Source organism: Carcharodon carcharias, chromosome 2 (genome assembly GCF_017639515.1).
Source record: "Carcharodon carcharias isolate sCarCar2 chromosome 2, sCarCar2.pri, whole genome shotgun sequence".
In the NCBI taxonomy this organism is placed as follows: Eukaryota; Metazoa; Chordata; class Chondrichthyes; order Lamniformes; family Lamnidae; genus Carcharodon; species Carcharodon carcharias.
The window spans coordinates 134,488,228-134,560,316 of record NC_054468.1 but is presented as its reverse complement, the minus strand read 5'-3'; the positions used below and the strand labels follow the sequence as shown (position 1 = coordinate 134,560,316).

Sequence of the window (72,089 nt, the reverse complement as noted above, 5' to 3'; positions counted from 1 at the left end):
ACCTCGCAATAAGAGGATTCATATGCGCATAATCACGCTTTCAGTTGACTGAGTCATTTACTCAAACATTAAATGCATTAACAAAATTCCAATATTTTTTACAGTGATTGCGCACCAGTGATGCAAAAGTGATTACAATATTTCTTAATTTTCCTAACCTGACCACTGTGCCTGGGTGCAGCCCAAACATCTGCAACAGAGGTGGAGGCAGCCTGCTGACTTCTACATCCTGGTGTCTGTGATGACCTTGGCGGATGTATGCTGGTGGCCCAAGGCCTAGAGGGCCCCAGCCTGAAAGGGATCTCCTGCTCAGGGGCAGATGAACCCTCCTTGACCTGAGCAGCTGGAGTGGATGAGGTCACAGGCAGAGGGGGTTATGAGTGGCTGGACACCCTGGGAGTGTCCTGAATCAAGGCTCTCGGGGTGTCTGGTTGATGCTTATCCTCCCTGTGGGTTCCCATGGATCCCTCCCTGGCTCCTTGAGGAGAAGGACACCTGGAGGGAGGTCAAGGTGCCTTGTCCTCCTCTTCCCGATACATTGATGGTGCCCACCAGTTTGTGGTCTTGGAGTCCAGGGCTAAGCACAAATCCAGCAAAACCTGCTGGACCAAGGTCTCCATGGTGGTCACCAACCTCCTCATGTAGGCACCAAGGCACTAGTATGGCAGAGCCATGAGATCAGACAGAACACAGATGGATTCCTCCATCCTTTGCTCTAGCCTGCTGAATGACTACCGAACCTCTGCATGATATTCTTCCTCCTGTTGTTACATCTCCAGCATCAAGTTGGCAGCCGCTCACAGAGGCTCATCATCTGGCTCAGACTCAGCAGCTGGCTGGTCTCCAGCAGCCCTCCGACTGCCAGAGAACTGGGCTGTCACTACCTCTGGTTGCTGTGGAGATGTGTCAGTGAGATGCTCTCCAGTAGGTGAATCCAAGCCTAATCTAGGGCTATGCCCCACCAAGGTGTGGGGGGCGGGTGGGCACAGTGAGAGTTCTTCCTCAGTCTCCTCATTCGATGTGGTCTGGGAGTTGGGATTTATGTTGGCCAAACTTGTGTGCCTAGACCTGCTGGTGCCTATAAAAGAGAGAAGAGAGTTTTAGTTCATGAGCAGGCAGATTACAAGATTGTATGCCACTCACTGTGAGTGTCAGGATGTGATGAACTCATAGAGGTGTGATCAGTGCTAGGTTGCTAGAACAATCTGACCTCCTCTTCCCCACAGGAGCAATCCCAGTCCTCCCCAGCCAGCTCGGTGTCATGCTCTACAAACTGCATGAAGGGAACGATGTCAGCCATCCCTCTTCCAGTCTGGGATCTTTCCCGCCTGCTGGGCAAGATTGCACTGGATGAAACAAAAGAAAGGCTTGTGGTGAGAAGGGATGGAGCTGCGGTTGGGAAACATGCATGCCCTCTGTGTGCGGTGAGCCCTCCCAAGAAGGGGCTGAGGATGGAGTGTGAGCCACACGATAGGTGAGTTGGTGGTGATGTGAAAGTTTCCACGAGACAATCAGTGGTGATGCATGTCCCCCACTGATGGTTGTGTAAGATCCCTGAAGAGAGTAGCCCTTTGAGCATCTGATGCCATGACGAGAGTTTGATATTGAGGGGAGTTGAAGGATGACTTACCCTGGCGGTGCGGATGAGATCATTCAACCTCTTCCTGCACCGGATGGCATTGTGAGTGCGGTGGCCAACTGTACTGACCTCCCCTGCAATGGCCTCCCAGGCTGGAGAGGTGAGCCAGGTATGCTTCTTGGGTCCGTCCCTCAGATAAGGCACATCCCTATGCTCCAGCACTCCTCATATCAAGGCCTTGAGGGTGTCAAGGCAGAAGCAGGGTGCAACCTTCTTCTTGTGGCTGGCAGCCTTCTTCCTCTGGACGCCAAACATCTCTGTATTTTCTGGAGACAGATGAGCTGGAGAAAGTGTGCTCAGTTGCCGCTTAAATATGGCGCCTGGACCTTTGACCCTGCCAAGTAACGGCAAGGTGGATGAGTCAGTTCCCGACCCGCTAGATGATTTGGAGAGATACTCGCTTGTATATAATTAATGAACTTCCAAGTGCTGGCTCAGGGAAGATTTTCTGCCATTCAGACCAGTAGGAAACCTGCCTCCGAACCCACCCATCACAGCACTATTTTCCGTTCATCGGGCAGGCGTGCGCCTGACCCAAATGAGTGTAAAATGGCAAGCGATGACGTTGGGTGAGTGGGCAAGGGAGACAGTGTCCCGACAACATCGCACACTCGGGTGATATTTCATTTGGCAGGTGTGTGTGGGAGTCGGAGCCGCACCTGCCATTAAATAAGAGGGCAATTAAGGCCCTTAACAGCCCAAATGATGGCAATTTAATGTTGCCCATGTGAATTTTTGCTTGCCGCAAGAGCAAAATGGGCAGGCAGACAGTGCACAATTTGCAAAACCTCACCCACGGGCTGGATAAAAAGGATCAGCAGCATTGCCAGTGTGAGCAGTGAGGGGCTTTGGAAATAGTTTGCTGCTGGTTGCTTATTGGTACTTGGCAACTTCATCTCTGTTCAGGACTTCATTGTTAACATTTCCATGCATCATTTCGGGAATCATTGAAGTCTCCAAGGCCCCCTCAGGATTCAGACTGTATGGACCCTTCCAGGTATCAGACGGCCTTCCCTTACCCTGGATATTGGAGATTGTGCTCTCTACTTGAGGCACCTCCTCTGAGGAGCAGAGAAGAGAGGGGCAGAAGGGAGAGGAGGCCATGGGTCCCAATGCAGCTTCCTGGGGACGGACCTGTGAGAGGAGAGGCGCAGGCACAAGGGGCGCAGGGCCAGCAGATAGTCCAATGCGGAAGGGGCTGCAGAAGATGCCACTATCCTGTTACCAGGGTTTACAGGCGGCGATGCAGCTACCACAATATGTCCGACGTGCAATGCCGAAGGAGGCTCCGTCTCTTCAGGGAGACAGTGACCTCCATTTGTCAGGTGATCGGGCCTGAGATCAGTTCTGACTGTGTGGGTGGACACCCCATTCCAGTGGCTCTGAAGGCCACAGTGGGCCTCAACTTCTAGGGCTCTCTCCAGGGCTCAGTGGGGTGGAGTGTCCCAATCAGCTGTCCACAGTTGCATCAAGCTGATGACAGAAGCTCTACTCAGGTGGGTATTGACTTTCCTTCATCTCCACACGGATGAGGCCAGCCAGTCTAAGCGAGCTAGAGGCTTTGCAGCAATTGGTGGGTTCCCCTGTGTCCAGGATGCCATTGACAGCACACATGTGGAGCCATCAAGGCTCCAGCAGGTGAGCCCTGTGCCTTCACCAACAGGAAAGGATTCCACTCCATGAATGTGCAGATAGTGTGTGACTATAGGATGCAGATTCTGCAAGTCTGTGCAAGGTACCCTGGCAGTTCTCATGACGCATGCATCAGCAAATGGCATTCCCAGGTGCCAAGGCTCTTCAGTGCTCCAGCCCGACTGGATGGATGACTGCTTGGTAACAAGGGTTATCGCTTGAAAAGGTGGTTCATGGCGCCTCTCCACCATCCAAGAACAGAGGCAGAGCAGTGGTACAACAGGAGCCATGCCTCCACAAGGGCTGAGGTAGAGAGAACCATAGGTCTTCTCAAGATGTGCTTCTGATGTCTGGACCATTCAGGGGGTGCATTGTAATACCCGCGGGCCTCACTGATGGTGGTTGCATGTTGTGCTCTACACAATCTGCCACTGGTAAGGGGGGACCCACTGGGGGAAGAGGATCTTGATGCAGCTCCACATGCCACAGGTGATGAATCCAGTAGTGAGCCAGAGGCGCAGCATGGTAAGGAAAATGTTGAGAGTATGCAGCCAGACTTGGGTAACCTCCGGGAGGCAGGGAAACTAGGGATGCCTTGATCCAACGCTCCTTCAGCTAGGCTGCCAAATAAGCACTACCACCTCATGCCAGGGCTGCTGCCTCCATCCTGGATCTCAGAAATGACCATTTCCTTTGCCCCCAAGATACATTCAGTTCCTGCGCAATAAGGTTTCGAGCCACCCACGTCCAGCATCACATACTAGCATACCTACAAACAAATGAAGCATACTCAGGCCAATAGCACAAAAGCAAATATAATGTAATGTTGGCACTCACAGATTTATGAATAGAATAATATCAGGTGTTGATGGTCACCATTAAAAAAAGCAAAAAAAAAGGAGAACAAAAGATCACCCATGACCAGTCCCTCTTGTGCTTAAGGTGCTTTAAATTTACATTCATGGGTGCTAGGTCTAGGTGCCACCCCTTGCTGGCACCAGCATTGGAGACAGCCTGCTGACTCTGCTGTCTTGTTGGCCTTGATGACCTTGGCGATCGTCTTCTGGCCAGTGGAGCTGGTGATGGCCCCGCATGGGAGGATGCACCAGTGCCATGGCTGGCATCTCCCCAGTTGCTGCAGCCTCATCAGATGCCACGATCACTGGCAGAGAGGCGGAGGAGCTGTTGCGTTATCCAGAGTACCCTGAGAGGAGCCCGCAGAGATAACAGGCAGCGCGTGCACCAGTGTGAGGTTGCTCTGGACCTCCCTGCTCTCCATTGATGGATTGGCACCTAGCTGGGACACTGGTTGCCTCAACCATCTTACGCACGGACCTGAGGTCAGTGTCTGTGTGAGGGCTTGCAGGTCCGAGCACAACCCCAGGAACCCCTGATTCTGTCCCTGGAGTAGCTTCTTCACAAGAGTTGCCACTCTTTCCATGTAGAAGGCAGTGTGCTCGGCCATTACGGTCAACACAGTGCTGATGCGCCACAATGACTACTCCACAACAGAGACCATGGCACGTATACCCTCTTGGATCTCCACCAGATACTCCTGCACAGCCTGCTGGACATCCAGCATCTGCTGCCTAATGGACGACTTCTGAGGCTCATCAGCCTTCGACTGATCATTGTCTTAGTCTCCAGCAGCCTTCCGACTGCCGGCGTCCTGGGCACTCTCTGCCCCCGCCTGCACCTCAAGCGAGTATGAAGTGCCCTCACCAATATGCACTTAGCATACTAGCTGTTGAACAAATGCCCCCCGAGATGCTAGTATCTGCGCTGGTGCCTGGTTCAGAAAGTGGATGTGACACAGATGCTTCCGGGGCATGGTGGTCCTCTGATGTCAGGGGTAGCTCCTGGAGGTCCTGAGATTGGCTGCTTGGTGGCAGATCTAAGGGAGAAGGAGGGCATGTCATTAGTTAAAGTCATCACACTGTCACTGTGACTGCCAGGCACCCTGGTGAGACAATGGAGATCTGCACCATGGTGCCATTGTCTTTCAGTGATCAATGCACAATTCAGTCTGGAGGTTCCCATCAATGATGAAGCTACACAAGATTGTTTGCACCATCCAAAACTTTCCATGCACTGCCCTCTTACCTTCGTCCAACAGCCCAGCCTCTCTGCAGCTGGTTGACCAAGGCATGTGGCGCCTCTCGAGCTCCAAGGCCTCCTGCTCGTAACCAGAGAGGATGAGGAGGTGTGGGGGCCTTCCGCCAGTCCGCAGCCTTTCAATATTGTTATGGGATGTCTTCTCCTGAAAAGACAGAGGAGCATTGATTAGTCCACTCTGTACCTGCAGCACCATTGCAGCCTGGCCAACCCCAGCTGAGGAACACCTCGCAGGGAACATCCAGGCGGTGGCCCTCAAGCTACAAGGCACTCAGCCCAAGCGGTCAGAGCTCACCCCCTTGGCTAGCTCCGGTGTGATTGACAGTTGGCACTCACACGCTAGCACCCCTGAGCTCCATGAGGGGGTGGGCAACCCAAAACACTTCAAAACACAGACTCATGCCAACATGGTACTCATCCTTCCTGAGCACAGTAAGTCATTAAACTTCTTCTGGCACTGCACCCAGGCGCACCGCACTACATCTGGCTGCTCACCCAAGCCGTCACCTCCTCCCATACCCTCTATGTGAGATGCAGAGGCTTCCTCCTCCCATCTCTGGGGACAAGGGTGTCCCTTCTGGCAGCCACTTCCTCCATAAGGGTGGCGAGGCACTCATCGGAAAAACAGGGAGCCGAGTGCCCAGCCAACTCCACCTACCACCCGGCGTCTACATCTTCGTTTGCAGCAACATAATTGCAGCAACTTCCACACCGGCAGCCTCCCTGGGGCTGCCTGCGCCGTTTATGAACCGGCAACCGAGTAGCCATTGGACCCAGCGGCCGACAGGCCCCCATCTCCGCCTGTGCCTTCTCGAACATTCTGCAGCTGGCATTCACGTTTGGCGGGCCTTAATTGGCCCACCAGCGTGAAATCGCGGTCGCAGCCTGATTACAGGTGACGGTTGGCTTCCCAACTGCTCCTGCTCGCCCCCGCCGAGCCCGCCCAACAAGGGCAAAATTTGGTTAGTTTCAAAACGGAAAATTCCACCCATAGAGGCAATGGAGAAGGTGCAAAAAAGTATTAGCATGATACCAAAAATGAGAGATTATACTCATTGTTGAACAGATTGGGGCTCTTTTCTGCAGAAAAAAGGCAGATAAGTGCACTGATAGAGGTCTTCAACACTATGAAAGGGTTTGATAAGGGAGACTTAGGGAGAATGTTTCCACTTAAACATAAGGTAGTCACTAATAAATTCAATGGGGAATTCAGGAGAAACTTCTTTACACAGAGGGTAGTTCGAATGTGGAACTCGCTACCACAGGGCCTAGTTGAGATGAATAGCATAGATGCGTTCAGGGAACACAAGGGTTAAAAGAATAGAAGAATATATTGATGGAGTCAGGTTAAGAGGGTGGGAGGAGGCTTCTATGGAGTATAAACACCAATATGGTCTGTTGGAGCAGATATTCTGATTCTCTGCTGTAAATACTTTGTTTTATATATATACATACACACAAATATCTACATATAAATGTGTTTGCATATGAACAGAGAAAGAGCTGTGTCTGAAATGTCAATATTTTTCCTTTCTTTAGAGATACTGCATGAATTCTTGAGTGATTTTGCATTTTCTTCTTATTTTATTTATTCTTGGGCATGTGGGAAACACTTGCAACCTAATGTTTGTTGCCCTTTCCTGATTGCCCTAAGTATCAACTGCAAAATGTGGGACTGGAATCACATGTCAACCAGACCAGGTAAAGGTGGTGGTTTCCTTTCTTGAAGGATATTAGTGAGTCAGTTGGGTCTTCATAGAACAAAATAACAAATTTTTTTTGTTGGTTTTCTTGCTGGCCCACAAATGGTCAGATTTATTAAATTAAATCATTACAATGTGCCGCCATTGGAACCCACAACCTCAGGTTGGTCATTCAGTACCATATCCATGAGGTTATTGTACTCACTAACTGGCTATCCTGTTCCCTCATTACACACTTTTTGACAAGGAAACTTTTGGCCCAGATCTTTGATCTCCGGACATTTGTACACTGGAGGTACACCCCAAGATGCGCTGGGGCCCCCTTGCAATTCCCCATGCATTGATAAAGCGGGAATTGCTTGGGAATTTTGAACTTCCAAAGAGCAATTACCCTGTGTCTGGAAGCATCCAAAATTCTGAGTTAAAGTCAGAGACTTGGGTGGTTCCAACCTGCTTAGCAGAATAGTTACCCAGGAAAAGTTAGAATGATTAAAACCAGTCCTAACTCCTGGGTAGCTATACTACTGACCACTGCCACCACCTCCCCAATCCCCCAACTAACCCCCAACCACCTGACTAATCCCCCCACCCAACTACTCCCTCGACCCCAAAACTACCCCCCACCCCCCACAACCCTCAGGCCCCTGCACTACAAAGGGAGGACTCCTGAACAGGTACACTCCACATTTCAGAGGAGGCCCAGTTCAGAAGTCTGGGCGAGAAAAGCGGATCTCCAGTGCAAGGTAAGTAAATAGGAGCAGAGTGGCAATCCAACAGTGATTGACACTCGTTGGAAGATTCAGCCCTTGTTTTCTCTCCACCCAGATACTGCAGTCCTTCACAGTACTGAATTCCCCTTTAATGGTAAAAAACCTCATTCAACAAGCTCAGCTCTCCCTGCTCCCAATGTGGATGTATTTACACAGGCTACAAGTATAACCACAATTCTTACATACTTGGTGCAACTTTTTTTAACCTCAGTTAAAAATTAAATGTCATAGCTTTATTCTTCTGGATATATTTTTTCTAATCATAAAATAGTACAGCAAAGGTTACTCAGTCCATTATGTACATGCCGGCTCTTTGAGGGACAGGGAGTGGCGGCCTTCTGTCTCATAAGGCGATGGTTTGTGCCGTGGTGGTCAACATTGTGTTAAGCCTGTCTCCTGTGTTGTTTTAATGTTCTGTAGCAAAACTGAAACGTCCTCTCTGGGGCACAAGCCTGGACAAAATTTATGGAGACCCTGGGCTGCCCAAATGTCAGGGTCCCTATCTCAACCTTCTGATCAAGTATATATCTAATTCACGATTGAATCTGTTCCCACCCACCTTTCAGGCACTAATTCCAGATTACAAGTCATCACATAAGAAAATGTCTCCTTATCTTCCTTAAGGGTCTTTTGCCAGTTATCCTAAAGATGTGACCTCTAGTTACTGATGCTCCTGCCAGTGAAATCAGTTTCTACTTATTTACTGTAAAAAAAAATCCTGTTATGAGCTCAATTGTTTTTACTTCTCATTGCATTTTTAAAGTTATACTTCTGTTTTTTCTTTTGCTCTGAATGGCGATAGCATTGCCCTCAAATTTTCTGCCTCTAATTCCTTCTAACTAGAATGGGAGTTGGCAGCAGTAACAGTCAATTTACTAGCCACAAATGTACCGATCAGATGACAAAAGACTGATCAGCATTTTAATCTCTTTTCTTCCTGCAAATCAACAACAACATGACATAACTGTCTGATTTGACTGCACTGCTGCAACTTCCTCAAGCACACAGTACACCAGAGGCGGTAAAGTTGGTCTTTCCAGTAAACAGTAGTACACAACCTGCTCATTGTGAATCAGCATCCTGTTTTACAATTTTACAGGCTGCTCAATCTTCTTTACAATGTGGGACAAATGCTGGACTGCCAGTTCCAAAGCACTGCAGACTTGGGCATGGTCTAATTCTTGTACCCAACTCAAAAGCCAGATTCAATAAGCAAATCCACGCTTCCTCTGAATGAAAGGTAATTTTGGATAGCGCTGAGTGAAAAACATGCCCATTTATTGACTCTACATTCAGACATAGGATTTCCACAACACATCCATGCCAGTTTAGAAGATTGTACTGGGGAGGTTTGAGACTTCCCAATCTCCATAGTTTTGTATGGAAGGATATTCACAACAGGCTCCATCAAAAGAATAGAAGATGTAATTTTGGAGCTTTCTTCCAATTTGTTTCTTGTATTCTGCACAATTATGTTTTGCAAGAGTAGAAGTGGTCTTCAAATGTAGCAAGTTGAAGCAGCACATTCACAGTGACAGACATGCACTCAGCCCACAGCCCATCCTGAATGTTAGTGAGTAGCCATGCATCACTTAGCTATGTTGTGGTCCAATGATTTAATGTCTGAAGAACTTTGAAAATCTGTTCATTGCAAGGCTTAAGATATAAATTGCGAACTACTCCCCCAAAATATGGATATGTATGAGTAGCAATGGAAAATCTAAAGCTAAGCTACACCAACAGCTTTTTAAAAAATTCATCCTCAAGATATGGGTGTCAAGGCCAATATTTATTGCCCACCTTAGTTGCTCTTGCAAAGGTAATAGTGAGAGTTCTTTTTGAAATGCTGTAGTCCGTGAGGTGAAGGTGCTTCCACAATGCTGTGAGGTAGGGAGTTCAAGGATATAGATCCAGCTGCAGCCCTTCAAGAGTCTGGAATTTTGCCGTACATAAGAATTAAATGCAACTCTAAAAATGGACCAGGTGAGAAATTAGGATGCATTAAGCTGTTTGTCTGGTCCTACCACTTTAGCTCAGGAACCGGAAAATTTACGATGAAGGAGTCTTTCAGGGTCTAATAATCTCATAGAATGCAGTTTATAAAATGGATGAGAAGTAAGTAATTCAGCAACAGCATTCAAATCATCATTACCCCTTGAATTACTTCCTTCTCAAAAAATGGTCTACCATGCGCATATAGTTTGGTTTAGCCTCTTCCCAAGTTAATTTATCAAAAGGTGATGAGCAACTCATGAAAGTCCAATGGTATAGTACTTGTAAAACTTTCCAAAAAACTGTGCTTCAACAACAATTGGCAGTTGTTTTCCAAACTATCAGTTTCCTGTTGAAGAAAGTTGGCAGGATCAGTCTTAAAAGTGTGTATATGACACTCCTTCAGATAACAGGAATCACTGTGCTGACTAATTTCCCTTTAACTTCCAGATTACATTCACCTCACACATGCAGTTGGCTGACTATCAAAGCAGTACTTAGTAAAAGGAGGGCTGTCAAGGAAACTGGCAAAGTGGCCCTAACAAATAAGTAATGTGGTAAGTAAAATGTTATGTGAGAAATGGAAGTTAATATTCAACAGAAATAGTGGAAGAAAATGCTCACAGCATTCATGTGAATAGATGATTAATCATGTGTCCACAATACAAATTTCCTCAGGCAGGAATATGAGACTAGCCATAATGGATGAAGCCATGTGACAAGACATTTGATTTCAGTCACACAGGGATCGCTCAACAAAGTGTGATAATTAGTGGTCCTGTTAGTTTTTTTTAACAAAAATAGGCTTTGTTATGAGTTAAACTTCACTGCTTACATTAAACACTCTAGGTCCGGGTGAGATATTACACTTATTGTGGACCACTCACATGTACACACTCACTAACTGTGCTCTTCTCACTGGCTAAGTGAACATTTATTGGTCCATCAGAGGTGATTGTTATTGAGCACACTGAGTGGCTCTTGGCAGACCTTGCTCAGGTCATTTGGCTAAAGATAAAATATCAGTGTGTATCCACTTGGAGAAATGGCTTTCAAACTTTCCTGTGCAACTCTCTGGAATTCCCTGGCTAATATTACCATACAGCAGGGAATCCCTGCAAATATTGACATTTTCCCACTGACCTGGGGGATCACCCTCCACAAGCTACCTGAAAAACTATGAGGGTAATTTTAACTTTAGGTGATGGGAGGGTGTGGTGGTGGGCTAAAATTGCAGATATGAAAAGCTCAATGCGCCCGCTTCCTATTTTAATGGACCCCTGTTTGAGTGCTTGCAAGTAAGCCCTTATGGAGAGGTGTTTACTGATTATATTTAAATGAGGCAGTTTTACAAATATTTTCAACGCAATTTGATTTAAATGACCCCAGTACCTGTTTCCCAGAGTTTGGAGAAGCATCATTAAAACAGCGGGCTAGTTAAAATCAGGAATCCCAAGATTAATAGCTCTTTCTGGGAAATGATTTGATGACTATATTCTATATAATGTAGCCCAGCAGGAAGGACAAAGAGTAGAGGAGGAATAAGCTGCGGATCACTCACCATCTGATGAGGATACCAGTAGAGAGGAGGAGGAAGAGGAGCAAGATGAAAATGGGGCCTCCAATGCCACATTAGCCACTCACATTGCTGCTCAGACTGCTAGGAATTTCTTAAAACCTCAAAGATTCAGTTAGTCACTGCGCCAAACTAAATATCCCATTGCTTTGCCTATTATTCCCCTCACCACTCCCATTGATACAAAGCAGTCCTGCAACCAGCTATCTACCCATTGCACATTTATCAGTTGGCCCTCCTCGATTCATGTCTTCACAATGGGCAACACAGAAAAGTGACACAAATTAATAAATTCAGTGATTTGATCTAAAAAAGGGAAAACTTAATAACATTTTAACAAACACCTTGCACATGTCATTAATGATCTTCAAAGCATTTATCTTCCTTTGTCTAATGTTTCTATGTGATGTAACCACTGTGGCTTCAGCAGAGGTAGAGACAAGCTGTTCAGATCTCTGGGGGCGTGGTTTGTCTACTAAGATACTCTTGGCCACTGACCTCTGGGTGTTGGAGCACATGAGCAGCCAAAAACTGCTTCATCTACACCTGTGCAGGAGCAGACTCAGCCACTGGGACAGGAGGAAGCATCTGGGGTCAACAAGAATGAAAAGTTTGATTGGAATTTCCACTTCCAGTCTTCTTTCGGTATCATCCCTCTCCTGAGCTATGAGCACATTGCTGTTACCTCGCTGCAGAAGAGTAGTTTGGTGCTGATCAATGATACATTGCAAGACCATGGCTAAGGTATCTGCCATCCTGTTTAAGGCAGCAGATATGTTGTCAGCCATAGTCTGCATGGCCATGGCCTGCATGGACCATTTAATTGCTATGATCAAAGCTTTATGGAGGAGGCAGTCTTTCCTTGGACAAAGACATCCTTGCAATGAATTGTGACATAAATCCATTGATGTTGGAGCTGGACTCCTCCATCCACTTTGCTATATACTGGTACAGGACAACCAGTACCTCTCAAATTTGTTGCTGTCCCTCTATTATTATAATTTTCATGGATGGCCCACAGGGTTCAATATCTGCATCCAGCTGAGCTGAGCTTGGAGAGGAGTGTGTTCTCCAACACTGACTCTCCATAGTTCTTCCTAACACTATTCTGTTCAATAATCATGTGTTATAGCTAGGGTCGGGAGAGACCTGAAGCCCTTGTACCCTTACTGTCTGTAATCAGTGTGGTTTTGGAGAGAAAGATGCATGCGTTTCTAAGGTCCCAGACTGTGTGGTCAATTTAAATAACAGCAGCGAGCTATTGTGGGTTTAACTAAAGAGGATTATTTATTCATGCATTCACCCCAAAAATCTAACGCTAAGCCAATCACTCAGCACTCACACACTCAAGAAAAAATGCAGTTAGAGAGAATAATGTACTTGAAAACAAAAAAATCGTTCTCATTTGACCCATTGTAGGATAACAGTTGTGGGCCATATAAATAATAGTCTTTTCCACTCTTGAATTGTATTTTAGGTGGATTCAAATAGCTGGAGTCAGGTATCAGGATTATGACAGGAAATCCCCTGAAAAGATGAATGTTCAGATCACAAAGTTTGGCACTTGTGGTTTTCATACCAGGAGGTCAAATTTCTTCACAGGTGGACTTGGATTAGGAATCGGGCTGTGAGGCTTTTTAGGATGAAGCAGCCTACAAATTTTAAAAGGCTTTGGTTTTGCTGCCTTGGTCTGCAGCTGATGTTCTACAGCGGTGTTCTTTGCAGACTGGTCAGGTCTCTTGGGTCTTTGGATGATAAAACCTGTTACCTCAGGCTTGTTTTAGTCACATGACCAATACTGCTATTGTCCAACCAGAATGGCATGGAAGTCCAAAGCCATTTCTATACTATGGAAGATAGATGATGGCCCCTTCACACCTGCCTGTGAAGAATTGGCCCCTGTAGTTCACTTTTGTTAAACGTTGAATTTGGAGACATGGGACTGGATTTTCATCCTAGAGGCAAGTAGCGGGAGTTGGGAAATTTCCCAGCTTGGCACACCCACCTCAGGAGAAAGTGCCAGCAAACGTGAGATTTTCATTCCAGGGGTTGCGGGGAGGAGTGGTAACAGAAGTCAGACCCACTGCCTCCAGAAAGGGTTCAGAGGCAGCCACAAAGACTGCTGGGTGTTGATTGTGCTGTTTAAAAGGCCCGCCTCTGTGCTCTGGGACTTTGTCCTAGTTGTAGGACAAAACAGAGAACAGCCCTCGAGTCTTCACCCCTCACGCCCCCTCAGCGCCCACATATTACCATGCTCCATCCATGACAACTCATGACACCTCATGGACATCCCATGGCCTCTCATGCCTTCTATGCCAATAAATGTCACTTCACCCATAATACACTCTGTGCAGAACAAATAAACCCTATAGTAACAATAGGATGTATGACAAAGCTTAAAACATCATTCATTCATAATTTTCTACTTTCTTAAAAGCACTGTTTTTACTACAGCCCTATAAGTGTCAATCATTCAGACCCTTTAAAGTATCAATAGCAGAAATTTCAAGTTCTTGAAACTTCTTTATCTTGTGTAAATAAACATAGTGCAATTAACAGAATAGATCACAGAGCAAGAGCAGTCAATCAAGCAATGTCTTCCCTGGGGCGTAGCAGTTTCGACAGACTAATGGATATCTGGGCTCTCGGCCAATTCTCTAAGCATCTTCGGCAACCTATCTCTGCTCCTCTCCCTTTCCCTTGTGTTCAATGCTTGCTTTGCCTGCAGTTGGACAACAATAAACCTATTAGAGACTTTAAAGCATGCCCTTACACAATGGATGCAGTGCATTCGGTGAGGGTAACTATCAGGCCATTGCATCATGTTGTATAAGGATTGGGCTGAGTGGCAGTGGTGGATGGACAAAGGGGGACCTTAGGAAATGCATAGAAAGTGAATGACGGGTGTTTTTCAAATGTAAGTAGGTATGAGGTGTAATGTGATTGAGCATGTTTTACAAGGCACAGTCAGGGGATGGGATTGTGTTCACTATAAGGTGTAAGTGAATCTGAAACTGTAATTACCTCTCCTGACCTGGTTAGGTCCTTCAAGCACTTCTTGCACTGGATACAAGTATGGACCAAATACTGGCTGCTGACCTCCTGATCCCAGTTGGAAAATGTGTGTGTGTGGATGTCAGTTGAGCACAGGTTTGGCCTCATTTGTAATATGCACATTGATTCTCACTATCTATATTCTCTCATTAAGAATATCCACTTGGCCAAGTATCAATGGGTGCATTTAACCTACACCTGCTCAATGTGACCCAGGCAGATTCCAATTTCATATTATCTGCTGATTAACATGATTGCAGCATGCAGCCCGTATTAACTGTATTGTTGATGCCTCATGTGGCAGCATATAATCATGAGAGGCTATGACCAGTTAACCCTAATCTTCACAGCTTAAAGTCAACCGGCCAGTCTCTTAAAGAGAGGCTGGAGAAGGTGCTGGACGTCATTCTACAACAGATTCTGATCTCAAAAGGCTGAAGAATAGAATAAGATGGGAGAAAGCAGGTTCCAAGATTTCTGGTTGTTGTACTGGAGGCCTTTACAGAGGAGACGCAGAGAAGGAGAGGTATCCACAAGGGGCCAAGAGGCCCTTCAAATAAAAGCTCAGAGAGCAGATGGCTGTGGAAGTCAATCCCAGGAGTCTCAAGGACCTGGATGCAATACACAAGAGCTCATGCAAGAGATCCAGGGCAGAGAATGCATCTTCAAAAGCCATGCCCTACTAAACCTGGAACTCCCTTTCTAACAGCACTGTGGGTGTACCTACACCACATGGACTGCAAAGGTTCAAGAAGGCAGCTCACCAGCACCTCAAGAGTAATTAAGGATAGGCAACAAATACTGGCCTAGCTGGCAGCACTCACATCCCAGGAATGAATAAAAAAAACTGCCCCACTATACTGAGACACCAGTCAATTCACTATCAGTCACATACTACTATCAGTCAAGACTCATACCTGACATTCATATGCTTCACCGCATACTCACATACTGAGTACTGCTGCTTCACAGCTATATCTCACAGCTTGCATACATTGCCAGCTATTCAACCATAACAGGCACAGCAGGTGAATGGATTGCATGACACACTACCCGCTTTCATACAGGACAAGGTGGCACATGACTGGAGGGAGCAGGAGCTAACTAGAGAGGGGGTGGGCCTGCATATCCCGACCTTGACAGAGGAGACAGTACTGGCTGTTATTGGGATTCCCATTGCTGAAACCATGGCTAATGGAGTTGCTGAAACCAACAAAGATGACAGTATCCTTATCCCTAGTCCTTCTCACCTCACACCCATTGCCCTCATCCTGCACTCTCTTCTAACTTACAATCTGCAGATGGTTTAAGTGTGCAACTCTAACTTAACACCCCACCACACCACAACCTTACCCTTGTACCTTTCCCAATTTTTCCTTTCAGAAAAGCAAGGAGTGCAACATGACCAGGCAGTGCAGGAATAGCAAGGAGACAGTAATAGAGGTGCAGCACCATCACTTGACTTCAAACTCACAGCCACCAGATCAAATACAAACATTATGCACAATTTAGAAGATAATGTAAAAGAGGGATCTGCATGTGCTGAAATACCGGGCACAAATGACCTGCAGCCAGGGCAGTGGGAAAGGATAACACAGCTGCAAGCTCAGCAAAGGGCAAGGTCACACATGAGTTCTGTTGCAGTGGACTAAGATGAGCACTTCAATGGGACAGCATTTGGGAGAAGGCTGATTTCTATGTACAACAGTATACTTGAAGCATGGAGAAGGTTACCAGAAAACCTGTATTCAATTTCAAGGTACATTGAAGGAGTGTGGTACCAACATGGCATAGGGCTTTGCCCAGAGCTTGGAGCTTAGCCTTTCAAGTGTGAAAATATTGGCCTCAATTGGCACAGTTGTAGACCCAACCATGATGCAGCAACTGAAGACTGGTGTCTCAGCTACTATTACAAGACAAACAGAAGCCACCTAACATCTGGGTGCTGCAGTGGACGGTCAGACTTCTTTCATGCCAGGTTAGCTTGTTGCCATCATGATTGTGGACTATACTGTGCAACGGGGTTTGCAGTGTGTCACAGCAGTCCATCAATTTGTCCTCCAACAAATTGCTAGAATTGCTGAGGCACAATCCTCAGCAATCAGGAGCATCAGCTCCACGGAGCACATACCTCTTGTCCTTTCTCAGGAAGCCAACATTCATCTTCCCACTCCTGCCTGCCAGCCAGCCCAGGCTGCTGCTGCCATGCTGAAACGATACAGTCTGCAGGTGGCATGACCTACAGTCTCCTCGACTGACACTAGTAGCCTTCCACCAGCTCTGCTACAGCCACTGGCGTAGCACTGCATAAGGACACTAGCAAAGGCAAAGATGCATGGAAGACTGGCGCTAAGGGAATGCACTAGTGTGATTAATTGACATCTATGTGCAATATTGAATGATTTGATTTGTAACAATTGGCTTGGAAGCATCACTTCAGCATGTCAATGCTGTGCTCAATAACATTTTGTGTAGAAGAATTGACTTGGTCTGTAGATTCAAAACTGCCACACTTTCTCAAAAGGACACTTTCCAGACTAAGAAGTGTCACTAATCATCTCCTGAGACCATCCAAAAGATATTTCCTGACTTGAATGGGTTGTTCTCAAACAAAGATGGTGATTTATCTCAACGTCCCCAGATGAATGTCTGGAAACAATAACCCAGGTTGTGGCTAATCAACTTAAGCCCAACACCATATTTGGAAAAAGGGACTGTGAGAAACCACATGGTAAGGCAGCCACGTTGGTCTCACTATTTAATCTTTAAGAGCTGGCTGCAGAGAGACACAACAATAAAAACAGTAGGAACAGTGAGGGTAGCAACACCTATGCCTTAAGAACTAGAGTCTGTAACATTGTAAGACCTCCAAGCCTGTTCCTTTTCAAGTCCACCAGTACAACAAACTGACCTCCTGGTAACAAGACTACAAGTGACTAACTTTGCAACCTGTAGAACGTCCACCTCTTCAAGAGAATCCTGCAACAACTCTAGTATATGACCTTGGCTATTGAATTCACCTGCACTACACTTCAGGAGTGAACGTTTCTTCTTCATCAGGCCTGCAAAATGTGTTGTCCAGAACAACCCAATCATGTGAATTATAATCTATTTTTGTGCTTATATTTTGTTAAAGTGCACTATTCTCTTTAACTGCACTTTCCCTGACTGTGCTTGCATGTGTGATATGGTGAGTGAGTGATGTAGCATTATGTTTTCAGGGTGAGTATGTGAATAAACAATCCTCTTTATTTAAACCCATGATAAGTTTGCTGCTGGTTATTCAAATTGGCCACACACACAGAGGTTGAGAAACAGACACACCTTCCTTTTCAAAAGCATATTGATTACAGATAGTAGGGTAGGGAACAAGGATTTCAGTAGTTCTCTCTCACCCTGTCTGTAACAGTTGTACAGCAGAATCATCAGTCATGTGGTCAGCGGATTGCTCTTGTCACCAAGTAGCCACCCTTTGGTTTGCCCTAATAGCTCAAATGCACCTGGCACAGTGGACTGGAGCACAATGAAGGCATCATGACTGCTGCCAGGGTAACAGATATTGACCTGCAAGATTTTCTGCATACAGTTACACACCAACTGTCTTAAAGGAAGAGTTAGAATAATCAAAATCACTCCTAACTCCTGGGTAACTCCCCTGACCCCCATGGGACCCTTCGACTACTCCCACCCCCTTGACTACCCCCACCCACCTATCCTGATTACACACAACGACTACCATCCTGACCCCCACAGGACCCCCTCAACTATCCCCCCACATCCCGACTACCACCCCAATCTCCCAACTACCTCCGAGCCACCCTGACTAACCCCCACCATCACGAATAAATCCCACCCCCCCCAACTGCCCTCACCAAACATACCCCCGGCCATCTGACCCCTCCCACTGACCACCTGACCCCTCCATTGACCACATGAGCTCCCACTGACTGCCCAAGCCACCCCCTGACCACCAGATCCCCCTGACCCCTCCCCCCATTGACAATCTGACCTCCCCACCATGACCATCCTACCACCAAACCCAACCCCCCACCCAGCCCGCTATCCTGCCAGCTTACATTATACACTTACCTTCTCCCTGGCTTCTCAAAATGGTTGGACCTTTAAACTTACCCACTTTACAGCAGCTGGCACCGTAAAAAAAGAGGGTGTGCCTTCCTTTCACTCAACTCTCCTGCATTCGACTAAGAGGATTCCTGGACAACTGCAATTCACTTTTCTCAGCTGGCCCAAGTTGGAAGGTGGGGTGAGACATATGTAGCTGCATTTCAGTGTAAGTAAATAGGAGTGGAGTGGCAATCCGACTGTGAATTTTGGTCCATAGTCACCCTTTCAATGAATGGAGATCTTCAGTAACCTCCCTTACGCAATAGTGGGCAGCAAAATTTGAGATGTTGCGAACATCTCCCAACTCCAGCTTGGAAGGAGACAGGCGCATAAAAGTTTATCACCATGGCCACTTCCACAGCCACTGGCAATGCCGTCCTAGCCCTGCTCTAGGGCTGCAGATATGGCTGCAGCAGATGGCCAATTTCAGTAAGGATGTCCTTATGGAAGTGTAGAAATCTCAGACATTATTCCTCACTAAAGTTCAGGTAGGAAAATTGTTCCCTGAACACCATGGGTGGATATAGCCTCCTGCTGAGAGCCCTTCTTCCCCTTCTCATCCTTCCTCTTTCAGCAGCTTCCACTGCTCTGCTCTGTTTCTCTCTTCCAGCTTCCATAATATAGGCTGAACTATATATAATGCTTGTTAGGACTTTCCTGTGTAGTGCCACAGATATTACAGTAGTGACTGGAGCAGGTAGGGTAAATAATTAGGTGGGGATCCTTCACATCAGATTCCTATCTATTTTCAGGTCCATTCTGGTTTTTTGCTGGTCAGTGGTAGAGCCCACTCAAATCTAGTAATGCAAATTTAAATTAGGCTAAAGTTATAAAGTTACATTACTTGTTAAAGATCTGAGGAATTATTACTTAATTTACTGCGAAATACCTGTATATGCTCTAGGCCTCCAATGTTACTAGGTGACAGGAGATCCTGAAGATATTGTTGCATGCAGCAGGCACTTTACAAGGCAAATTCTCATCGTTAGCAATTTCACAGCAATAGTGGAGAAAGCCGAAGCCGAATAGAAAATTGTGACAATGCTGCCTTGACCCTTTAAATTGGAATTCCCGCAGCAGTAGCTTTTCCCTGTTACTAAGTGCAGACGGCAAACAGCATTGGGATTTGCCTACAAAATGTAGACAAGGTTGATGCCAGAAAACTCACTGGGCTCAGCTACAGATGGTGTCCAATTGAAAAATCACAGCCAATGTCCTTTCACCTTTCAGCCTATCTTATAAAGTACTGAAAGCTGGTGACTTTCTTAAAAAGGCCTTTGAAGGCGCCTGGTTATAAATTTGGATGTTTTCTCTTCATTTAGTGACAACCATGCAAGATTCTTTCTATTCTAAATTGGAAACCATCTATTTTGGCTTTTGAAGCTCTTTCCAAAGGACATTTAACTCCTCCTCCATCTCCACCTCCCCAGCAAACTGTTTTAATAATCAACTGTGGTTTCTCATATGGCACAATCTCAATCTGGCATTTCTCAACAGGGAGAAAGGAACATTTGAACAACAAATGAAAGGCTGCCCTCAGGGCATTTCCAAGGTTTCAGAGTGGTACAGGCAAAGGCCAAGAATTAGGCAACCTTCCCTCTCCCCCCAGATGATAGAACATAGGAGAGATTCGAAAGAAACGGGTGAAAATTACCAAAAAAATCTTAAGTGATATAAAGTAAAATATAAATCTATGCAGTCCTGGGATGGTGAAGTATGGCTGTCATCAACTAAACTCCCAGTAGAAAACTTAGAAAATGCCTGAAGCTCAAACACAAACATATTCCCTTTGCTGGGCGAACATGTAATTCTCCATAATATGCCAATTACAAATGTATTGCCAAAAGAAAAATAATCCTATATCATAGAATCATTCGGCACAGAAGGAGACCATTCAGCCTGCCATACTGGTGCTGGCACTTTGAAAGACTTATCCAATTAGTCCTGCTCTCTTGCTTTCCTTATAGCCGTGCAAAGTTTACTGATGCAAGCATCTATCCAATTTCCTTTTGAAAGTTACTGTTTAACCTGCTTCCATGACCCTTTCAGGCAGTGCATTCCAGATCATAGTAATTCACTGAGTAAATAAATTCTTCTCAGTTCCCTTCAGATTCCTTGGTCAAATACCTTACACCTGTGACACCTGGTTACCAACCCTCTTGCCAGTGGAAACAGTTTTTCCTTATCTATTCTATAAAAATCCTTCTTTAACATTTAACACCTCTATTAAAACTCCCCTTAACGTTCTCTTCAATCCCAGCAAAAAAACAATAACTGAAGTAAGCTCAGTGCTGGTACCATTCCAATAAATCTCCAAGGCCTTGATATCCTTCCTAAATTGTGGTGCCCAGAATTGAACACAATACACCAGCTGGGGCCTAAATAGTATTTCAACACAACTTCCCACTTTTGTACTCTTATTTATTTAAAGAATATATAGGCTATGTTTGCTTGGTAATGTGCACTGGTGGTGCACGCACATGCAATGGGAATGGGGTGGGTGAGAGGAAAGGCACAGGTGTCAGAAAATTCAAGGCTGAGTAGTTGTTGAGTGTGCTATTAACACACACACGCACACACACACACACACTGCTGGATTTTTTTCTGAGTAGACAAGGTGCTCAGCAGCCACTTGCTTGCTAGAGAGTGTGGGCCTCAATAAGGCTTCGAAAATTACTTTTCCCTTATCCACGTTGCTCAGGCTTTGCAATGAAATGCAAAGTTATCACTAAGCATTAGCATGAACCTGGCACTTTTCCAAAGTCACTTCCTGGCCTTGAGGATTGAGGCTGCTAAAGGTGGAGTCCTCTAGTTTCCTGAATGACAATAGCATACTCTTTAATGCATTTTTCATTAGCTGTTGTTGCACAGTCGACTGTATTGTTACGTTTTTGCATTTGACGTTTAATTTAATGACTTACTCTTTATTTCTCCCTCATCCTTTTCCTTCCCTGCACAACTCTACCCCCAACAACCTGCCTCTTTTTTTTTAACCAGTCATGCAAAGGAGTTTTTCTGTTCACTACAGCTAGTGCCCTCAGAAAATTCGAGGATAAGGAACAGTTTGTGTTTAGTGGGAAGACTTTTTGCATCTGTGATGGATAGCACAGACTCAGGTATGCAGTTCCATTGACTCCACCAGAACTAGTTGGGCACCTCAGAGAATATTTGTGTTGCCACCTAGACGTCACCAAGAAAAGAGTTTCTCTGCAGGTCAGGACTGGACCCTTCATTTGTCATCTTGTTGCAAAAACAAAAAAATAATCATGGAACACTAGGAAATGAAATAACCCATGCGCTGTGACAAGTGTGCATGTATCAACTTGGCCCTTAACCAATGCAGTGCTGAGCTGTCAGAAAAGGTATCTTTTGGATAAGACTTTTATCCGAGGCCCCTTCTGTCCTCTCTGATAGATGTAAAAAATTCCATGGCACTATTCGAATAAGAGCAAGGGAGTTCTATCTGGTGTCCTGGCTAATATTTATCTCTCAACTAATTGAAAAAACAGACTATCCAGTTATTATTTTATTACTGTTTGTGGGACCTTGCTGTGCATAAATTGGCTGCCACGTTTCATACATTACAACAGTGACTACACTTTGAAAAAGCATGCTGGGACATCCTGAGGTCCGTCCCATAAGGTGTTACAGAATTGCAAGTTCTTTCTTTCTTATATGAACAAGTCCAAATAAAAAAAAACACAAGAAGCAAAATTTGTAGAGTGTAAGCAGTGAGTTTTCCATTGCATGTTGTAAGGGTTTGTTCAGTAGGTCTCACGAAGAGGTTCAGAGACATGTAAAGTTGATCAGTAGTGTTTATTGATAACACACAAATAGATACATATGTACAAAGTATAGCCCAAACTAGGAGCTAACGTCATGCTGACTTCTATCTGAGTGTCTCCAAACAACTCTGTCTCCTGTCTACTGTCATGTGTCTCTCTACATCATATTGTGGGCGGTACTGTTCTCCAGTCCCACATTAACCCTTGGACCAGAATCTTACGTCCCATGGGCATGCACGCGCCCGACCCATCTGGCCACGAAATAGCACAAGATGATGTTGAGCGAGCATCCTGATGTCATCACGCACTCGCATGATATCTCACTCAGCAGGCAGGCACGGCATTCAGACGCTCACCCACCAATAGTTAAGCAGGCAATTAAGCCCAAGGAGACAGTTGAAAGCAATTTTTTGTGGCCTGTCTACTTTTACGGTTGGCGGATGGGCCAATTGGCCAGGCGGCCTTTACATATCTGCTCAAACTTCATCAAGGGTGGGATGAAATCTCCGTGGGGAAATAAAATAAGAAGAGATATCCGGGAACTGTTATTTTATGAGGTATGCTTGATTGTGCTGCATGGACATATTTTGCAGCATTTTTGTTGTTTTATTTTTTTCTGGGGAGGTCTGCAGCTCCCTGAGGCAGCTGTCTACTTTCAGGGAGCTCACTGGAAGTGCTCACCAGCACCCGCGGTGACGTCAGTGCCCAGCCTCTTGCCGCCCGCATTGGCAGTGCTGGGCCTTTCTCAGCGCCCGTTTCACACTGGCTGGCTGTTAATTGGGGTTTATTGTGGTTGGGGGCCCGTTTCCCATCCACTTCCTGGCCCACTGATTGCATGCGCCCAACAAGCGAAAATTTCAGGCTTTGCTACACTGAAAACCCTTATACTACACTGTTCAACAGTAATGCTCATCAGATATGATCAGTTCACTACATACCTGCTAACTGGACATTTAGCTGTCCTTTTGGGAAATGGAAGAGACAAAATTGCAGAATTGGGTTATAGATGCCATTCTGTGATTAATGTTAATACTTAAATTCAAATACACAGTTTATTAAACAAAACAAGGCTTTTTCTTTGTACCTTCTAGGTAACTGCAATATGAAACCATGATGGGATGTCTAATGATTCCTTTTCAGTTCTTGACTGCTTTGATCTGTTGCTTGTATTACAATTTATTATCCCCTCTTCCCCAGTGCTCAATTCAATAAGGATTCACTGTGTAATCACCCCAAACCACCAAATGTCTGCTCCTCTTAGTTCCTATGCCTGACTATATAAACTTTAGTGGAATCAGGGACAGAGTCCAGTAGTTACACATAAGGCTACGTAATAAGATAAGTGGGCCAAAAGATTAAATTACTGGGACGGGGGTCTTTGCCACAGCTGGGCAGGGCATCTACATCTTTTTGGTGTGAAAGGAGTTTTTCACCTGGCCCCCAAGAGCCAGTCAGAAAATGAGAATGCTCTGATGATGGAGTAAGGACCTTATAGAGGCAATGAAGAGATCCAAGATGTTTTCCTTACTTCTCTGATGGGAAACATTAAAATTAATTTTAGAGTAGTTGATTCACTCTTGTCCTATAGGCCTAGTAGTGATTGCTGGGGCAGGATGTGCTTTGTTGTAGGTAAACAAGCAGAAGACTTACCGCCATTCTCTATTCTTCCTGCTGCCCTCATTCCTACATCCAGAATTTGGGTCAGTTTTTATGCTGGGCAGAAACCTGGTGGATCTGGAACTTGTCAAATATCATGTCCTAACTTACAATCTACCCAACTCTCACCCTCAAAGCCTACCTGAATTTTGGGAGGATTGTTTATAACACCTACATTATGCAAGTTTACTGATATGACACCGCCCCCTTTAGTAACCATAAGAGCATAAGACCATAAGACATAGGAGCAAAAGTAGGCCATTCGGCCCATTGAGTCTGCTCTGCCATTCAATTAGATCATGGCTGATCTGATAATCCTTAACTCCACTTTCCTGCCTTTTCCCCATAACCCTTGATTCCCTTAGTGATTAAAAATCTGTCTGTCTCAGCCTTGAATATACTTAACGACCCAGTCTCTACAGCCCTCAGCGGTAAAGAATTCCACAGATTGACTACCCTCTGAGAGAAGAAATTCCTCCACATCTCTGTTTTAAATGGGCGCCCCCTCACTCTGAGATTATGCCCTCCAGTGCTAGGCTCTCCCACAAGGGTAAACAACCTCTCAACATCTACCCTGACAAGCCCCTTAAAAATCTTATAAGTTTCAATAAGGTCGTCTCTCATTCTTCTAAACTCCAATGAGTACAGGCCCAACCTACTCAACCTCTCCTCATAAGAAAATCCCTCCATCCCCGGGATCAACCGAGTGAAACTTCTCTGAACTGCCTCCAATGCCAGTATATCTTTCCTTAGATAAGGGGACCAAAACTATTCACAGTATTCTAGGTGTGGTCTAACTTATGCCTTGTATAGTTTTAGCAAGATTTCCTTATTTTTATACCCCATTCCCTTTGAAATAAAGGCCAACATTCCATTTGCCTTACCTGTTACCTGCTGAACTTGTATGCTAGCTTTTTGGGATTCATGCATGAGGACCCCCAAATCTCACTGTGCTGCAGCTTTCTTCAGTCTTTCTCCATTTAAATAATATTCAATGTATCTATTCTTCCTGTCAAAGTGCATAACCTCACATTTTCCCACACTATATTCCATTTGCCATGTTTTTGCCCACTCACTTAACCTGTCTATATCCCCCTGTAGACTCTTTGTGTCATTCTCACTGCTTGCCTTCCCACCTATTTTTGTGTCATCTGCAAACTTGGCAATAGAACATTCATTTCCCTCATCCAAGTCATTAATATATATTGTAAATAATTGTGGCCCCAGCACTGATCTCTGTGGCACTCCACTAGTTACAGGTTGCCATCCTGAAAATGCCCCCCGTACCCCAAATCTCTGTCTTCTATTAGTTAGCTAGTCCTCTATCCAAGTTAATATACTACCCCCAACACCATGGGCCCTTATCTTATTAAGTAACCTTATGTGTGACTAAAATATACAATTGCACAATAAATTATGATGGACTTTAAGTGGAAAACATACAATAACAAAAAGCACAATTCCAGAAACTGTCAATGGGAATGCTTCAAAATTACAAAGACCATATCTCCATGAGCTTTAACCTTTAAAATCTAACATAGTTGAATAGTCAGTTTTGAGAATGCCATATTTAGGATCGGCCTCTTAGAAAATCTTCAGGACAGTGTTCCTGGTTTAATGATCATAAGATCATAAAATGATCAAGATTGCATCAACTGCTGGACTCTGTCCCTGATTCCACTAAAGTTTATATAGTCAGGCATAGGAACCAAGAGGAGCAAACATTTGATGGTTTGGGGTGATTACACAGTGAATCCCTGCTGAAGAAACTGAATACTAGCAGCTTGTTGGGAACAGGGAGGTTCTGAATCTGGTCCAGAAAGATATGGGGCAGAATTTTCCGTTTGCCGGGCGGGCGGGCCTGACCCGATCACCTGCGGGCGGACAGCCCATCACCACCAAGGAAGCGGGTCACGCCGCCATTTTGCACGGGCTGGCCAATTAATGCCCGCCCAGCGTGTTTCACACTCCCGTGGAGAGCGGGATTTTTAAAATTGCGGCGGGCGTGTACAGACCGCCGGTTCCAATGGGGAACCGGCGGTCTGTATAAAAAAAGGCCAGGCAGCCTCCTTTATGGCCATGATCACCATGGCCAGCGAAAGATGCAGGGGGTCTGCACAGCGGGCTCCGAAGGAAGGCAGGTCAGAGGAGAAGGGCAGGCTGCAGGGTAGGGCAGCGGGGGGCCAATGTGCCCCTTGCTTCTCTGATGCCTGCCTTGCTGCCCTGCTCGAAGAGATTGCAGAAGGTCGAGAGGTCTTGTTTCCCGAGGATGGGAGGAGGAGGGCCCCCCAAATCACAAAGCGGGCCTAGCAGGAGATGGCGGAGGTGGTCAGCTCCCAAGATGCTGTCCGTCGCACAGGGACCCAGTGCTGCAAACACTTCAATGATTGGAAGAGTGAGTACCATGTCGGCCTTGGCCATTTAACCCAGCAGGTCCGCCCCCCCACCCCCCCCCACCCCCCCCGCCCCCCCGCCCCCCGCGCCATGTCTTAGTGCCTTTACTGCATTGGGCATTTGGCGCATGCTGGGTGGGCAAACAGATAGTGACCAAGCTTACATCAACCTTAGTGGTTGTTGAGTAGATGGGTTCTCCCCGCAGCATATGTTGGTGTTTGTCGCATTTGAATAGTCTGGGGGCAACCTGCATGGGAGGCAGCTAGGCACATACTCAGAACTCCAACACATATCCTATTGATGGTGATGAGATGGTGGAAGGGGAACCTCAAGGTGTCGTGGCCAAGAGCCTCGGTGCCGCACCTAGTTGCGCCTCCTTGCCATGAGCGCTAAGACTCGTGTGTTATTGAAAGTGAGGGACGCCGAATGTGTCCAAGGTGGCCATTGGGGGAGGGGGTTGGGAGCAGCCGTGCTATCTTCTGGTGACTGATCACCAGTAGTGTGGACAGGAGCTGCTGGAGGCCTCAGATGGGCCACTGTGGTTGGGGTGCGACGTGTGCGTGCAGAATACATGAGCGATCAGCCCCAATAAATAGTGTTCTCTGTTCTGCAGATGAAAACTGAACACAACACCCAAGAGCGTTTGCGCACTGGTGGTGGCTAGGCCTGGCTGCACACTGTGACACACTTCGAAGAAGAGGCCATGGAGTTGGGAAGAAACCAAGCGGCCAGGTCGGCAGATGTCGGTGAGGCTGGGGTGAAACGGCCAGGTATTTGAGCCCACAGTCCCATCCACTCTGTCTCCCCACCATCCAAAGCACTGATGATTGCTGCAATCATTAATGCAGCAACACTGCTCATTCACAGACTGATACAGTCAGATGTGTAGGTCATACACAAATGTCCCTCAGCACCTTGAGGATGCGCGTCTCCAGCACCTTCCAGAGTCGCCTTATCTCTTTTCTGACCACTATCCGCATGGTCTAACATGCCATGGCATCACTGCTGCACATCCAAATACTTATTGCATCTTAGGAGGGTTTGTACTTCCACCACCCTTTCAGCCAGTGCGTCCCACATTACGCTGTCCAAAAGATCCTCAGCACCTCACCTGTCAACCTCATGGCACTCAACTTAAATAAATGCCACCACGTTAGTCATCCCTGTGCCAAGGGGAAATGTTGCCTTCTGTCCACCTGGTCTATGCCCCTCATAACGATATGAAGGTCAATAATGTGACCTGTCAATTTCCTGTGCTCCACAGCAAATGTCATAAGTGTATGCAATGTTTCCTCATAACTCCAACTCTCTAGGCCAGCATGCATCCAGTTCAGGAACCTCTGCACTCTCACTATTCCAATGTCATCCCTCCCATGAAGCGCAGGTCACAACTGAACACAGAAGTGTAGATGTGGCCTCGACAGCGTTTTCGGCACTTGCAACATGACCTCCCTTTTCCTATATTTTACTCCTCGGCTAATAAAGGCAAGTCTGGCTTTTATCTTGTAAATGCCTTATGTTCCTGTTCTGCTACCTTAACGGGTCTGCCCAGCAAGGTCCCTGTAATCATCCTTACCTTCCACAGTCCTACATTTCTCCTGTATTCCCGTACCTTGTTTGTCTTGCCCAAGTGCTTAACCTCAGACTTATCCACATAACATTCCGTATGGCATTCCTTAGGCCATGCAACCAGCCTGTCTGTATGCGCGTGTAACGTTTGGGCCTCCTCTTGACTATTTACCACCCCACCAGTTTTCGTCTCCTTAGGCTCTTGAAGGTTCAGCACATTAAGATCCTGGGGCGGGGGGAAAGGGATGAATTGTGTTACTGACTGATCGCTAACTGATGCCCTGCCCTTGTTGTTAATTTCAGCATCACTACCGCATGGCCACCAGGAGGACATCCAGAGTCCCCCCTCCACACATGAGGGGCGTCAATTGGCATGAGCGTCACACCATTTCAGTGAGCCAGGCACCAGTGCAGCAGCTACCACATCGGGATTATGACATCAGCTAGTGTCCCGGGGCACAGCGGAGAGGGCACTTCACAATCGCTGAGATGGCACGGACAGAGAGTGCCGATGACACCAGCAGCCGGAGGACTGCAGGGGACCAGGCACATGCTGAGTATGGCCTTGATGATGTGCCTCTGGAGATGTCCGCCATGCAGCAGCTGCAGGACAAGCAGCCGGGTGCGTGGGAGCATCTGGCAGGGTTGCATGAGGGTGTGCTTCACTTGGTTTTTGTGGTGGAGGAATCCAGGCATAGTGTCAATAATGGCATGAACCTCAGGACAGAGCTTCAGGCTTCCTCCATTGAGAGATTGGCGATTAGCATCTGATTGGGTTACACTCTGACCTGCAAGCCCTCGCTGCGCTAATGGCCACAGGTGGTCATTGGCAATGTGGGAGATGTTCTGGGCATCAGTGTCCCAACTCAGTGCCCATCCATCTGCAGTGAGCAGGGAGGTCCAAAGTGACCTCACGTTGGCGCAGCAGCTGCCTGTCATCACTGCGAGCTCCTCTCAGGGCACTCCAGATGAGGGCAGCAGGTCCACCCCTCTGCCAGTGACCGTTGCATCCATTGAGGCTGTGACAACTGGGGAGGTGCCAGTTCTGGAACTGGCTACTCCCTCCCAGGCGAGGCCAGCATAGGCTCCAAGGTCCAGAGGACGTCTGCCAAGGTCATCAAGGACAACAGGACAGCAGAGTCAGCAGGCTGTCTCACAAGCCACTCCAAGCGATGGGGTGGCACCAAGACAAAGCACCCACAAACGTAAGCATAAGGCACGTTAGGCACACCATGGGTTTCTCACTGGTGCTTTTCTGTTGGCCCTAGATTAGGGAATTTATTTTTGTGAATGTCAGAGCAAGATTTTGTAATGTTTTTGGTGGCACCATCTGATGGATGGGAATAAAGTCCACATTTGTGACCATGGCTGAGGGTGTCTCCTTTGTGCTGCATTTGTCTGTTTCATAGACATATCATGAGTGTTTGAGTGGACATTGATGTTTATGTACTAAACCCTTAGTTGCAGCTGATGAAGTGGAAGATGGAGCACTTAAGTGCTGCATATGGATGCACCAGGCAATGCTGGTCCTGCAGATCCATTTGTGTGGAGCTAGCTGAAGGTTCATTGGATTAAAGTGTCCCGGATGTCCCTGCCTCCTTGGTGAAGTTGTGGGTCGGAGTGCTGACCCTCATCATCGCCCTGTGCTTCCTCATCCTCTGAGCCACTGCTGGATTCATCATGTGCAGCCGCATCCACTGAGTCAAGGTCTTCATCGTCAACTGCATCCCCCTTTCCAGTACAAGATTGTGCAGAGCGCAGCATGCTACCACCATCACAGAGACGCGATCTGGGGGGTTCTGGAGTGCACCCCTGAGCGGTCCAGGCATCGGAAACTCATCTTGAAAAGACCGATAGCTCTCTCCACCACAGCCCATGAGGTGCCCTGGCTCCTATTGTAGCGCTGCTCAGCTTCTGTTCTTGGATAGCAGAGAGGCGTCATGAGCCACCTTCTGAGGGGATAGCCCTTGTCACCCAGCAGCCATCCATCCAGCCAAGCCGGAGCACTGAAGAGCCCTGGCACCTGGGAGTGTCTGAGGATGTAGGCGTCATGGGAGCTGCCTGGGTACCTTGCACAGCCTTGTAGAATCTGCATTCTGTGATCACACACTATCTGCAAGTTCATAGAGTGGAAGCCCTTCCTGTTGACAAAGGCACCGGGCTCACCTGCTGGAGCCTTGATGGCCATATGTGTACAGTCTATAGCACCCTGGACATGGGGGAAGCCAGCAATGGCCGCAAAGCCTCTTGCTTGCTGTAAAAACAAAAAAACTGCGGATGCTGGAAATCCAGAACAAAAACAGAATTACCTGGAAAAACTCAGCAGGTCTGGCAGCATCGGTGGAGAAGAAAAGAGTTGACGTTTCGAGTCCTCATGACCCTTCGACAGAATTTGAGTGAATCCAAGAAAGGGGTGAAATATAAACTGGTTTAAGGTGTGTGTGGTTGGGGGGTGGGTGCGGTTTGGGTGGGGGCAGAGAAGTGGAGGGAGTTGGTGTGGTTGTAGGGACAAACAAGCTGTGATAGAAGCAGATCATCAAAAGATGTCACAGACAACAGAACAAAAGAACACATAAGTGTTAAAGTTGGTGATATTATCTAAACGAATGTGCTAATTAAGAATGGATGGTAGGGCACTCAAGGTATAGCTCTAGTGGGGTTGGGGGGAACATAAAAGATTTAAAAATATTTAAAAATAATGGAAATAGGTGGGAAAAGAAAAATCTATATAATTTATTGGAAAAAACAAAAGGAAGGGGGAAACAGAAAGGGGGTGGGGATGGAGGAGGGAGCTCAAGACCTAAAGTTGTTGAATTCAATATTCAGTCCAGAAGGCTGTAAAGTGCCTAGTCGGAAGATGACGTGTTGTTCCTCCAGTTTGTGTTCGGCTTCACTGGAAAAATGCAGCAAGCCAAGGACAGACATGTGGGCAAGAGAGCAGGGTGGAGTGTTAAAATGGCAAGCGACAGGGAGGTTTGGGTCATTCTTGCGGACAGACCGCAGGTGTTCTGCAAAGCGGTCGCCTAGTTTACGTTTGGTCTCTCCAATGTAGAGGAGACCACTTTGGGAGCAACGAATGCAGTGGACTAAGTTGAGGGAAATGCAAGTGAAATGCTGCTTCGCTTGAAAGGAGTGTTTGGGCCCTTGGACGGTGAGGAGAGAGGAAGTGAAGGGGCAGCTGTTACATCTTTTGCGTGGGCATGGGGTGGTGCCATAGGAGGGGGTTGAGGAGTAGGGGGTGATGGAGGAGTGGACCAGGGTGTCCCGGAGGGAACGATTCCCACGGAATGCCGACAGGGGGGTGAAGGGAAGACGTGTTTGGTGGTGGCATCATGCTGGAGTTGGCGGAAATGGCGGAGGATGATCCTTTGAATGTGGAGGCTGGTGGGGTGATAAGTGAGAACAAGGGGGACCCTATCATGTTTCTGGGAGGGAGGAGAAGGCGTGAGGGCAGATGTGCGGGAGATGGGCCGGACACCGTTGAGAGCCCTGTCAAAGACCGTGGGTGGAAAACCTTGGTTAAGGAAGAAGGAGGACATGTCAGAGCAACTGTTTTTGAAGGTAGCATCATCGGAACAGATGCGACGGAGGCGAAGGAACTGAGAGAATGGGATGGAGTCCTTACAGGAAGCAGGGCGTGAGAAGCTGTAGTTGAGGTACCTGTAGGAGTCGGTAGCTTTGTAATGGATATTGGTGGACAGTCTATCACCAGAGATTGAGACAGAGAGGTCAAGGAAGGGAAGGGAAGTGTCAGAGATGGACCACGTGAAAATGATGGAGGGGTGGAAATTGGAAGCAAAATTAATAACATTTTTCCAAGTCCTGACGAGAGCATGAAGCAGCACCAGAGTAATCATCGATGTACCGGAGAAAGAGTTGTGGAAGGGGGCTGGAGTAGGACTGGAACAAGGAATGTTCCACATACCCCATAAAGAGACAGGCATAGCTCTTGCTTGCTGTGCCTGACTTGCCTGGTCGCAGCGGAAGCGGATGAAGGTCAATGCACATCTAAACAGAGCGTCTGTAACCTGCTTGACACAAGTGTGGACAGCTGATTGGGAGACACCACAAAGATCACCCACCGAGCCATGGAAGGAGCCAGATGCATAGAAGTGCAACTGTAACCTTCAGAGCTGCTGGCATGGGGTGTCCACCTACACAGTTAGGAGATATCTCAGGGCCAATCATCTGACAGATGTAGTTGATTGTTTCCCTTGACAGTCGGAATCTCCTTCGGCACTGCACCTCAGTCATATTGAGGTAGCAGCTTCGCTACCTGTAACCCTGACAGTAGGATAGTGGCATCTTCTGCAGCCCCTTTCGTCTTGGACAACCTCTTGGACCTGCGCCCCTTCTGCCTGCGCCTGGCCTCCCAAAGGTGGCTCCCCGGAGACTGATTGTCCACTCCTGGCCTCCTCCTTGTTCTAGCCCTCCCTTCAACCTTAGAGGAGCTGCCTCCAGTGAAGATGTCAGAACCTGTACCCAGGCTAAATGGAGGCCTCTGGAAAGCTGCAGGCCCGAGAAGGATTACTGTCTGCAGACTGCTGAGCAGAAGCTTCAAAGTACAGAGAAAGCTGTTGGAAATCGATCTGAACTGTTAACAATGTTTAAGTAACTGTTAGCAGTGTTTAAAACCCTTGTTGCAATAAATACTTCACATAAAACATTGACAACCCCACTCAGCTCACATATCCCGTCCATGGATGAGTTTTGTTAAAATTCACATACCCACCTGCCTGTTTTGCCCATGCTCTGAGCCAAAGATCGCACGGGTGCCTGAAAATCAGCGTCGATTGCAGAGTTAAGGGCCTTAACAAGCCCTTTAATTAATGGCGGGTGTGTAATGCACTTCATCGCGAAATATCGCGATGGCATGCAGTGACATCGGGACGCTCGCCCGATGTCAGCGCGCACCATTTTAAGTGCTGACATGCGGGGCCTGCCACCTGCACGCCATCCAGAAAATTCTGCCCTGCGTGTTGTTCTTAGTCCTACATGACTAGTCTGGGGAAAACCTGCAGGAGGTGCAGCAAGGTGCATACTCAGAACTCCAACACATGTCCTATTCACAGTGATGAGATTGTGGAAGGGGAGCCTCAAGGTCTCGTGGCCAAGAGCCATCTGCTGCCCTCGACACTGCACGTAGTTGTGCTGCCTTGCTATGGGAGCTAAGACCGTGTGTTTCCTAAAGTGATGGATGCACAATGTGTCCAAGGTGGCCATTTGGGGGGGGCGGTTGGGAGCAGGTGTACTATCTTTGTGTGATTGATCAACAGTAGCGGGGAGAGGAGGCACTGGAGGCCTGATATGGGCCACTGTGATTGGGGTGCAGCATGTGCATGCAGAGTCCATGTGCCATTAGCCGCAATGAGTGGTCTCTGTTTTTCAGGAGAAGAATGCTCACTGTGCATGTGAGTGTTTGTGGCCAGGCCCAGCTCATGATTTTAAGCCATTTTGAGCAGGAGGCCCTGGAGATGAGAGGCACCATGCACCCAGGTCCACAGGTGTCGGTGAGGCTGGAGTGGAACGGCCAGGTACTTGAGGTCAACAGTGACATCTGCTCTGTCTTCCCAACATCCAAAGCACTGATGATTGTTTGAATCATTATTGTAGCAACATTGCTCATTCACAGACTGATAGAATCAGAGTGTGGGTCATGGACAAGGGTCCCTTGGCCTTTCGAAGATGCATGTGTCAAGCACCTTCCAAGGTCACCTTATCCCATTTCTGACCACTATCCCCATGTCCTTGTATGCCACGGCATTGCAACTGCACATCCAAATACTTATTACATGCTAGGAGGGTTTCTGCCTCCACCACCCTTTCAGCCAGTGCATCCCACATTACTGTGTGCAAAAGTTGCTCATCACATCACCTGTCAACCTCATGCCCCTTACTTTAAATCAATGCCACCAGGTTACTCATCCCTCCACGAAGGGGAAAAATTCCTTTCTGTCGACCCTATCTATTCCCCTCATAATGTTATAGACCTCAATGATGTCACTCCTCAATCTCCTCTGCTCCAGGGGAAATAACGCCAGTCTAGCTATGTCTCCTCATAAGTCAAACTCTCCAGCCCAGCCAGCATCCTGGTCAACGACCTCTGCACTCTCTCCACTCCAATCACATCCCTCCCATGAAGCGCATATCACAACTGCACGCAGAACTATAGCTGTGGCCGAGACAGCGTTTTCTGCACTTGCAACATGACTTCCCTGTTCCTATATTCCATTCCTCGACTAATAAAGGCAAGTATGGCATTTACCTTCTTAAACGCCTTATGTACCTTCCCGCTACTTTAACGGGCCTGTCAACATGCCCAGCAAGGTCCCTCTGATCCTCCTTACTTTCCACGGTCCTACCATTCCTCGTGTATTCCCGTACCTTGTTTCTTCTGCCTAAGTGCATCACATCACACTTATCCACATAACATTCCATTTGGCATTCCTTAGGCCATCTGACCAGCCCGTCTGTATCTGCCTGTAATGTAAGGGTATCCTCCTGACTATTTGCTACCCCACCAATATTCGTCTCCATAGGTTCTGGAAAGTTGAGCGCATAATGAGCCAGGGGGAAAGGGATAAAGTGTGTCACTGTGTGGACGCTAACTGATCCACTGTCCTTGTTGTTAATTTCAGCATCATCAGAGCCTGTCCATCAGGAGGAATCCAGATGCCCCCCCTCACACCTGAGAGCCCTGAACTGTCACCTGCGTCACACCATTTCTGCGAGGCAGGCACCCACGCAAATACTAGCACATCGGTGAGCATTGCAACATCAGCTAGTGTCCCAGGGCACAGTGGAGAGAGTACTTCACAATCGCTGGCAGAGACAGAGTGCCCATGGTGGCAGCAGTTGGAGGGCTACAGGGGACCCGGCACATGCTGATTGGGGCATGATGATGTGCCTCTGGAATTGTCCGCAACGCAACAGCTGCAGGAAATGTGGCCAGGTGTATGGGAGCACCTGGGAGTGTTGCATGAGACTATGCTTCGCTTGATGTCCGTGGTGGAGGAGTCCACACAGAGCATGGCAGAACGTCATGCTTCCTCCATGGAGGGAATGGCGACTCTTGGGGAGAGAGGCCTCCAGGAGAACCAACAGATTCTCCTGGGGATATGCTCAGACCTGCAAGCCCTCACAATGCCAGTGGCCACAGCTGGTCATTGCCAATGTTAGGGATGGTGTGGGCTTCAATCTTCCCTGCTTGTTGCCCATCCATCGACGGTGAGCAGGGAGGTCTGGGACAACCTCACATCAGCGGAGCAGCTGCCTATCATGTCTGCGGGCTCCTCTCATGGTGCTCCAGATGACAGCAACAGCTGCTCCGCCCCTCTCCCAGTGACCGCTTCATCAGGTGAGGCTGCGACGACTGGGGAGATGCCAGCTGTGAACCTGGTAGATCCCTCCCAGGCGGGGCCAGCACAGGCTCCACGTCCAGAAGACGACTGCCAAGGTCATCGAGGCCAACAGGACAGCAGAGTCAGCAGGCTGTCTCAGATGCCACTCTGAGCGATGGGGCGGCACCAAGACATAGCACCTGTAAACGTAAGCATAAGGTATCTTAGGCACACCATAGTTTTCGCACTGGTGCTTTTGTATTGGCCCTAGATTAGGGAATTATTATTTGTTTATGCTTGAAAAACGTTTTGTTTTGACCTTGTGTGACCTTATGATGATGAAAGTTAAAACCAGATGTGTTACCATGGCTGAGGGTGGCTCCTTTGTTCAGCATTTGTATGTTTTACATACGTGTCATGAGTGTTTGAGTGGCCTTTAGTTGTAGCTGATGAAGTGGCAGATGGAGCATTTAAGTGCCGAGTATGGAAGCGCCAGGCAAGGCTGGTCCTCCTGATCCATTTGTGTGGATCTAGCTGAAGGTTCATTGGATTAAAGTCTCCTGGGTGTCCCTGCCTCCTTGGTGTAGTCCTGGGTCAGCGTTTAGCCCCTCATCATTCCCCTGTGCATGCTCATCATCAGAGTCTGTGCTGGGCTCATCGTGTGCAGCTGCATCCACTGCGTCAACGTCTTCATCATCCACTGCAACCCCCCTTTCCAGCGCAAGATTGTGGAGAGCACAGCATGCAACCACTATTACCGAGACATGATCTGGGGGGTACTGGAATGCACCACTAAGCGGTCCAGGCATCGGAAGCGCATCTTGAGAAGACCGATGGCTCTCTCCACCGCAGCCCTAGTGGAAGCATGGCTTCTGTTGTAGCGCTGCTCAGCTTCTGTTCTTGGATGACGGAGAGGCGTCATGACCCACCTTCTGAAGGGATAGCCCTTGTCACCGAGCAGCCATCCATCAATCTAAGCCGGAGCACTGAAGAGCCCTGGCACCTGGGAGTGTCTGAGGATGTAGGTGTTATGGGAGCTGCCTGGGTACCTTGCACAGACTTGTAGAATCTACACCCTGTGATCACACACTATCTGTATGTTCATGGAGTGGAAGACCTTCCTGTTGACTAAGGCACCGAGCTCACCTGCTGGCGCCTTGATGGCCACATGTGTGCAGTCTATTGCACCCTGGATGCAGGGGAAATCAGCAATGGCCGCAAAGCCTCTGGCTCACTGTGCCTGACTTGCCTGGTCGCAGCGGAAGTGGATGAAGGTCAATGCATGCCTGAACAGAGTATCTGTAACCTGTTTGACACAAGTGTGGATAGCTGATTGGGAGACACCACAAAGATCATCCACTGAGCTCTGGAAGGAGCCAGAGGCATAGACCTTTGAGGGCAGCTATGACCTTCAGAGCTGCTGTAATGGAGTGTGCATCCACATAGTTAAGAAAGATCTCAGGGCCAATCATCTGACAGATATGGTTCACTGTCTCCCTTGACAGTTGGAGCCTCCTTCGGCACTGCACCTCAGACATATTGAGGTAGCTGCTTCTCCACCTGTAAACCCTGGCAGCAGGATAGTGGCGTCTTCTGTGGCCCCTTCCACCTTGGTCTACCTCTTGGCCCAACGCCCCTTGTACCTGTGCCTGTCCTCCCAAAGGTGGCTCTCCTGGAGGCTGATTGTGCACTCCTGGCCTTCTCCGTATTCTAGCCTCCCTTCCTCCTCAGAGGAGCTGCCTCCAGTGGCCATGTCAGAACCCATACCCAGACTATGGGGAGGCCTCCAGAAAGCTGCAGGCCCGATAAAGATTCCTGACTGCAGAATGCTGACCTGAAGATTCAAAGTACACAGAAAGCTGCTGGAATTCGTTCTGAACTGATACAGATCACACAGGCAAGTTTAAAAAATTTTAATACTCACAGACCAGATTGACAACACCACTGAGCCCTCTTATCCCGCCCATGGATGAGTTTTATTAAAAAGTTGCTTACTCGCCTGCCGTTGCGCCCATGCGCCAACCCAAAGACCACACAGGTGCCTGAAAATCGGTGTCAAGTGACAATTTAAGGGCCTTAATTAGCCCATTAATTAATGGCTGGCATGCATTGAACTTCATCATGTGCCCACCCAGTAAAATATCGCGATGGCACGTGGTGAAGTTGGGACGTTTACCCAATATCAGCGTGCGTCATTTTGCGCAATGACGTGCGGGGCCCGCCCCCTGCACGCCATCCAGAAAATTCTGCCCTGGGTATACCTCCGCCAATTCAATGTCAGGTGCTGATTGAGGGCCAGACCAAGGTAGCTCACAGCCTGGTGAGGCTCCACCCAAACTCCACCTCCTTTACATTGATGACCTTAAATGAGCAGGCTGAGCCTCTGCCCCTCCATAACGCTATCTCTGAAAGCAGGCCTCACAACCTTGAAAACTTCATGGCTGTTCCAGCGGACACACTCCAGACTGTGCTTCCAGCTGCATTGGATTTAAGATGTGAGGAAGGGCTAAAGAAGCTGGGCTAGTTATACTTGGAAAATAAGAGACTCTGAGGTGACTTAATTGAAAGCTGATTATCAACCTGAACCAGGTAAATCATTAACTGTGATGAAAAGTTTCAATACTGGAGGACACGTGATAAAAATAATAAGCTGCAAGTAAGGAAGGAAATGAGGTGGAACATTTTGACCGAAAGGGTAATAGAGATGTAGACTAAATTACCAGGGCAGCAACTGTATAACTTGGCTCAAGAGATAATTTTATGACTTTTAGGAGAGGGATGGGATTGATGGATTTGGTTCCAAGGTGAAAAATTGACCTTCTTCAACTGAATGCCCTATACCTGTTTTGAAAGTTATTATAGCCTCTCCAGTGGCTTAGCGGTGTAGGGACTACCAGATAACACCCTTAGGCTAATGAAGGAGAATTATCAGCAAGGATCTCATTTCTTAATGATCTCCAGTCACTCCTGCTACAATGTGCATGAATTTAGAACTTCTGGGTTTGGTTGGGGGGTCAGATTTCGGCCTCAAAAATGGGCAGATTTGAATGTGTGAAGTTAAAGTATTAAAAATTTCAGTTCTGACCCCAGCCCACCTCCAACTTGCCCAATTGCACTCTTAACAAAGCGGATGTGGAGGTTGGGAGCAACCAACCCACTCCAAGGGTTATGAAGATGCTGCAGGCTTCATACCTATGCACATTTCAAATTTAACTCTCGATGGCCAGGTGTCCTGGGCCTCAAGAAACCAGCAGCTACAGGGAGGCTAGGACTGTTGGACCCAGGATCAGTGCCTTCCACTTACCTCCAGTGTACATGCCTCACCAATTCCCCACTATTGGAAGTCCGCCTGACCTTTCAGATTTTCTCACGACTCTCCCCCACGCTGAAGAATTTGATCTTGTCAACAGCTGAAGAGTTCAAACTCTCCCTTGCATGGAGGCCCCTGACCTCACAGCCTGAGTTCTGTGGTCCTCTCTCCCTCCCCCACACCTCCATACCTCAAGCCTTGATCCTTCCTCAAACCTTTAACCCGCTCCCACTCCCCACCCCCCAAAAGCCTCTGACCCCATACTCAGGGCCTCCCACCTATCCAACTCCCTTCCCCAAGGCTTCCAATCCCCATCATGAGGCATCCAATCACATGGCCGAACTCCCAGACCTCTGACTTTCCGCTGGCCTCTAATTCTCCGACACCCCCCCATGGGTATCAGACACCCTATCCTGAGACTGGACACCTGACACTCACCCCACCCCAAAACTCAGTCAGGAATCACACCTACCTGGTCTGCAGCCTCTTTTCTAATGTTTGCTGCCTGACTGGAAGCCAAGCCTGTCAATCAAGTTGACTTCCAAGCGGGGAACCAGTCAGTGATGTCACACACATGCGGTGGAGTTAAAATTCCATAGCATGTGGGAAAACCAGACGTCTGCGCTCCCTGTGAGCTAAGGATGCCCCAGGCTCCCAACAAATCAACCCGCACTCACCCTACCGTCTCCGCTCCTTGGGTGAGACAGGGCAAATTCAACTATGATGCTTTCAGAGTTGTATGTCCAGAAGCACTCATTGCCTAAGGTCAGGAAATGGCCACCCACATAAAGTGCTGGATAACTGTTGGCACTCAAGGACTGTATCCATGCAATCATATTCATGGAGCTATATCCATGGAACCATATCCATACAACTGTGCCCATGCAAATGTATGCAACTTTTTCCATCTATCTGAAGAGGCTGCCCCTGAACCTCTGGCTATACTCAGTCCAACACTCCAAATCTTTGGTCACTTTAGGTGGTGAGCAGGTTAGAGTCACCTGTAGGGCTGCTCTTGGGCCTGATCAAGGTGGCTATCCACAGATCCAGGCAGCACAAAGTTGAGTGAGGGGGTGTTCATTCAGCCCAATTGCTTGCTTCTCTTCCTGCTTTCGAGAGGGAGCAACCATGATGTTCAATTGCATGGTTTCACGTCACCAATCTCCAGAATTGAATTTTAATTTAATTTGCTAAATTCCATTTAAAATTTGTTTAATTTACAGTTTATGGGTTGTGCCCTTTTAAAAAGGGGGTACTTGTTTAGTCTTAATTGATTACATCAGTCAGTAATCACAGCAATTACCAATTAGCAGCTGTATCCATGGAACCTATCCATGGGCTGTATCCATTGGAACAACACTCATGCAACCCCATCCTTGGAACTGTATCCATGCAACCATACCAATGGAACCATATCCATGTATCTGTATCCATGCAATTATATTCATGTAATTATGTCCATGCAATTGTTTCCATGGAACTATATTTTGGGAAGGGTTACTACTTCAGAAGATAGAAGCTGGAATTTGGATTTTTTTCCTTGTGGTCCAATGAAACTGTGTTTAAAACAAATAGATGAAGACTTTATTGTGTTCCTCACAGCTTTGCTTTCCCAGTTGGAGACCTTTCTTATTTTCTTGTATATTGTAGAGCTGGGAAATCCAAAAGCAAAAATGTAATAGCATTTCTCTCTCAGTCTATAACTGTCAGGATGTTTTTCATTCTTTCTCTCTCTTGTCTCATGTGTCACCTCATTTCTCTTTTTCAGTCATTGCGCTGAGAATGATTTTGACGGCTTGTCTCTATGTATGTGGATGAAAGACATCATACAGTGTTAAACAGGGAAACAGCCATAATTTGCACAACCAAAAACATAGCTCCAGGAATATACAATTTAATATATATAAAAACAAGTTAGAAATCTCTGGAATTATATTTTTCTGCTGTACTTAACATCCTGCAAGATTTAGAAGCTGGGAGTGAATGTATCATCAGGGAACTTGACAGCAATTCAGGCAATCAACAGACTATTGATACCATTTTTTTTGTACAGCACCAGTTTTTTTGCATATCTCAGTGTACTTCTTGCTCAGTTTTATAAGATTCCAATCATGCTAAGTTATAATAATAATCCTTTAGTTTTATGTGGGAGATGGCCAAAGATTATATGAAACACAAAGTAGAACTATTCTGATGAAAGGTTATTGACCTGAAACATTTCTCTCTTCACAGATACTGCCTGACATGCTGAGTGTTTCCAGATTTTTCTGTTTCTTTTTCGTATTTCCAGCCTCCATAGTATTTGGCTTTTGATGAAGTGGAGTTGTAGAGTCACAACAGCACAGAAGGAGACCATTCTCTCATCAAGTCCATGCCAGCTCTATGTAGAGTAATCCAGTTAGTCCCATCCCCCCACTCTATCCCTGTAGCTGTGCAATTTTATTTCCCCCAAGTGTCCATCAAATTCCCTTTGGAAATGATTGATCAGCTCATTGGCAGAGATTGATCAGCTCCAGGCCCTTACCACTTGCTGCAAAAAAAATTCTTCTTCACAACCTCCTGTATCTCCTGCTCAAAAACTTGAAAACTGTGTCCCTCCTTGTACCAGCAGATAAAGGGAAAAGTTTTTCTTTGTCTACCTTATCTAAACCTGCTAAAATCTTGTACACCCCTATCAAATCTCCACTCAACCCTCATTATTCCAAGCAGAACAACCCCAGCTTCTCCAACCTAACCCAGACAGCTAAAATCCCTCATCCCTGGAAACATTTTGGTAAATCTCCTCTGCACCCTCTCCTTACATCCTTACATTCTTGCTAAAGTGTGGTGATCAGAACCAGACTCTAACCAGAGCTTTATAAAAGGTCCAGCACAATTTCCCTGCTTCTGTACTCAATGCCTCTATTTATGAAGTTAGGATTCCAAATGTGTTACTAACCACCCTATCAATATCTGCCATCTTTAAAGATCTATTCACATGAAGCCCCAGCTCCCCTCTATTCTTGCACACTCTTTAGAACCATGCCATTAAGTCTATATTGTTTCGCCCTATCCCTTCTGCCAAAATGCATTACTTCACATTTCTTTGTATTAAATTCCATCTGCCACTTGTCTGCCCATTCTGCTATCTTAACTATGTCCAGTCTTCCTCACTGTTTGTCACACCTCCAAGATTGGTACCAAGAGAACATTATGAAATTTTACTCTGAATTTCAATATCCAATAATTTATAATATCAAACAGGCAGTAGCTCCAGCACTGAACCTTGTGGGACAGCACTGTCAAACATCCTCCAATCTGAAAAACAACCATTTACCATGACTCGCTGTTTCTGTCCTTATTTTCTATCTAAGCTGACACTGACCCTATTCCACGAGCCTCAATTTTGTTAATCAGGCTTTCATGTGATATTTTGTCCAATCCTTGCTTAAAATCCATCTAGACAACACTCCCTTCATCAACGTTCTCTGTTACTTCAACAAAAAAATTCAATTAGATTACTCAAACAAGATCTGTCTTTTACAAATATGTGCTGGCTCTCCTTAATTAACTCATGCTTCTCCAAATGCCTGTTGATTTTTTCCCCCTGATTATTGTTTCTAAAACCTAAATGCTAAGCATAATTTAATTATTAGATTTGACAGTTACCTTCCTCTGTATTTTGAATAATTTAATTAATTGTAGTATTACATTATCTTTGATCATTACTACCAGTGAAAATATTCTGTACATATTCTAGAAATGATTGAAGAACATCCATTGAGCTACTTAACACAAATAAATGACAAACGACAGGTACTTAAAAAACAGAAGCCGTGCACATACAGTATGTTTATAACAACAAAAACTTATGTTTATATAGTGCCTTGAATGTAACAAAACGTCCCAAGATTCTTCACAGGAGCATTATAAAGCAAAGTATGACACCGAGCCATAAAAGGAGATATTAGGTCGGATGACCAAAAGCTTGGTTGAAAAGGTAAGTTTTAAGGAACGACTTAAAGGAAGAAAGCAAGGTAGAGAGACAAAGAGGTGTAGGGAGGGTATTCCAGAGCTTGAGACCAGGGTAACAGTGGGCACAGCCACTAATGAGAGAGCAATTAAAATCAGAAGCCAGAATTAGAGAAGCGTTGATGTATCGGAGAGTTGTGGAGCTGGCAGAGATTACAGAGATAGGGAGGGATGAGGCCATGAGGTAATTTGAAAACAGGATTTTAAAATCAAGATGTTGCTTGACCATGAGATAATGTAGGTCAGCAACATAGGGGAACAGGACTTGGTGCGAAGAAAGACATGGCAGCAGAGTTTTGCTTGACCTCAAGTTTACAGTGGGCAGGATGTGGGAGATCAGCCAGAAATGTGTTGGATAGTCAAGTCTAAAGGTAATGAAGGCATGAATGAGGGTTTCAGAGCAGATGAGCTGAGACAGGGGTGAAGTAGGTAATGTTCCGGAAGTGAAAATAGGCAGCCTTGGTGATGGCACAAGTATGAGGTTGAATATGAGGTGGTTGTTGTTGTGCTTATTATAGGATATACAGGGATATACTCACAGCCAATATTCACCATTAATGGAGAAACAGTGTGATCTCATATCGGTCCATCCATCTGAAAATCTATTTTTTGCCATTACTGTTCCCATTAACAGATGAAACCCCTCTTGCAGAACTTAGGCCCAGGCAGCTAAAGGCATGGCAGCCAATGGAAGAATGATGGAAGTTGGGGTTGTGCAAAAAGTATTGGAGGAATGTTGAGATCTTGGAGAGTTGTAAAACTGGAGCAGGTTACAGAGAGAGGGGGAGAGGAGAGGGAGGCCTTCAACGGACTTTAACACAAGGGTTAGAATGTTAAATTTGTGGCATTGCCAAACCTGAAGCCAATGTAGGTGGGCAAGCACAGGTGAACAGATGGGTGAACAGAACCTGGTATTTAGTTATAAAAATAAAAACAAAAAACTGCGGATGCTGGAAATCCAAAACAAAAACTGAATTACCTGGAAAAACTCAACAGGTCTGGCAGCATCGGCAGAGAAGAAAAGAGTTGACATTTCGAGTCCTCATGACCCTTCGACAGAACTAGGTGAATCCAAGGAAGGGGTGAAATATAAGCTGGTTTAAGGTGGGGGTGTGGGGCGGGTGGGGGGGGGGGGGGGGTTGTGGGTGGGAGTGGGGGAGGTGGGTTGGGTTCTATCTGCTTCTATCACTGCTTGTTTGTCCCTACAACCACACCACCCCCCTCCACTTCTCTCCCCCTCCCACCCCCCCCCCCCCCCCCCCCCACCCCCCACCCCCCCAGCCCCCTCACACCCACCACCTTAAACCAGCTTATATTTCACCCCCTTCCTTGGATTCACCTAGTTCTGTCGAAGGGTCATGAGGACTCGAAACGTCAACTCTTTTCTTCTCTGCCGATGCTGCCAGACCTGCTGAGTTTTTCCAGGTAATTCTGTTTTTATTCTGGTATTTAGTTAACTCAGCAAAGACTGGAGGTTGAATACAGGACTTTTCTTGGTCTGCATTGCTTGGGCTGCTGACTGACTTAATTAACTCTTATTTTTTTGCTTCTGTATGAATTGGCAAATGCTCTTTTTAAATCTTTCTATTTGTTCTATTGATTGAAATCATTAATTGAATGTAGAAACTAAATTAAAATAAGTGCTTGCATTTTTTTTGTTTCAACATTCTGCTGTGTGATTTTCTTTCATTAGGGACAAAAATAGACTTCACATGTCTACAGCAAATTAGGACGTCTGGTATGTGTTGTTGCTATATTTAGTTCAGTGAACTGTGATTTATTAAAATTCTGTGTCCAGACATTTATGCAGTCTGGATTTTTGTTGTTTTTAGTATCTCTCCTAATTCTTCTACAGTGAATGGTTAGTGTTTTCTTTTGCTATATTTACATAGTATTCTTTACCATTATGTTTATAATCCAGTTTTCTTCAGCTAGTTTTTATTTCACCAATGTCTATGGGCTGGATTTTATAGCCTCCCGCTGGGAATGTTTTCAGTGGGGGGTTGTACAGGGGAGTCGAATAAAATACAAAGGGTAGCAAGCTCACTGCCTTCCCACCCACCCCCAATCTGGTCCCCATAATATGGTAGGTGGGTGGGCATGGAAATTAGCAGCTCAGCTGCCATTTCTAAATAAGTAATTAACAGGCAATTGAGCTTGTAATCAAGACAATTGACTTGTATTTCACACTGCCCACACCATAGAATTGTTTGCTGTGGGTGGGTGGGTGGGTGGGAGTAGGCGGGCTGCTTTTAAAAACACTTTTGTAAAGTTGGGAAGGAAGGGGGGAACAGTATTCAAGGGATGCCATTTGCACATCAGGGGCAAACGCTGCCAAAAAGTTACACTCCCATTTGTGCCTCCCTATCGGGCCTCCAAAACTCATCCCCCCATACACGCCCCCTCCCCCCTCCAACTGCCACAGCCCCTTGCCCCTCACCCCTCTCCTAGGCTGACTGATCCCTCCCTGCCCAAAAAGGTCCAACTTACTGGCTCCAGTGTCCCATCTTCTCTCTTCATGGAGATGCTTGCAGTCACAGTAATGCGTACTAGTCAGTTCTGGCACTGCTGGGACTGCTAAAGCTTTGAGCCAATCATATGGAAATTCCACTTTCAAGCTGTTTAGCCCAATGGCAGCACATTATTGCTGTGGAACGGGCTTTTATTTGGTCTATCAGCTGTCGGATGATTCTTGCAATGGGATTGGGAATGAGCAATATGCTCCCCTCCACCACCCGGTGAAATTCCACTTTATGGGCAGTATCATGCCAGATTTGCACTACTCCTGCAGAATCAAAGAGAGAGACACGTGGGTTAGCTTGGGTGTTCTAAGAACCTCTCTTGGTTAAGTCTGAAGGCCCCTTAACGCATCCCAGAGAGTGCTGGCCACCAGAGAGTGCTGGCCACCAGAGTTTAGTGCACTGCTTGGCTGCCCAAAACCCCAATCACCTCTGCCCCACTCCACCTGACTGATTGGCAGCAGCTTTGCCCATTGGACTGCATGCTGTGCTCTCAGCTCAGGCACAGGCATTCTCCTAACCCGCACTGCAAGGCTGCACTGTTAGCTTGTACCATGGGGGAGACTGGTCCAAACCGGGGTGCTGACATTACAAGGGGATGTGATTGCTTCCATCAGTGACTGCTCTGTGGCCTGCTTTAGCAAGGAAATTGTACAACGTGCCCAGTCATCCAACTGTTCTGCAGTCCACTAAAATGCTGATTAGTTTACAGTCTGTGTCCGAGGGGTGAAAAGCTCTGGACCACTTAGTGACACTTTCGTGCCTCTGTGTTCCTTGAGTGGGCAGATAAGCTAGAGACCTGGATCCACGTATGTCAATGCGGCTGCATCTGAACTGTCTCAGCTGCAGAGGAATGGTCACTTTATACAAGGTTTCCCTAATGCACGGCCATTCCCTCCCCCTCACCCCACAACCTTCAACCGCAGGGCAGCCCTTGCCCTCCCACTCCAATATGCTTCAACTTTAGGGCAGCCCATGCACCCCCCTCCCTAACACGCCTCAACCACAGGGCAGCCCTTGCCCCCTCCAACATGCCTCAGCCACAGGGCAGCCTTTGTACCACCCTTACCCCCTCCCTCCCCCCCCACCTTGCACCTCAACCTTGAACTCCAACTGGCAACCCTTGCTAGTGCTGCACAATGTTACTGTGCACTCTCCTCCGTGTTCCCCTCAAAGTGCAGCCGCCAAGTGCACACCTGATATATGCTGTTGTGAAACACATCAGTGCAGGATGATTCTGGTGGGCTGGCCTTAAAATGATATGTAGATGTATTACAGTGAGGTTCCTGACATCCGATGGCAGGAAATGCAGCCCGCCAACAACCGGCTTAGTGAATGATCGCATACTGGTTTCATGACTAGGATTGGGAAACGTTACTTAAAGGGATGATGGTGGATAGGCAATGGCAAACATTCAAAGAGAGCATGGGTGAGCTGCAACAATTGTTTATTCCCATCTGGCACAAAAGTAAAATAGGAAAGGAGGCCAAACCATGGCTTACAAGGGAAATTAGAGATAGTATTAGATTAGGTTGACAGACAGGAAACAAAGGGTAGGAATAAACAGGTCTTTTTCCAAATGGCAGACAGTGACTAGCGGGGTACCACAGGGATCGGTGCTGGGACCCCAGCTATTCACAATATATATTAATGATTTAGACTAAGGAACTAAATGTAATATCTCCAAATTTGCAGATGATACAAAGCTGGGTGGGAGGGTGAACTGTGAGGAGGATGCAGAGATGCTACAGTGTGATTTGGACAAGCTGAGTGAGTGGACAAATGCATGGCAGATGCAGTATAATGTGGATAAATGTGAGGTTATCCACTTTGGTAGCAAAAACAGGAAAGCAGATTATTATCTGAATGTTTATAAATTGAGAGAGAGGAATTTGCAATGAGAGCTGGGTATCCTCGTACACCAGTCGCTGAAGGTAAGCATGTAAGTGCAGCAGGCGGTAAAGAAGGCAAATGGTATGTTGGCCTTCATAGTGAAAGGATTCAAGCACAGGAGCTGCAATTATACAGGGCCTTGGTGAGACAACACTTGGAATATTGTGTGCAGTTTTGGTCTCCTTATCTGAGGATGTTCTTGCTATAGAGGGAGTGCAGCGAAGGTTTACCAAGCTGATTCCTGGGATGGCAGGACTGACATATGAGGAGAGATTGAGTCGGTTAGGATTATATTCACTGGAGTTCAGAAGAATGCGGGGGGATCTCATAGAAACCTATAAAATTCTAACAGGACTAGACAGAGTAGATGCAGGAAGGATGTTCCTGATGGTGGGGGAGTCCAGAACCAGGGGTCACAGTCTGAGGATATGGGGCAGACCATTTAGTACTGAGATGAGGAGAAATTTCTTCACCCAGAAAGTGATGAGCCTATGGAATTCGCTACCGCAGAAAGTAGTTGAGGCCAAAACATTGTATGTTTTCAAGAAGGAGTTAGATATAGCTCGTGGAGCAAAAGGGATCAAAGGATATGGGGAGAAAGCGGGAGCAGGCTATTGAGTTAGATGATCAGCCATGATCATAATGAATGGTGGAGCAGGCTTGAAGGGCTGAATGACCTAATCCTGCTCCTATTTTCTAAGTTTCTAAGACATCATGGAATCAATTTCTAGCCTTCTCGCTATATTGTCCGCTCACGCTGCCGAACATGCCCGATGCCAGTGGGAACAGAATATTCTGCCCTATGTTTCAGTATAGCTCTTGGAACATAGGAGCAAGAATAGGCCATTTAGCCCCTCGAGCCTGTTCCTCCAATTCTGGCTTCTTGTGCAACCCTGGTTTTCATCACCCCACCATTGGTGGCCATGTTTAAAGCTGCCTAGGCCCTAAGTTCTAAAATTCCATCCCAAAACCTCTCTGTCTCTCTTTCTCACTCTCTTCCTTTAAGATGCTCCTTAAAACGTAGCACTTTGATCAAGTTTTTGGTCACTTATCCTATCATCTTCTTACACAGTTGCTATCAATTTTTTTTTGAAAAAGATCCTATGGATGCCTTGAGACATTTTACTATGTTAAAGGTGCTGTATAAATGAGAATTATTAAGAACAAAAGGAATAAGAGCAAGAGTGGGTCATTTGGCTCCTTGTTCCTGCTCCAGCGCTCAGTTAGATCATGGCTCATCCGGTCATGAAGATTGCTGCATGTGATATTTGTTTACAGCACTGAAGCATAGAAACATAGAATGATATAGCACAGAGGAGGCCATTCAACCCATCATCCTTCGCTATCTCTTTGATAGAGCTATCCAGTTAGTCCCACTCACATGCTTTTTCTCCATAGCTCTGCAAATTTTTCCTTTCCAAGTATTTGTGCCATTCTTTTTTGAAAGTTATTATTGAGCCTGCTATTGAATCTACCTTTTTGAACATTCATTCTAGATCATAACAAGGCAATGTGTAAAAATGTTCTTCTTCATGTCGCCTCTGGCTCTTTTGCAATCAAATCAGTGCCCTCTGGTTACCAACTCTTCTGTCACTCAAAATGGTTTCTCATTGTTTACTCTATCAAAACCCTTAAAAATTTGAACATTTGTATCAAATCTCCTCTTAGTCTTCTCTGCTGTAAGAAGAACTTTCTCTAGTTTCTCCACCTAACTGAAGTCTTTCATCCCCAGTACCATTCTCTGTGTCCTCTCTAGGGCTTTGAGATCATTCAGAAAATGTGGCCCAGAACTGGCCATGATACTCCTGCTGGTGCCTAGCCAGTGTTTTATAAAGTATAGCTTCCTTGCTTTTATTCCTAAGCCTCTCAGTATTTATAAAGCCAAGAATCCCATATGCCTTTGTAACAGCCTTCTCAACTTGTCTTGCCACCTCCAAAGACCTTGTTATACTGTAAAATGTCTTAATGTCATAGCATTTCAATTTAATTTGAAATACTAACATACTACAGCATTTGAAATATACATTTTCAGTAAAATATTAAAAACTTTTAAATTTTTTTAATGAATTAAATCATTATAGTTAAATCTCAGTTCAAATGTATGGGGGGAGGGGGAGTATGGATATATTTATAGCAGCATAGTCTGTTGTTTCATTATGGCTGTACCTTGATTTTTTTCCCACTGGTTGCACGTTGTCATGGTAATGGTTTCAGGAGCTGAATGTGCAGAAGGTGGGGTTTGAAAATTGTCCTGGGTTGATATTTATTTGCTGACAGATGCATTTGGTTTGCCCCAGGTGACATATCACATACTTTTGAATTGAATGTGTTACATAAAAAGGCCAAACGATGTTGGCTCCTCAAATTTAGAAACAGGCCAGAAGATTATTTTTATACGTTAATTAACTTTGCCACAGATGATCGTGATAAAAAGAAAATGAAGTCTTGCCTTTCTATTGCACCTTTCATAACTTCAGGGTGTCCCAAAACACTTACAGCCAATGAATTACTTTGAATTATAGGCCCTATTTTAATGTAGGAAACTCTGCAAACCACTTTGTGCCAAACAAGCTTCCACAAACAGCAACTTGGTAATGACCAGATAATGAGTTTTAGGGATGTTGGTGGAGGGATAAGTATTGGCCACGGCACAGAGTAGACCACTCTGTTCTTCAAAATAGGCCGAGATATTTTACATCCACTTGAGAGCCAGAAGGGTTTCAGTTTAAAACTTAATTTTGAAAGACAGCACCTCCAACAGTGCAGCACTCTCTCAATCCTGCCCAGGAGCACGAGATGTGAAACTTAAGCCTTCTGACTCAGAGCTAGTGCTACCACTGAGTCAGATGTGACACGCTTAAATTCGAAATTGCATTGGAATTGGATTTAGTGTTGCATTCTCAGTCTTGGTGTGTGGTAGGTGAGGCGTGGGGGTTCAGAGGCTGTTTCAAGTTTAGGAGTTTCAACGGGGGCACAAGCATCGGTACTCTGATACCGAGAGACAGAGAAAAAAAAAGGGGGAAGAAAAAACAGAAGTAACAGCCGGAGTGGGAGATGCTGTATCTGCCAGTGAGGAGGGGGAATGTGAGAGTCTGCGGGCAAAAGAGAAAGCCAGTGCACAGCTCGACTCAGCCAGCCAGTCCCTCTGCAAGATTGCCCCTGTCTGAGCGACTCAAAGCACAGAACCTGAGTCCGGACAAATGACAAATGAAATCAAAAGCGTGTGATCAGCCCCCAGCGCATCGGCGAGGATGTGGGGTTTGTAGAAAGGGGGAAGACAAAGAAAGGAAGGGGAGGGGGAAAGAAATCTTTAGCACTCAAGGGCGGCGTTGCCTTGGACAGACAAGGGAGGGTAAATCAATGCTTAGGGCAAACTGAGAGATGGAGAAGAGGAGCTGGATCACTGCTTTTAGCCTGTTTCTCAGTGGCTCCGCTCTCCTGCTGCTGACCACAGCTATTTTCACCGATCACTGGTATGAAACGGACACCCGGAGGCACCGGGAGAGCTGCGACGGTCAAAGCTTGGGGAGCAGCGGCGAAGAGCAGAACCGAGTGATGCCCATCTACAACCTCCCCCTGCGGGAGCGCGGCAAGGCGGAGGAGCCGGGCTCTCCGGCTCCCGGAGCTCCCGATACAAAAGGCTCTTCAAACCCCCTCCTCCCAGCTCCAGCCAGCGACCAGGATTTGCTGGAGAATTGGCGCTCGGTGCTGGGGCTCGGCGTCTTCGAGTCGGATTGCGCCCGTCCTCTGTTCGACACCTATACTGGACTGTGGAGAAAATGCTACTATATGGGCATCGACCGGGACATCGATCACCTCATATCCAAAGGTAAGATTCAGGAGGGGAGTGGGAGACGGGAGTAAAGATAGACTTTCTTGCTCTCGTGTTGATTTACTTGCACTTAAACGCCTAAAAGTACAATATTAAGAGCAGGGCTTAACTAAATGAGCTCAGATCCTAGGAGCTGGCTAATAAGTCCCAAGTACACATCCTGGACACTGGTGTGGTCCTTCAATGGGAAATGTCCATATTCTTTGACTCTAAAACAAAGGCCAACGACTCCCTGCTGCAATCAACCCCCCGCCCCCCTGACATTCAGAACACAAACGGGGGATTTGGGGTTCGGGAAAAATCCTTGTTGGGGCGAAATTCCCCTTTGTTCCAGAATTTTTCATTCAAGGACATGTTTCTTAGACGAAAGGAGACACGCGGAATTGCCCTGAGGCTCAAGCTCATCGTGAGCGAGTTTTAAAACTAAATGATTGATTCTTGGTACTAATGTGCATTTCTTGCATCTTCCCAAAAACATTAAATATGCCAGAAGGATATGAAATGCAATTTTCAGTTGATTTGTGGAGGTCGATTTATACCCAGGACAGTTTGGTACAATTTAAGGATTGGTATTTCTATAAGGCTTTTCATTAGCTCAGGACATACCCCAAACAAATAGCAAACCAATTACTTCTTAAAAATGTGTATTCACTGTTGTAAGAAATTCTGCAACCAATTTGTACACAGCGATGGTTTAATAATCTCTTTTGGTGTGCATTATGAATCATATATTGGCCGGAACACGGGCGAAGAGCTGACGGGCTTCTGTCTTGCTAAAATCTCTGGAGTGGGACTTGAAGTCACTTCTGACTCAGACCTGAGACACTGAGCTAAGACTGACACTTGTAAAGTAGCTTATTTTGTGTCTGATTTATTTTTCCCTGAGAGTGAAATTTGATACGTTGAAGCTGACATTAAATATAGAACCATAGGAAAGTTTCAGCACAGAAAGGGAACATTCATGTTTACGCCGGCCGAAAAAGAATTTTTTTTAAAAATAGCTGCTCATTTTAATCCCACCTTCCAGCACCTGAACCGTAGCCTTGCAGGTTACAGCGCTTTAGGTGCAGATCCAAGTGCCTTTTAAATGAGTTGAAGGTTTCTTCCTCCACCGTCAAATCAGGTAGTAAATTCCAATATATTTTCTTTGACTCTGGGGGAATTTCTAATTGTCTAGGGGGTTCTCTGTCATACGTTATTTATTAAGAGCACTTATCTGTGCATATTTTCAGCTGGTCGGTAGATGTGAACGAATCTAGCATGGATTGAATTAACAAGTACAAATCAGCAATTTTGTTACTTTATAGCAACATTTTTTTTATTGGAATGACTGGGGAAACAGTTACAGTTCAATGTCGAGGTTAACAATTCATTCAATAGCTTCAGCTGGCATGGTGTGAATGGTTATGATATATTGCATTAATTGTGGCCGTTGGTTATTGTATAACTATCTAGCAAACATCATAAAAATATTGTCTAGTATAAATCATCCTAATATCATAGGAATATAGCAACAAGAGTAGACCTTTTCTATCAAGGAAATGTATCTTTAAATAGTCATTTGAGTATTGAACTTGAGTATTGCTGAAAAAAGAGACAAGTCTAAGCTTTTTGTCTTGCACTCATCAGGACACTGCAAGAATATCAATACAAGGGGAAAACAACAATTTATACTCTATGTGAAGAGCGTGCTGATTGGTTGGCTCTGATTGGTAGAGGTGTTGCCATGGGGAAGACATCAGTGATGGTGACTGACAATTAACTGCCAAGCATTGTTTGAAATTTAAACCAGACAGCTTGACCCTGATTGGTCAAGGCATTGCCCTGAGGAATGAGTCAGCGAATAGCTGTCACTTATTTTATTTAGCTGAAACAGCCGCAATGAAAGAATATGAACGCCTATAGCACCGTCAGAACCTGAGGGACTTCCAAAGCATTTCACAGCTTATGAAATACTTTTTGTTGTGTAGTCACTGCTATAACTTAAGGAAAGGCAGCAGTCTATTTGCAGGGTCCCCCAACCATTCTGGCTAAGACACCAGGATAACTTTCTGTTTTTCTTCAGATAGTACTGAAGAATCTCCAATGTCCATCTGAACTGTTAGAACAGACAGAACCTTTGTTTATTGTCCCATTTAAACAGTGGCATCTTCAACAAAAGCAATTTTTAAAATCAATTTTCATGATCTGGGCATCGCTAGCAAAGTGGTTATTTGTTGTCCATTCTCTTCCTTACAACTTCAATGCCTGGTGCATCACAGTATATACAGATCCCACCTCATTCATAAGCCATGCAATCTACTGGCAGAGGCAAGAAGACAGATAAAAACAGAAACAAATTAGGGAATGAAGATCTGGAAAATTCCCCTTTGACCCTATCAAGTGATCAAAACTAGTTCAGGAGACCACTCTGGTTATAACTAATATTATACTGTACCTACCATATGATAGATTTAGATGAAGAAAGATGGGAGGGGCTCGAGTGGAACATAAATGTTGGTATGGACTGATTGGGCCGAATGGCCTGTTTCTGTGCCCTATATCTTATGAAATCCCATAAAATATATAATTCATGGTTGTCTTGAGAATGTTATGATACAACCTTACAAAGCCACCTCAGAGATCAGTTAAGAGTCAACCACGTTGGTGTGGGACTTGAGTCACATTATATGTATGACCAGATGACAATCCAACAGCTTCAAGCTGATAGCAGCTTTTTTAGTTCCAGATTTTAAAAATTGAATTCTAACTCCCAAAATTTTATGGTGGGATTTGCACATGCATTGTCTTGCACTGAAATGTCACTTTTGATGAAGTCCTTACATTCTAGTGAGCAATGAATTGAAGCCATGGACTTTTGACTTGGAGGCAAGAGTGTTACCACATGAGGCAAGCTAACATAATATTGAATGTGGCTTTTCATATTATTAACTATTTTCATAGAAAGCCTTTGAAAAATGAATGCTTACAATCTTCTGAAAGCAAATTCAAGAAATCACAAATATTTCAGTGTTACCTTTTGATGATTAGCTTCCTTTTATCAAATTCTTGCATTTTGTACCACAGATTATAGGTGAAAATTATTTATGTCAAGAGATGGTTTTGGAGACCCTTAGTGTACATTATAGTTACTGCAAGCTCTTTTTGTACTTTTATACATGAAAGCCAACCTTCTTCATTATGCTATTAGCAATTAGAAAGGTTATTTGTTTTGAGAGTAGGAATGACCATTGGGCTTCTCTATTAGTCAGGTAGTGATGAGCCATCTTTTTCCCAAAAATAAATCTAATTCATAACATTTATAAAAGTGATCGTTCAAAATTAACATTACTTGAAGTGCAAAATAAATCAATTTCATCCAATACTGTATGTTACTCATGACATTTGTACAGTCAGTATTTACAATGTTCATTACATGTCAAACATATAGCGTGAGGGGTTTTTCAATGTTTCCAGCCCCTCAGTCTGCTAAGGCTCAAAGGCCTGACTGGCCTTTTCCCATTGCGCCTTTGTGGCAGCTCCCCCAAGCTTTAGTGCTCCCCTCAACATGTCGGCCTAGACCTCGGAATGTGTCAGTCTGCAACACTTGGTCATGGACAACTCTTTTGGAAGACCAGCAAGTTTCAGGCAGACTAAAGAGCATCTTTCACTGAGTTGATGATCCTCCAGCAGCAGTTGATGTTTATCTTGGTGTGTCTCCCTGGGAACAGCCTGTAGAGCACAGAGTCCTGCATCACAGAGCTGCTCAGGATGAACCTCGACAAAAACCACTGCGTTTTTTTCCAGACCTGTTTTGAAAAGGTACATTTCAGAAGGAGGTGAATAACAATCTCTTCCCCACCACAGCCACCTCAAGGGCAATGTGTGAAGGGGTTGAGACTCTGGGCATGATCTCACAGGGAAGGCCTTTCTTACCACCAGCCAATCTACATCTTGGTGCTTGTTGGAAAGGTCTGTTAATGAGACATTCTGCTAAATGACTTTGACAGTCTGCTCAGGGAACCATCCGACAGGATCCACCATCTCCTCTTCCCACAGGGCATTGAGGACTTAACATCCCAGACCACTGCCTGATGGACTTTTGGTCAAAGATGTTATTCTGCATAAACTTCTCCACAAAATGTAGGTGGTACAGCATGGTCCAACTGAATAGAGCAGTGTAGCCAGACCCATCCTTCGCAACATTGGGGACAGATAGAACCTCAGTAGTGGCAGTTGAGGCAGAATCTTTGGCTCGGTCAGCAGGGTTGGGGCCCAGGCAACCTTCACATTTTTCATGGAACCTCATCCACAGGCGGGATGAGGTTTCCTGAAGGCTTTTAAAGATTTGAAAATATTTTTAATAAAATTCATAGGCGTGTCCCAGCTCATGTGACAGTTTCACATGAAGGGACATGCTCTAAATTTTTTTTTCCCCCTTTATTAAAATTTTTCAAACTTAAACAAATTTCACTGAGGCAGCTCTGTGCATGTGCAAGAAAGAGCACAGGCCCTGACTCAAGCAACCCCCGCCCCACCCGCTTGCACAGGGAGCGCTCAGCCCTTCCGGGCACGCTTCATGCTGGGCAGGCCTTAATTGGCCCATCCGTGTAAAATGGCAGTGCCCAGCCAATTGGCTGTGCGCATGCCCGCGCCCACTCCTGCACAACCCCTCCTGACGGGGAGAAAATTCTCCAGTTGGTGTTTGTGTACCGAGGGTCTATGCACAGCTTGATGCAGCCACACACAAAGGTGGCCATTGGGATGAGGGAAAGATTAGGTAGGCTTTTTCCAATCTTGTCTTGAGATTTGTAGATTGTGTCACTGCGGACATGGTCCATTTTTGCTCTCCAGACAAAGCGATAGATGGCTTGGTTGATCACCATGGCGTAGGTGTGGGTATAGGCCAGACCCGCACCACATACAGCAACACCAAAGGTGCCTTGCACCTGATGGTTAGGTTCTTAAATGCAATGGAGAAGGAGAAGGAGCGTCGCTGCCAAATGCCCCAGTTTTTGTATTATCATGGCTACCCACTCCTCCCAGTTTTGAGCACATGGCCCAGCTCCTGTGAACCATCTCCCAAGTATCTTCAGCTATTCTGACCCAATGGTGAAGGGGACAAAGGATTGGTTGGTCCAGTTCCCAAAGAACATGACCACAGATTCACTTTGGCTCTTGAGGTACATTTAAACTGGCCACAGATGCTCATCAGTCCACGGACCGGCAGCAAGTCCGAGCAAGTGAGCAGATTATGGTGATGTCATCCAATTACAGGGAGGCTTTGACTCGAGTGCCTCCACTGCCTGGGATTTTCATCTCACTTCTTCCCACATTCTTCTTGATGGACTCAGCAAAAGATTCAATACAACACATGAACAGGACAGAGGAGAGGGGATTCCTTGCCTGTCTCTAAATTTGATCAGAAAGCTTTCCAAGTCCGACCCATTGATTGAAATTCAACTCATTACAATTTATATAAATGACTTGAATGAAGGGACAGATGGTTTGGTTGCTAAATTTGCTGATGACATAAAGATATATAGGAAAGTAAGTTGTGAAGAGGACTTAAGGAGACTCTACAGGATATAGATAGGTTAGGTGAGTGGGCAAACATCTGGCAAATGGAGTATGATGTGGGAAAATGTGAGGTTGTCCATTTTGGCAGGAAGAATAAAAAATAAGCATATTATCTAAATGGCAAGAGATTGCAGAGCTCTGAGATGTAGAGGGATCTGGGTGCCCTAGTGCTTGAATTGCAAAAGGTTAGTATGCAGATGGAGCAAGTAATTAGGAAAGCTAATAGAATGTTATCATTTATTGCGAGGGGAATTGGATACAAGAGTAGGGAGGTTTGCTTCAGTTGTACAGGGCACTGGTGAGGCCACATCTGTAATATTGTGTACAATAAAGGTCTCCTTATTTAAGGAAACATGTAAGCGTGTTGGAAGCAGTTCAGAGAAGGTTTACCAGACTAATACCAAGAAAGAACGGGTTGTCTTATGAGGAAAGGATGGACAGGCTAGGATTATATCTGCTGGAATTTAGAAAAGTAAGAGGCAACTTGGTTGAAACAAATAAGATCCTGAGGGGACTTGACAGGGTGGATGTAGAGAGGATGTTTCCACTTGTGGGAGAATCTAGAACTAGGGGTCATGGTTTAAGTATAAGAGGTCGCCCATTTAAGACAGAGATGAGCAATTTTTTTTTCTTTCAGAGAGTTGTACAATTTTGAAATTGGCTTCCTCAAGGGTGGTTGAGGCAGAGACTTTGAATTTCTTTAAGGCAGATGTAGATAGATTCTTGATAAGCAAGGGGGTGAAAGGTTACTGGGGGTAGGCAGGAATGTGGACTTGAGTTTAAAATTAATTCAGCCATGATCTTATTGAATGATGGAGCAGGCTCGAGGGGCCAAGTGGCCTACTCCTGCTCCTAATTCATACGTTTGTAAGTTTGAAACTATGATAGCGATGTTTGTGTACAGCAATTGGATCCAATTGTGGATTCCCTCCCCAAAGCCAAATTTGGAGAGCACATCCATCATGTAGGTGTGTGGTATTCTGAAAAGGACCTTCTCCTGGTCCAGGCTGATGAGGCAGGTGTCCACGCCCGTCCCATACATAGGCAATCGTATTTCCGAGTACAGCGAGGCTATCGTAGATTTTTCTGGTGGGTACAGCACAGGCCGGGTCAGGGTGGATCACCAACTCCAGACACGATTAGCGATGATTTTGGACAGGATTTTATGGCCCACATTAAGCAGTGAAATGGGCTGCCAATTTCTAATTTACTCCTTCTCCCCTTCTGCTTGTAGATGAGGGCGATGAAGTCTTTCCTCATGGATTCTTACAAGCTGCCAGCCAGAAGCATACTCTTGTACACTTCCAACAGGTTTGGGCTGATCCAGTCCCACAGAGTTGAATACAACTCAGCCGGTAAACTATTGCCTCTTGGAGTTTTACTCGTATCGGAGGACCTAGTGGCCTTTGTCAGCTCATCCAGAGTTAGTGGTTTGTCCAGATTCTCCCGAGTACTGTTATCTTGGATCTCTATAATAGAGGACAGGAAGGACTGGAAGACTGTGCTGTCTGTGGGCTTCACATTGTACAATCTGCCATAAAAGGATTTGCTGATCCTTAGTATGACAGGCTGTATTGATGTTACTGAGTCATCTTCTTCATTCAGGCTGCTGATCACAGAGTTCCCTCTGTGTACCTTTTGGAAGAAGTAACACGGGCAGTCTCATCCTGCTCTACAAAATGACTCTGAGCTGGAAGATGATCTTGGAGAGCTGCGCAGTGAAGGGTGAGGATGCCTGACACTTCAATGCTTGGAGCTCCTCCTTACAATCAACCGCCATCGATTGCAGCAGGAAGGGCTTGTGCAGGCTTGTCTGCCGTTGGGACATGTTTATCTATCTATCTATCTGTCTGTCTATCTATCTATCTATCTCTATCTCTCTCTATCTATCTCTCTCTATCTATCTATCTCTCTATCTATCTATCTCTCTCTATCTATTTTTCTCTATCTATCTATCTCTATCTCTCTATCTATCTATCTCTATCTCTCTCTATCTATCTATCTATCTCTTTATCTCTCTATCTCTATCTATCTCTCTCTCTTTATCTCTCTATCTCTATCTATCTATCTCTATCTCTCTATCTCTGTCTCTCTCTATCTCCCTCTATCTATCTATATCTATCTCTCTATCTATCTATCTATCTATTGATCTATCCATCTATCTCTCTCTTTTTCTCTATCTATCTCTATCTATCTCTCGCTATCTATCACACTCTATCCCTCTCTCTCTATCTCTTTCTCTATCTATCTCTCTCTCTATCTATCTCTCCCTATCTCTCTATCTCTCTCTATCTATCTATCTCTATCTCTCCCTATCTGTCTATCTCTCTCTATCCATCTATCTCTCTCTATCTCTCCCTATCCCTCTATCTGTCTTTATCTATCAATCTATCTTTCTCTGTCTAAGTCTATCTATTGCTTTATCTCTATCTATCTATCTATCTACCTATATCTCTCTCTCTCCCTATCTCTCTGGGCAGAATTTTGCCATCAGCAAGCAGGGGGGGGTGGGGCCCGCTCTCCAAAGTGTAAAATGACACGGGATGGCGTCAGGTGGAACCACCGACGTCATCCCACCCCATTTAAATCTTCAGGAAGGCAGGGGCCCAGCAAAATCAGCTGTGGGCCCACTAACCTGTCAATGGCCAATGAGGCTATTGCCAGGACCATTGAAACAATTAAAGGACCTGCCTGTCCAACTTTAAGGTTGGTGGGCAGGCCAGGAGCCCCGGCGGGGTATAGAAAAAACATGAAACCTCATCCATGGGTGGGATGAGGTTTTATGCAGTGTTTTAAAATTTTTAACAAAGTTAAAGATCTGAGCATTCTTTCACGTGCATGTGCAAAAGAGTGCACACCCAGCTCAGGGAATTCCCCCCCACCACTGCCTGCACAGTGAGTGCATAGTGCTTCCTGGCGCATATCACGCTAGGCAGGCCTTAATTGGCCCACCCATGTAAAATGGCAGTGCACCCCAACTGGGGGCACTGATCAGGCACCTGCCCACTTGCGCCCACTCCCGCACAATCCCCCCAACGGAGGGAAGATTCTGCCCCTGGTGTTTTATATATAATTTTAAAAATTCATTAATGAGATGTGAGTGTCACTAGCACAGCCAGCATTTGTTGCCCATCCAAATTGCCCTTGAACCGAGTTGTTTGCTAGGCCATTTCAGACGGCAGTTAAGAGTCACATGTCGATCATATAAGGATGGCAGATTTCCTTCCCTAAAGAACTTTAGTGAACCAGATAGGTCTTTGCAGCAATCAATGATGGTTCCATGGTCACCATTACTGAGCCTAGATTTCAATTCTGAAGTTATTAATCCCACCAGCTGCCTTGGTGGAATTCAGAGCATTAGCCTAGGCCTCTGGGTTACTGATTGAGGTGACATTACCACTACACCACTGTCTCCCCAGTTATTTGAATAAAGCTGTAAGACAGAAAGGGATAGAACCAGAAGAAGACTATTGCATTGGTAAAACTGACTGAACAGTTGCAACCTGAGAAATTAGGCACAGCACATATCTCAGGCTATATATATCCTAATTCAGATCACAGATACACAGCTCCAGGCTAGTTGCAGGCTCTTGAGAGAGGCTAAAGCCTTTTATTAAAACTTTTAGTGAAGCTATTAAGACACAATAAACAATTCAATGGATAATTGTAATCATGTTATTGTGAAATATTTTTTTTTTAATTACCATTTTGTTTGGACAATTACTATGGACATTAGATATTTCGGTTACAGACAAAGAGTGATAGATGAAAATAGTAACTGCATTGGAGCCTGATGGCCAGATTGTGCAATATAGAGGTGTTATATTTTGTATAAAGTGACACCTTTTGTGTATCATTCAATGACATCTTTAACATTAAAAAGTACATAGGGACAGGAATAGACTGCTTAACCCAGTCTAATTCAGTGAAATCGTGGCTTAACTGTAACCAACTCCATGTACCCACTTCTGTTCCATACTGATTAATAAAAATCTATCAATCTCAGATTTAAAGTTAGCACTTGATCTAGTATCAACTCCATTTGTGGAACAGAGATCCAAACTTCTACCACCCTTTGTGTGTAGAAGTGTTTCCTAGGGAAGAATTTTCCCGCCTGCGAGCAGGGGTGGGGCCCACTCACCGATGGGTAAAATGACGTCCGGTGACGTGAGGCGGGTGTCATGATGTCACCGCAGATCATTTAGATTGTCAGTTCGGCAGGCATGCAGCCGGCCCGCCGAACTGTCAAGAGCCTATTAAGGCCATTAACAAAGTAATCAAAGTTGTTAAGAATGTTGCCCGTCCAACCTTAAGGTTGGCAGGCATGCTAAGAGCCCAGGCGGCCTTCCGCATTTTTCATGAAACCTCATCCACAGGCAGGACAAGGTTTTATGAAGGGTGTATTAATTAAATAAAAAATTTTGAAAAAATTAATGGACATGTCCCAGCTCATGTGACAGTTTCGCATGAGGGGATATGTCCTTAAAAATTTTTTTCACCTTTATTAAATTTTCCAGAACTTCAACTAATCTCCCTGAGGCACCTCTGTGCCTCAGGGAGATTTCTGCGCTCTTTCGCGCACATCACGCTGGGCAGGCTTTAATTGGCTCACTCATGTAAAATGGCGGCACGCACCCGATTGGGAGCGCCGATCAGATTCTCGCCCACGCACAACCCCACCAACGGGGGGAAATTCATCCCCTGATTTCACACTTGAAAGCTCTAGTTCTATTTTTACACTCTGTCTCCCAGTCCTATGCTCCCCAACCAGTGGAAATAGTTTCTCTTTAGCAACCCTCTCTTAAAAACTTTGTTCAAATCTCAGTTTGACCTAAGTTCCAAGGAATACAACCTGAGTTTCCTTATGCACTCAATGGGTCATAACTTACGAACTCCAGGGCAGTGTATCTGGAAGGATACCCCAAAGAAGTGCTGGGGAAGCCTCCTCCCCCCCAACCCACGGATGTTCCTTGGTAAGGATTTCACGACAATTGCCTGGGAAGTGCAAACTTCCTTTGGACAATTGCCCTGGACTGGGAGCCATCCAAAAATGCGATTTAAATCACAAACTTCACACAGCAATAGTTATCCAGAACAAGTTAGAAGAATTAAAATCACTTCTACCCTCTGGGTAATTATTGTACTGACCTACCCCAATAGCCCCACAGGACTCCCTCCATCCCCGACTCCCCACAGGACTCCCTCTAACCCCCACAACCCCCTGCAACTCCCCCCTCAAGTGACTCCACCCATGCCCCACTAGTCCCACAACTCCCCCGCTGTCTACCCCCACCTCAGGACTCCACCCCAGACTCCCCAGCCCCCCAACCCCCACAGGACATCTCCACCTTCCACTACCCCCGACTACCTTCCCCCACACTGACCCAACCCGACCATCCCCCTCAATGGCTCGACCCAACCTGATCAGCCTTCACCCTCCCCCAGATTTGACCTGATCTCTCACCCCAGACCCACCTGACCCACTCATGCAGGCCTTCAGGCTCAACCCGATCCCCCGCCCCAGGATCGACCCGACCTGATAACCCCCCAGGTAGAAGTGGGAAGGAGTGTTGGGTTATGGTTGCATTGACTAGGCCGTGGAGCATGGAAGGAGTAAGGTGAGGGTCCTAGGGCATGAGAGAATTGGAAGGGAGTTGGACGTGCCCTTTTGGAGGTGCTCATTATTGGTTGGCCTCACTTTCTTTTGTCGGCCTGGAGCAGATAATTCAGTTGGTCAAGATGGCCACAATAATAGCACCACTGTCTGTACAATGTAGCTTGTGTATCTATGATGCTGAAGGCTGGTATTTTCTCTCAGTTTACACAATGTTTTAAAAAATAAACAATAAGCAGTCACCTAGTTAGTAAAGGACACAAAACAATTAAAAACACTCGCACACTGTGCTTTAGTCTCACCATTTTACCAACAACTACATAAAAATGCAAAAGGTTTAAAGTACATTTGCATAACAGACCTAATGGTGGTGTCTATTACTCATAATTTATTTACTAATCAGAAATACAATGATCCTTATCTGGTTTCTCATTTAACTACACATGACAAGTGGCTAACATATTGTGACATACATGGAACTATGATATTTTCAGTAAAACCTTTCATAATAGGGTGTTATTTCATGAGCTGAACATTGTATACTAAGGTACTAATGATCATTATTCTGATACGAACATAATGCCATTTATATTACAGGTATAATTTAAGTACTATATCTGCATCATAAAACAGTCAATGTATAAACATTTTAATTGCAATGTCAGCATTTAGGAATAATATTTATAAGATTACACAGGTTTCCATTGATATTTAATCCTCAGTTATCTAATGTTGATGAATCTCATTTTCCTCTCAGGAATTGCACAGAGATGCACATCTGTCAAGTATCACTATTCCCAGCCCATCCGTCTAAGAAATATTCCTTTCAACCTTACAAAAACCATCCAGCAGGATGAATGGCATCTGCTGCGTAAGTGTAAATTAGTGTAAAACTGTGCTATACCAATGGCCCTTTTGAGCTTTGCCTCCCATTTCTCCCTTCTTGCCTCTTTTTCCAGAACTCCTTTGTCTACAACCCTAATTACTGATAATGTGGCTCAGTGGTAGGAAGTGTCAGAAATGGGGCAAATGGCAGGAAGTTTCTCAGATCTGTTCCTATTCCACTGCCAGATCTCCAATGTAGGTCCAGTGGAAACCCCGTTTATGCGCATGAAAAGAGTTGGCACTAAAGTTACAGCTGCTGGGGGTGAAGCCCTGTGGAAATAAATATGGTGGAGAGTTCTATGATTGTAACCCAGGGACAATGAAGGAATGGGGATATATATACCTTGGTGGTATGGCCTGTGTCTTGGAGAGGAACTTGGAGGTGATAGTTCCCATGCACTTGCTGCCCTTGTCCTTCTAAGTGGTAGAGGTTGTTGGGTTGGTAGATGCTGCCAAAGAATCTTTGGTGAGTTGCTGCAATGCCTCCTGTGGGTACTACATATCGCAGCCACTCATTTAAAACTCAAAGGCTGGGATTTTCTGGCCCAGCCGTGGCAGGACTCACTGCGGGTGATGCAGCGGCCCAGCCAAAAGTCGGCGGTACCAGACGATCCCGGCAGTGGGCAGGGCTGGAACTTCCCCCCCACCCAATAGGTTAGCTATGCCTCTGAAAACAACATGATCTGGATAAAATTTTTAGATAGCATTCTGCAAATGGGGGCAGATAGTAGGATTTTGGATCCATTGCATTGTAGCCCTGCTCATCTCTATACCCATTAAATTTTCCATGTCACATCTGCTAGATGCCAGAATTTCCTGTCCAAATAAGGATGAGCAGAGTTAAATAAGCTGGGAATGGTGTTGTCATTCCTCGAATCCCACTTTCTGTTATTACCAATTCATTTTCACTGGACTCTAAATATGCTTGTATAAAGTAGGCATGTATTGTTTCTGGGCACTAATTTAAAGGCAGAGGTGGCATGCAAGCAATGCCAGGGGCAATCCCTAATTGGAAATTATTTTGATCCTCAACCTTAGGTCTGAAAAAAGTTTGTGTAGGACCTGAACCTCAGCTATCTGCTGCTTCTATTTTTGAACAGATCACTAGAAAGTGCACTGGTAGCATTTTTACCTGCCTCTCTAAGAACGCTACTTGCAATCTACTTAGCTCTTTCCACATGGTTCACCTAAATTGGGAACTCACAGTCCAGTGAATTACAAGACAGAACCCCAAGTCCTGCTTCTCTGTGATCCAGTATGCATTAGTGGTCGTGTGGCTCATTATTTTAATCGTAATAAGAATGACACTATTTTACTTTACAAAATTTTGTTAATAGAATGCTGTCGACACTAATATCCTTTGCAGTTCTTGTGAAGAAATACGAATGAGGTTTTTTTTTTCTTTTCTGCTTTCCTACCCTACCAATTTAGATTTGAGGAGGATCACTGCTGGATTCCTGGGCATGGCAGCTGCTGTCCTGCTGTGTGGGTGTATTGTGGCGTCGATGAGCTTCTTCTGGGAAGAAAGCCTCACTCAGCACGTGGCAGGTCTCCTTTTCTTAATGGCAGGTCATTTTCCAGCTCTTTACTTCAGCAGTCTGTGTGCCTGCATTAAATTCAGATTATGAATTGTACTCCTAATCATACGGATTATACGGATACCTTTTGACAATGAGTGGGGTGAACAATATATTGCCTTTCACATCAATGTGAAGTAGGTTAATGCAAAGTAAAAGGAAGAACTTGCATTTATATAGTGTCTTTCTCAGCCCCAGGCAGTCCCAAAGCACTTTGCAGCCAATTAAGTATTTCTGAAGTATAGTCACTGTAAGAATCGCAGCAACCAATTTGTGCACAGCAAAGTTCCAAAAATAGCAATGCGATAAAGACCAGATAATATATCTCAGTGATGATGGCTGAGGGTTAACTATTGGCCAGGAACCAAGGAAAACTCCTCCTGTTCTTCTTCAAAATAGTAGCATGGTTCTTCTATGTTCACCTGAGAAGCCAGATTGTTTTTGTTTTATTTATTTGTTCATGGGATGTGGGTGTCACTGGCTGGGCCAGCACTTATTGCCCATCCCTAGTTGCCCTTGAGAAAGTGGTGGTGAGCTGCCTTCAGGAACCACTGCAGTCCATGCATTGTGGGAACACCCATAGTGCTGTTAGGGAGGGAGTTCCAGGATTTTGACCCAGTGACAGTGAAGGAACGGTGATATATTTCCAAGCCAGAATGGTGAGTGACTTGGAGGGGAACTTCCAGGTGGTGGTGTTCCCATGTATCTGTTGGCCTTGCCCTTCTAAGTGAGTGAGCAACAAGATGTCAGATGGAATATAACGTAGGGAGGTGTGAAGATATTTACTTAGCTCATAAGAGAAGAAAAGCAGAATATTTTTTAAAAGGTGCTAAACTTAAGTGTTGATGTTCAAAGAGACAAAGGGTGTGCTCGTACAAGGAATCCAAAAAGTTAGCATGCAGGTGCAGCAAGCAAATAGAAAGGCAAAAAGCGTGTTGGCCTTTATTGCAAAGGAATTGGAGTTCAAGAATTAACAAGCCTTCGTACAATTGTACAAGGTTTTGATGCAATCACATCTGGAATACTGTGTGTAGCAGTACAGCAAAGGTTCACTAAATTGGTCCCTGGGATGAGGGGGATGAGAGATAAGTAAATTGGGTTTATATTCTCTCGAGTTTAGAAGAATGAGAGGTGATCTCATTGAAACCTACAAAATCCTGAAGGAACTTGATAGGGTAAATGCTGAGAGATTGTTTCCACAGGTCGGGGAATTTAAAACAAGGGGGCACAGTCTCAGGATAAGGGACCGATCATTCAGGACTGAGGTGAGGAGAAATTACTCCACTCAAAGAGTTGTGAATCTATGGAATTCTCTACCCCAGGGAGTTGTGGATGCTCCATCTTTGAATACATTTAAGGCTGAGATAGATAGATTTTTGGTCTCTCAAGGAATTATAGGATATGGGGAGTGGGTGGCAAAATGGAGTTGAAGCCGAAGGTCAGCCACGGGGACATGAAGGGCATACACTGCCCGTGACCATCTAAGTGAATGCTGTGCTCAATTTTTACGCCAGTGGCTCCTTTCAGGGCTCCACAGGTGATCTCTATGGGAAATCACAAGCCTCCGCCCACAAATGCATCCATGAGGTCACGGACCCTATCTTCGCGAGGGCACACAACTTTGTGCATTTCGCCTGGGACCAGGAAAGCCAGGATGCAAAAGCACTGGGATTTGCCCAGATCTCAGATGCAGGGTGCCATCGACCCTCACTGTTGCTCAGTTCCCTGTGGCAACAAGTGGTCAATTATGTCAAGTACAAGGGCTTCCATTTGCTGAATGTTCAGCTGGTGTGCGACCACCACAAACACATCCTACATATCTGCACTCAGTTTCCAGGGATTGTCCACAACTCCTACATTCTCAGCCAGTCTCAGATCCCTGACATCTTCCAGGGTCCACAGAGGCTGCAGGAATGGCTCCTCAGGGACAAGGGCTACCCACAGAGGACGTGGCTGATGACACCTGTGTGGTGGCCTCAGACTGCAGCAGAGCGACGCTATAATGAGACTCATGCTGCAACTCACAACTTGGTGGAGCAGACCATCGGGTTACTGAAAATGAGGTTCTGGTGCCTGGACTGGTCTGGTGGAGCCCTGCAATATAGACTACAGAGGGTGTCACACATCGTCATCGCCTGCTGCGCCCTTTACAACCTGGTGCTGCAACAGGGAGAGAAGCTGGCTGAGAAGGAGATGGAGGAGTTGGATGTCTCCTCCAATGAGGATGACATGACAGGGTTGAGAGTGAGGAGGTCCTCAAAGGTGAAATGACAATGATGAGGCCATCGCACTGGCTAGATAAGGCTGATGCACTCGGGAGGCCTTCATAGCTGTTAGATTCATGGAAGATATAGTGAATGCAGCGAGGAGACACCATAGATCCTCATATTGTATCTGACTGATGGCAGCGTACATACCCTCTGTGATAAGGCTCCTATCATGGAGACCCAGTGGAGGCCCTGATAGTCGCTCGATTGCAGGAGGATGATGATGACATGCAGTGAGGACACTCCATAGGTCTTCACATAGCCTTTGAGAATGTCTGACTCCTCTCTGGCCGAGGGCAGCTCGCTCGTGCTTCATGATCAGGGCCATCTCAGAGACGCAGCCATGAAACATTAAATGCACCTGATCCTTTGTCTGCCTTCAGCACAACCCATTCAGGAGCACAGTTCACTGGTCACAGATGCTGAAGAGATGGGGGTCTGCCCCACCTCAAAGGTGCTGAGAGCACATAGAGAATGACGGAACGCTGTGATGCCTGCCCACAACATTCTGGCAGCAATGACAAGCACCATTGAGGTGCAGACATCAGTAATATATCCAGTGAGTGTGAAGCCAGACCATCACTTTGGTATGGAGGCTGCACAAAGCACAGGGAAGAGGCCCTGGACTGAGACACCTATCTTTATCTTGTGCAGAAATCAAGGTTTTACATCTGAGTGACATGAACACAGCTCATCAGAACAAGGAGCCACAGGCAGAAAAACATTCTTGGGAGTTTATTGACAATAGTGAACATTATGTACAAGTGATTAACATCTGTGCCCAGGCTGTGCAACAACGTCCTCTTAATCTTCCTAACCCTGCCACTACATCTTGGTAATATACAGACATCCACAATGGAGGTGGAGGCAGCCTGCTGACTGCAACACCCTGTCTGTGATGACCTTGGTCGGAGTCCTCTGGAAGGCCGAGACCTGGAGGGCCTGGCCTACTTTCGGGGTCCTGCTGTCTGGCAGTGGCACCCTCTTCATCCTGTGGAGCTGGAGCTGCTGGGGTCACAGGAAGAGGGGATTTGGATGGGCTGGACACTCCAGGAGTCACTTGGGTGGAAGGCCCTGCGATGTGCACCTGCTGGTCCTTCTCTGTATGGGTGCTCAAAGCCCCCTGGCTGACTCCTTGAGGGGAAGGGGAAGCTGGAGTGAGATTGAACTCCCCCGCACACCTCTCTCATTGACACTGTTGGAGGCCAACTCTAGCGTCAGCGGTGGGAGTTCAGCCCACGGAGCAGTGCAGGACCAATGTCCTGGACCAAGGTCTCTATGGCGGCCACCATCCTACCAGTGTTGATCTCGGTGCATTGGCATGTCGACGCTATCACCTCAGACTGAAGGTGGACGGACGCCTCCATTATGCATTGCAATCTGAGGAGTGCAGCGGACATCCCTTCATGATGTTCCTAAGCTTGCCTTTGTAGCTCCAGCAACTATGATATGACCAAGTCCAGAGGCCTCGTCTTCTGAATTGGACTCAGCAACATTCTGGCCTCCAACAGTCCTCCAAGTGCTGGAAACCTGGGAAGTCCTTGCTGCCTCCTGCTGTGGATCAGACAGTGTGATGTGCTCACCAGATTGTGATCCCGAGACTATAAAGCTAGGTCCCACCGAGGTGTGTGTCTCTGCGCTGGAGGAGGGTGTGGGTGAGCACTGTGACGGGTTTTCAAGGAGGGTGCCTTCAGATTCTTCTTCAGAGGTTTCTTCGGAGCTTGATTGGAGGCCCTGGGTCATGGACTCACTTGGCTGCTTCCTAGATGTGCCTGTGAAAGCAAGGAGAGATAATTAGTACATGGCAGTGGCCTGTGAAACAGGGCACATCACTCACAGCATGGTTGTCTGATGGATGTTGCACTGTTGGATCCTCACTTGGTTGAGCAGCGCTGACCTCACTGTCAGCACAGGAATGGTCCAGATCCTTGCCGGCCAGCTGGATGACTCTGTTTTCAAAGTCCTTGAGGGCCTTGATTTCAGGCATTCCACCACCGGTCTGCGACCTCTCCCTTTTGTTGTGTGCCTGCTTGACTGCATGAATACAGATGGAGACAGGGTAAACAAGCCACCTGCCAGGCCAGATGATAAGTATGCCTGGTGTGTATGGGTGGTGAGTGGTCCCATAGACAGGATGAGGACAATGAAGCTGTGTGTCAATGAGTCGTGATGTCCCTTGAACTGGCAGTGAGTGAGATCCCTGTGGAAGTGTGATGGGTTTGTGAGTGCATGAGTTGAGAGTGATGAGAAGAGTGCCTTACCCCGGTGGAACAGAGGAGATCATCCATCCTCTTTCGGCACTGGGTGGCTGCCCTCTTATGTAGGGCGTTGGTGCTGACCATCACTGCCACCTCATCCCATGCTGGTTTGGTGATGTTGCTGCCCCTCCTGCAGCCAGAGCAGGGGGTAGAGGACATCACAATTGGCCTCCATGGTGTCCAAAAGGCACCTGAAGGATGCATCATTAAACCAGGTGGCTGCAGTCTTATTGCCTTTTGGGACCATGTCTTCTTTGCAGCAATCCTTGTCTGGAAACGCTGAGGCATGTGCATGCACAACTGGACTTTAAAGATAGTGCCCAGCATGATGAAGCAGTGAGGTGATGGCATGGCGGGTGAACGAGAACCCGCCCGTCATCGAAACGGTGTGCTTCACGGGAATGCATAGTTAATGAGGCGGGATTGGGATGATATGTCGTTAATAGCCACCATTGCGGCCGGCAGGTAAAACATTCTTTTTCCCCGCCTGCTACCGCACTTAGTGCAAATTTGGAATGCTTCCGTCCTAAGTCTGTTTGGATGTCTGATGTTTCCAGATTTTCATCATTGAGAAAGTATCTTGATCCAACCTTTTTCGATCCAAAAGTTGATGACCTCACATTTGCCTATATTGAAACCCATTTGCGCAGTTTTGCGCATTCACTTAATTTATTAATATATCTTTGAAATGTCATGCTACCACCTACCCAACTTGCAATGCCATCCATTTTTGTGTCATCAGCAAACTTCAATGTGTAGCATCTAAGTTGTTAATAAGTATGGTGAATGGTTAAAATCTCAATACAGATCCCTATGGGACACCGCTAGTCACATCCTTTAAATTAGAGTGCTTGCCAATTACAGTAAAATGAGTAACTTTGTGAAAATATGATAAATATATAAATAAAACTCTGACTTATTTTGTGTTGTTTCTGAACTGTTGCATGGGGGAAAAAAAGTTTACTGGGTGTTAATTTTGTGAAGTACGTATTTTAAGTGACACTAGCCATTTTGTAATACACCCAAATCCCTGCCAAAATATATTAGTTTCATCCATCTAAACTAATTTTCCATTTTTACTGTTTTGCCACACAATTCTTTTACTTGGCCAAAAAAAATGCTGCATTGTTTAAATAGCCTTATGTTCTGAGTGTAAGTAATAGCAATTTTTCTTTGTTTTCCCTTTAGGAATTTTTTGCACAATTTCTCTTTGCACATTTGCAGCCAGCGTTTCGTATGATCTGTCGCGTCAACCAAAATTTATCTATGGGCTACCAAGCGATATTGACCATGGGTACAGTTGGTCCATTTTCTGTGCGTGGTGTAGCCTGGGGTTAACGATGATGTCAGGCTGTTTGTGCACTGCTTTTCCATTCCTTAGCAGAACCAAGACAATCCATCAAAAGTCCATCAGAGATTCCTCCGTGTAAGCACCGCTTGATTAAATACTGTTGGATTTTAGGAGGGATCTATGTTTCTCAGATCTTGTGTTGGGAGTGTGGCATCTGTGTTTTTGAGTCTTTGTCCATTATACCAAGAATTACTTCTTACAATATATCTATGCTTGTGTCTTTAAAACACAAAGTGGTTATTTGAAAGCATTCCATGTAAGCTATCAAACACAAAAAGAAGCAGCTACTGACTATATTCCACTTAAAATGACAAATAGTTTATAACTAACCACTGCCGCCTCCATTTTGATTGGTTATTTCAGTTCTGAGATGAGCTGAAATTGTTTTCCTGTGGTGTTTGTTTTCTGTACAATACCAGTATTGTTGTATTCCAAATTCAAAACTGTTAACAGAAATATTAAGATTGGTCTCAGCTATTCAAATATCAATTGTACCTTAGGTTTTAGAATATTACATTCTAGATAGCCAACGGAAAAATGTTTCAATACTTCTCCATGAGTAAAGCACATTGGGAGTAGAATCAGTCTTTTGTGGTAATGTGTAATGGATGATGGCAAATTGGGAGGCTGTTTTATACCCACCTAATATTTTTCCATTTGATTTCAAAGAAAATTGATTGGGGTGTAAAACAGGCCACCAGTTTACTATCACTTGTTTAGTGCTACCATCAAGGATCAATATCACCTCATTTACTTTAAAATGCCAGGTCCAAGCATCAATTTGCACTTTAATATTCCAGATATTGTCTCTCTTAAAGCTGTGGTGATTCTTTTACTAAACCATGTATTTTGAGTAAGGTTCAACTGTAATTATTTGACAATAATGTACTGTCAGTTGTTGTGTTTAACAATGTTAATGAATATGTGAATAATTGGTACAATTGTTACAATATTTCCGTAAGTGTGGTACTGAGTGTAAATTTTTTGTGCTCTTTGTTTGTATACACAGTTTTATTTGATAAAATTGAAGCCTCAGTGGCCTAAAAATTGGATCACACCTGACTGGATCCCTCCGTGTGTCCAATGAAACCACTGGCTGGAACATGCAAAATTGGTCTGCTGGCCTTATTTGTTTGCTACCAATGAACTGCAGGTGCTATTCGAGGCCCCAGATACAATTCACAATCCTGCAAAGATCAGGCAGCTGAGGTGGTAAGCAGAGGAGGGAATAGGCAGGACAGATAAATTAAGGTGGAGCTGAGAGGAATACTCCTGCATCACCTGGCTTCACAATATAGTGAGTTAAAAAAAAATAAAAACTTAACTTTCAGGGAGCAGCTTCCAGCAGTTCCTTTCCTTTGAGTACAGTTAGTTTATCTACCAATTATCTGAGAATACTGACCACAGCCTGCAGGGCACGCACCACAGTCAGTTGCTGAAGAATTTTAGAAAGTGGGCCTCAAACACATGTTAGGCCCTCATCTGCATATGCAAAGTGACTACTGCCTTTTTCAGACACAGGCCATAGATGCCTATGCAGAAGCCTTTATCAATATAACTGGTAGTGCACTTTGAGCGTGGAATGTGTGCATGTATGCTGCCTGTCATACTGATATTTAGGTGCCCGTTTTACACTTGTAAAATGGGTGTGACACCAATTAAT

General features: G+C 45.8%; 1 protein-coding gene across 1 annotated transcript; it reads left to right on the top strand.

The window, feature by feature from the left end:
- Positions 1-50,464: 50,464 nt before the first annotated feature.
- On the top strand, positions 50,465-70,535 carry tmem178 (transmembrane protein 178). Its single transcript, XM_041182676.1, has 4 exons — positions 50,465-50,912; positions 62,846-62,959; positions 64,405-64,542; positions 70,264-70,535. Exons 1-4 carry the CDS (start codon positions 50,465-50,467, stop codon positions 70,503-70,505), a joined length of 942 nt encoding a protein of 313 aa, XP_041038610.1. The 3' UTR covers positions 70,506-70,535.
- Positions 70,536-72,089: the final 1,554 nt, after the last annotated feature.

What these genes read in the sequence shown, in the direction of transcription:
- tmem178 (XM_041182676.1), top strand. Translation starts at nt 50,465, where the DNA reads ATGGAGAAGAGGAGCTGGATCACTGCTTTTAGCCTGTTTCTCAGTGGC. An exon ending in GGATGAATGGCATCTGCTGC is followed by an intron (nt 62,960 to 64,404) that starts GTAAGTGTAAAT and finishes CTACCAATTTAG; the next exon opens with ATTTGAGGAGGATCACTGCT. An exon ending in TCTCCTTTTCTTAATGGCAG is followed by an intron (nt 64,543 to 70,263) that starts GTCATTTTCCAG and finishes TTTTCCCTTTAG; the next exon opens with GAATTTTTTGCACAATTTCT.